Source organism: Pseudopodoces humilis, chromosome 2 (assembly GCF_049639895.1).
Source record: "Pseudopodoces humilis isolate 2021_Gansu_Grassland_sample_001 chromosome 2, ASM4963989v1, whole genome shotgun sequence".
NCBI lineage: Eukaryota > Metazoa > Chordata > Aves > Passeriformes > Paridae > Pseudopodoces > Pseudopodoces humilis.
Window position 1 is genome coordinate 47,408,623 of NC_142201.1, and position 72,089 is coordinate 47,480,711.

Here is a 72,089-nt window from a genome sequence, read left to right on the forward strand (position 1 = left end):
TTTTGCTAAAAACGAATGAGCCTTTGCAAGAAATGTGAAGTAAATTTCCCATTTTAGGCTCAACCGTCCCTGACTACAATCACTGTTAGACCCCAGCTCAGGGATTAAAATTCGGAAAAACTAAGTCTGTGAGCCTAGAGTGGGGAATAGAATAGAATAGAATAGAATAGAATAGAATAGAATAGAATAGAATAGAATAGAATAGAATAGAATAGAATAGAATAGAATAGAATAGAATAGAATAGAATGGAATGGAATGGAATGGAATGGAATGGAATGGAATGGAATGGAATGGAATAGAATAGAATAGAATAGAATAGAATAGAATAGAATAGAATAGAATAGAATAGAATAGAATAGAATAGAATAGAATAGAATAGAATAGAATAGAATAGAATAGAATAGAACAGGACAGAACAGAACAGTTAGCCTGGAAAGGTCTTACAGAAATCATTTGTTTCAACTGCAATTAGATTTGTTGGAGGAACTGTTGGACTGAGATCTCAAGGACAACAAGAAGATATGAGGACAATATTATCTGGTTGATTTTATTGCAGAAAAGCACTGTACTCATCTCCCTTGCTGTGAACAGTCTCAGTGGCCACAGGGCTGCAATACAGGGACAACATGGCAAGGGGGAAATTGTGCTTTTATGTATTGTAGAGCTAACTTCCAGAGGGACTGGCATAAAATCCCTCACACTGTGTTTGACATTGCCGGCTGTTTTGAGAGAATGAACATCAAAACAAACCACATGAAGCATGTAGGTCAACAACCACATAAACTCCTTTTGTTCTAAGGACTAATTGAGACCTCCAAGGAGGTCATGGTCCAGGAGAGGACAGTTCTGTAGTGCTCTGTTGTCTCCAGAACTCCCTTGAGCATTTACTCAAGCTTGGCAATGAGGCCAGAATCAGATCCCCACTGTACAACAAACAGGGCTATTAAATGATTCATGGTTTATTGCAAGGATTCTCTTTTCAGGATTAATTCATTTTATGGCTAACAGCATACAAAACTGAACAAATCCCCTCACCATAGTAGGACAAAGCAGTTCTAGAGAGCTAGAAGCAAGTTATAATGTACAGAAAATCAATGTATACATGTTGGTATAATGGGCTGATTACGGATGCTATAATGAAAAGTATATGCTGAAGAAGAAAGGGAAATAATTTATGTATGTCATTGAGGAGGTATATCTAGAACTTTCTAAGTATATTTATGCTATATTTTTCCATAGAGAGGTTTTATTAGCCACATTTACAAATTTATTATGCAGACAAAATAAAATAGTTTCTGACACATTCTGTATTTGATTCAATTTTTACACACCCTTAATTTTATTTTGTTTTGCTCTGGAGTTTTGAAAAATTAGTTCCAATTGAGACATGAATTCTAAATATTTAGTTTTTAGAAGGGAGACATATTGCCTGTACAAAAATGTAAAGTTTCTGGCTTTTGTGGAGTTGGGACTGTCTTCCGCATTCACACGGTTACCACTGTAGATCACTGTTTCTAAGAAATCTCCCAGAACATACAATTGGAACTCCCTACACCTTCTTTTTCCTTGCAAAAAATACATCTTCATATTTCTGGAATGACTGATGCAGAGATTAGCCTTACTTGCTAAAAAAAAACACAATTAAAATAATTTCTTGAGCTTCAAAGGAAGGAAGAGTTCTGTAGGGGGAGAAAAGTAGTAAGAATAAATAATTGTAAACAAATTACTGATTATCTAAATCTCTCCACTTAATTATTTGATAGTATGTTTCTCAATATATTGAGTCTCAAACAGGCAGAAAGGAATTCAGTGTCAGGCAGGCTGGTTAAATAACTGAGGTCAGAAAATACATGTACAAGTGCCAAAGATCCTATGTGCAATGCACAAACAGCAAAATTTATACCTGTGGTAGAAATACGTGATAAGTGTTAATTGAATACCAATATGTGTAAACTTTGTATTTACAAAGATGCATATGCATATGTGTAACAGCATATATGTATTCACATACATGTAAATGTTTCAGCAAAGATTTTATGTAGAATAATGCCACAAAATAAGCTGTGCTTCCAAAAGGAAAATATTTTGTAAGATATGTAAACTGCAGTGAAGGCTGCACTGAAGTACTCAAAAATTATTTGGTTAAAGGGTAAATACACCTTGTACCTCATAATGAAAATCTTATAGGTAGGGGTGGAGATTAACACTGCAGGCTGTCTGCAGAATATTAATAAAATTCAATATAGTTTCTAAAAGGTATAATTTATATTTTGTGGAAATGAGTCTCTTTTCTAATAAAATTCTTCTGTCCTTCATTCTGTTCATATAATTTTTCTATAAATCATCCTGTAGGAATTTTTTCTAAATATTCATCTCAGAGAGAACCTATTTAAATAAGCCCTCTTAGCAAGGTATTTCAGAATTAAAATTACACCATGAGCGATATTTTATCCAATACGCTTCCTTCTATAGAATTTTTTGTGACTAAACCAATATTTTGCAGAATTACATTATGTTAAAATATTTGATCTGAGATCATGCTTCTAGTATATAAACACAATGTAAAAAAGATCAACAAATTACCTTTAACAATTTTAATTTAACTGGTCTCTGAACCTGTGCAAAAGTAGCTGCTTTTCTTTCCACATCTACATATATAGTGATAAAAAACCTAAGGGCACTGCACACAATGAAAGAATAAAAAAGGAGAAAAGTGCTCCTGGTTATATTTTATTTTCTTGGATTTGCAGGAAACTAGAACCTTGTGCTTTTTGTAGTTGTGTAGAAATAAAGTCTGTGATGTCCCTGGAATTCTTGGGGACATTTGATCAAAGAAATGGATAAACTGTATTTTTAGAGTGAAAGGCTGGAACCAAAACAGAAGTGAAAACCTTGCACCATTTCCTAGGTGGTGAAACCTTATATTCTAGTTCTGACTCCTATTTCACAGTGACTTCTCAATTCTTAGGTTAGGTATTTACCTGACACAGGAGATGACTTTCATGCGCTTTTCTGAATTGGGATTCACTGATGAAGTGAATTATTGTCACTGAAAGATGGAAAACAAGTAGCAAATGGAGGTTAAAATTTCAGAAGTTGGGTCAATTTTTCTTCTTTAAGTTCATACTTCCACAATGCTTAAAAGAAGTGCACAAAAGGAAAGGAAAATATTGTATTTATTTGGAAGAAAGGGCAGATTTTCCCATGCCACACATAAATCCTACGAGAGAATGTATTTGCTGCTAAGTTCCCAGGAAACTTGGAAATGGAATAGAGTGACATTGTATACACAACATTGGGACTTGCTAACAGAAGACTTAAACTTGCATGGAAACTGACTGATGCATAAGAGCAAGCAAACAAATTTTTCACTACACAACCTGCAACACAGACCAGCATTTCTGCTGAATTTAGATATTTGGTCAATAAGAATGCAATACACCATATTTATATGGTATACTACATTTAATAACACAGCAATATATAGTGGTATATAATGTCACAAAAATATTACTTCCAAACATGATACCAAATACAAACAGCTTGCTACAGTCAATTCTACACTCTATGAGGCTAAATGCACACCTATTCCCATATCTAGTGCCTGTAAGAACAGCCAAAAAGAAGAAATGTGAGAATGGCTGTGTGCCAAATGCAACTTAAGCTATTTCTAACATAAGCTCCCATGCTCATTACTACTACTTGTAGAATTGTCCCCAGCTTTATTGGCCGGTAGGTTTAAGGCACATAACAGCAGCACATGATGGGCCCTCCAAGATTTATCTGCTCAGAAGAGGTCTACATATCAGTTACTGTTTTAGGATGACTTTAGAACTAATGAAAATAATGAAAATCTACCAGATTATCTTAATCTAAAGTGAGATTTTCAAATATGCCAAGTGACCCTCCCTGAGGAATGTGATAAAGGAAGTAACTGCTGACCTTATACTGCCAGGTAACAGTTCTGTGAAGGAGCACGAGCAGTGTGTCTGGAGGAGGAGGGAATTGATAAATATGTTTGCAAACTTACATTTGACAAGGGAAGGAGAACACCTGAACCCCCAGAATTCACATCAAGCTGAAGGTGTTTTCCTATTTTTACTGTACAAAGCCCAAATATTTTTAATATCAAATCCCCTCCTGAGCAGTCTTACTTTTGGACAGTGTTTCTTCATGTACATCTCCTCCCGTCAGGTTTTGGGATCTATCCCTATTAATGTCTTTGACCATCCTCTGTCACTTGCATTGTGACATTGAGCAAACAGATACGGGCCATATTTTTTCTCTCTACCTTTCCTTATTTTGACTTTTATTGTCATAATCTCATATTTTCTAAATAATAATTTACATATTTACACCTTTTTCCCCCCATGTTCTTATCATCAAAAAGGCCTTTTTCTGAACCTTTTCTAAGGTCCTACCTTCTGCTGCTTCCAGAAACTTCCTGTCTGCACAGGACTGGGTAAATTTGACCAAGGACTTATGGAATGCCCATACAGGAACTGGGAGGCTGGATAAGTTACATAGGAGCACCTCAAATGAAAATAGATGTCCTTGTTTGAGCAACTGAACCTGAAATATAGAGGTTAAAAACAGTTTTTCCATCTCACAGGAACCTATCTATCTGTATTTTGGATATCAAAAATTTACCTCACATGTCTGCATAGATGTGAGAGGTGTTTGCAGTAGGTGTGTAGTCCTGTGGAGCGGCAGCTTGAGGTAAGGTGGAAAACACTGAGCCTCCCAAACATCATTGAATATCAGTGTATTGACAACTAAATTGAGCCCAGAATCCTATGCCCTAATTTAAAATCAGGTAAATTTTGAGTGTTTTAATTTAATTCAATTTAATTTCATTTCATTTCCTTTCTATGGGCTTTTCTTCTCAACATAGAATTCTGCTAATATTTTTGCCATCAGAAAAGTTAATCTTCTGCTTTCTTCTCTTCATGACTATAAATGCATGAAACTGACCATAAAATCTTTATGAGAAATTGATCAAAATATAGTGAAGATCACAGTGGGCAAAGTTAGGGTTTTTTGTGGGAAGCATGAAATGCCTTAATAATTACTTTAAACAGTATCTCATAATACTCAGCTTGTGCTGTCTAGATGAAGAATTTGTACACACAGGCATTTTACTCTATTATTAATGTTCTTTCAGTGTCCAGTGGCAGCTTGGTCTTGAAGGTTTTTATTTCTATTTTTATCCTTGTTTATTGCAAGAAACAATTACAGCTTTGATACACATAATCTGGAAGGAAATATTTCTTCTGGGAAATATTTTAACAGTCCATTTAGATTCGTAACTTCTTAGTGAGTCAATATTTTTGTCTTTTAAAATGCTATGTATCCTTCAGGTGTTTCGACTGGACTTGAATTTTAAGTTTGGCGAGTTTGGGTATTTTTTGTAGACTGCTTCTTTTAGCTATATCATTTCAGTTTAAATAATAATAATTTGGTCATTAGCTCAAAGTAATTATCTAATTCCTTAGGGACTAGTGAGAAAAGAAACTGAATTTTGAAATTTGTATTAACATTTTAAATTTGTAATCCGTAATGAATTAGAGTCCCATAAGAAGTTGCACACTTAAATTTTCTTTTGGACTCCTATTTACATCATGTAGTATTCACCAAGCCCACTCAGAAAATAGTACTTTGCCTGTTGCAAATTCCATGTCTTTGGATATTTTCCTTTCTGGAAAACCCCTTAATAAGGCATTCAGTGTACGATGGAATACTTCAGGAGCTGACTAGCTTATATTCCAAAAGGCAACTGTTAAAAGGTAGTAATAGGTTTTCCTGTGTATGTGGAAAATTGCCAAATCCTACCAGCATGTCCAATTTCCCAAAGGAAGTAAACATTAAAAACTCAGCCATTATTCCATCCTTACAAGGAAGGTGCAACATTTCAACTTCACACTTTCCTTTGGGGACACACTATGCGTAAAAAAGGAAAATTATCTGAGAAAGTTGTTAAAGAAATAATTCAATCCCTTGGCTTTTTTTTTTTTTTTGTTAGGCTTGGCTATGTTCAGAACAATTTAAAAAAAATTATAAATGCAGACACTTCCCTGAAATGCCTGTGTTGGGAGTGCTGATACTTGAGCTTTTCTGAGTAGTCTGTATATATGAAACCGATGCAATTTAATTAACTAATCTACCTTTTGAGATTTGTGGTTCAACTTCACAAAATGCTGTTTAGTTTTAGTTCCTCCTAGCCCTTAGCTGTTCTCTGTGTCAGACTTCCACCTTCTTAAGAGTACTCTTTATTCTACAGGATAAGGTACAAGAGCTGAAACACAGTCATGTATCACCACCTTACCTGCACCTCACACAGACTTACCTTTGCCACAGTTGTCATGCCTTATCTGTCAACTACATAGATGCAGTGGCATAAATACCCTAAGGGAGCTAAAATACCACCAGCAGATCAAGTTTATGCACATGAATCCACCTCTGTGTTGAGTCTGTACCTGTCCTGAATAAGCTCTTTGACACACGGCACTTCCCCCAAGGTGGGGTGAGTGTTCTCTAACAATTACTGCAATCAGTCATCCTGATTTTATGCAACTTTCTGCTTATTTGGCATACTCTATATATCCACATTTTTTGTTCATCCCTTTCTCTGAGAACAGTCTGGGGATCATACCACATGCCATATCCATCACCCCCTACCTGTTCTATATTCTATGGCTTTGGTATCAAAATTTCTTACATTATTTTGCCATCACAGTTGACTCTTTGTAGATTTTGTCATCAACGGCATTGCTGTTCCACATGTCTGGTCATAAAAATGCCACAGTCAATATTGCACGGGTTTTTGGAGCAATTTTTTATTGCACCATTTTTGTTCTGGTTTGAACAGAAGGGAATCATTTTAAGAAAACATGGAGGAAGCTCAGCTTTCTCAGTTTTTTACTCAAAAGTACTCACAGGAACAGAGCCCAGAGTACTCTGGGGAAGATTTTTTTTAAAACAATATGCACTCCAAGCATTTTCCCTTTTATTTTAAATGGCCTAAGAGGTAAGCAGCTGGTGCAAAACACCTTCTACAATTTAAAATTGGAGATAGTTGTTCCTAGAAGACAGCTTGTCTTGAGCAGTTGCATCTCAATTCAGTTGCCCATGTGAAAATCAGATGCCTAGGGGTGCTCACCAGGACTCCAGGCAGCATTTCAAAAGGACTTGTACCTCCCTTATCTCCTATTTTACCAACCTGTTGCAGGTGACACAGTGCAGTAGAACATTTCAAACATGGATTGCATGTGTTGGTAACCTTGTTGTCTCACTTTAGGTGAGTCCACCCCCTGGAAGTACCAATTACTCTCTGTTTACTATAAGGAGACCTAAAAAACCACATCAGGTCTTTGATAATCTAGTAAGGCTGATATGTGCTTTTAACTAGTGGCACAGATAAGCATGAGACTTCAAGGCAAACATAATTCTTAGAATAAGGATTAGAATTATTTCACAGCCTTTAAACCACACATGGCTCTTGGAAGGGATTAAAGCCTTTTTGTCGTAGCATCTGAGCTTTAGGCACTGGATATTAGAGATGCAGATTCTCTGCAGAGGTGTGGCCAGTTTCTAGCTGTCCAAAACAGCTTACCAATTTCTGTGGCAATTGTGGGAATTTTTCCCCACAGCTCAAGATAGGATTGGTTTGTGCTTCAACACATAATTGACCTTTTCTTTCTGAGACCCATAAATAAAGGGTCCAAAGAAACTCCAACAAGAAAGGGTGGAGTGGAAGTACTTGCTTGAGTTGTGTTTTCCTTCCTTGTGTTCTCTGATTTTCTAGCTTCTAGAGGTCTAGAAAACCTTAGTGTGTCCTTTTCAACTACCTACATGCAAATGTCCTTTTAAAATTTTTGGTCCTACTTTTCCTGCTGGAGCTGACAGCTGCAGCTCTCCTTTGAACAGGGATAGTTTGGGGTTTTTTTTTGTTTTTTTTTTGGTTTGGTTTTTTTTTGTTTGTTGGTTTTTTTTGTTTTTGTTTTTTATATCTCCATCTAAATCTGGGCTGCCTAGAATTTAGGAGATGCTAAACCTCCTAAACTTACTCTTTCAGTATTTCTGTAAGATTTCCCTCTTCCTGAAACTTCCCCTAAAACATATGTAATCCTTACTTAGTGTCATTTTCTCTCTGGAAAAACCATCCAAATGTTCTTTTCTAACAGGGAGAACATTAACCTTTTGAAACAGAACTAGAAACTTGAATCAAATAGTAAGATATTTACCAGCTTAGCATTTTACATGCTCCCTATGATATTTATGCAACTGATATTCAACTTTTTTTACTAATTTTATAACTACTATTTTGCATGGTTTCTTTTATCTCACTGGCATCTCTTACACATTGATAGATTTTCATTTTCCTCTGATTTCACTGCCTTTTAATGTTCACTTTATATTTTGACGTGCTTGCTCTGGATTTCTTCCTGCAAACCCTTTCCTCTTTTACTCTGTGTCATTAGCAAAATACAAAATGCTGTGTTATTCTGATTTTATATTAAGCATGAATAAATGTTAGAGTCACGTCATGAAAGACATAAACTGCACTTGTATAATCTCTATCAAGGAACACATTAGAATAGAACAAAAACAATCCAGGGCTGTTTGCTGTCTACTTCACTGTCTACTTAATTAAGTTATGCTACCCCTAAATTTCAAAAAGCTTAATCTTTTTCTGTTTTTAAATTAAACTCCCTGTGCTCTACAATGACCAAAACAAATAATCTATGACCTACAAACAAAACACTTGCATTCCCTGAAGATTTACTTCATCTTCTCCTCTAGGTTATACATCTTTGAACCTCTCTTTTCTGTAACGACCTTCTGGTGCTCATTAGCATGCTGATTACCATTAACACAGCTATAATCAAGCAATTTTCTTGGTGTATGTCTGGGAGAAATGCTCATCAGAATGCAGCCAAGGGACAAAATTAACTGCATAAATCTACAGCACAAACTGGATCTCATCCAACTTTACATGAGTCTTCCTCCTTCTGCTAGGTGTGACATCACCATCTTGCTCCCTGCTGATGGCCTAATAAGTATCCCCAGGTTCCACACTATTTAATTTACCCCTTCTCTCAGTTTTACAGGCCCAGTGATAGCTGACCACCTTGCAGTATTTTCTCATAATGTGTGTTTGCCTTTATTCTTTTTCTTCTGTTTCTTCTAGTTAGTCATCAAGCTACAGGTACATTTATTAAAAAGATTATACAAATGTATGCGTATGCATTTGTTTACCTGTGCATGACTTATTTCATGTTCTACAAAATAATTTAGAGGGCAATGGAGATAGATATTTTCTATGAAAGAACATTTTTCCAGAATTAATATTTTTGCTTAGATATGCATCTTCTGATTATAAAATAATCATTCCATGTAAGAGGTGGCAGATATTGAACTAAGTATATTGCATACTTTGAATGAAAAGGTTTTCCTAGAAAAAAACTAAGACAGCTTTGGAACTTCAACATGACACAAGCAAACATAAAACCTGTTAGTTTTTGTCCCAGAGTGATATGGTAGACAGAGGAAGAAGATGATTCAGGCAGTGAAACTTAATTTAGTCAAAGATCCTTTTTCTTAATTATTTTTATAAACAAAAGTAAACCTGTGCAGTTTTACACAGGTCTTACTTTAATTCAATTATTCTGGATTAGACTAATTTGGAATGAGAGAATTTACTTCTCAAAGAGGAAACATAAAAGTAGAAAAAAAACCTAGCTTTGGATATAAGAAGAGATATTCAAAGAGGAAAAATGGATCAAGAAAAATTGTAACTAGCAAATGAGGAGGTAAACAAGAAGAAGGAGGGGCAGAAGAAGTGAATCAAGAAAAGACCTGTAGTGCAAATCAGATGGGAAGGAGGAGGAAACAAAAAGTAAGGATTCTACTGAAGGGTACCAAGGTCCTGGTACCATCTGTGTTCAGAGAGGAAGTTTTTCAAAGTCTCTCTCTTTCTTGTAAACCTTAGGCTCAGGATTCCTGTGGCAGAGATAAAAAAAAAAAGTTCTCATCCTGTCAGCGAATAAAGGATTTGGCAGGAACATGCATCTGTATCTGGTAAGACTTGTGACTGAAATATGGCCGGAGTGAACAGAGGGGAAGAAAGAAGTCAGTAAGGAAGAGCATGTGTAAAACACTGAGGAGCTTCATCCCTTACCTTTCTGGGCAGCACATCCCTCCTCCCCAACCCCACACTCTCAGGGGTGGCACTGCGCTCCCATACCTTTTTGGAAAAAGAGAGAAAGTAGGTGGAAGGCAAGGAGGAGAAAGCAAAGCCTTACTTCAGCAGTGCAGTAGTATCACCTCGTGATAAGCCTCTCTTGCCTTCTGCCACAGTGTGTCTTTTGCATCATGACACTCTTGTGGTATTAATATAACTCTTGTGAGTGGTGACCATAATTCATGAAAATTTAATAGACTCCTCAGGGCAGGTTCAGTTATAAGAGCACCAATCTCGGCAGAGCTTTGCTCAACCTGTTCTTAAAAACTTCCATTGATAGAGCTCTTGCGGCCTCCCCAAGCAACTTAATCTACCACTTTACTGCTAGGAATGTTTCCCAGATGTCTAACTGGAACCTCATTAATTTAAGCCCATTAATCCTGACCTCTTTCAACATCTTTATGCAGTTTAAAAATATTGCTACATGTCTCTTCACTTTTCTTTCTACTTCACCATTCAGTTTTCCCCTCATGTTGCTACAAGATATTAACAGTTAAGGAGAAAAAATAGGATATAAAAAGAAAAATAGTGAGTAAAATAGACACCAGTGAAATTTTGTGAGATGAATTCTGTCCTATGAATTGTGGAAGTATAAGTTGGCCACTGCAAAGCAGAGGAGTAGATATCTTCAGAAAGATCAGAGAAATATCCAAATGAGAAAAAGAACAGTGGATAAGCATGGAAACTTGTCAGAATGGAAAATGTGGAAGGAGTGTGGAGGCATAGAAATGGTGTCAGAACTTACCTATGAGGCAGAGATATACACTCAAAGGAACACACATGGGTTTTCACCTGGTTTTCTTAAAAAATTATCAGTGTCACCCTCCCCTAAACATGAGGGGCATGAAGGTCCGCTGGCTCTGTACATCTGCAGCAGAAATATCTGTATCCACCATAGTCATGGAGTTAATGGAAAATGACTTGGTTTGGGATATGGTTTCTCTCACCTATCTCCATGGCCTACTTTGTGAGGGTATGAATCATTCTCTCCTTAGAAACACCTCTTCCTTTTCAGCAACAGAAAAGGAGGTCAGACAACAAGCTCCAGCATAGATGTCTGCAGCAGTTCAGGTTATGTGAATTCCCTGTAAACCATGTGCTTAGGCTGCACCAGTCCATTTTCTGCCCAGGCAAAGTCAGAAGAAAGGCCTGACTCTTACATTGTATTTAAACCTTTTGCTCAGTTCATCACTGTGTGGGAGGAATCACCCTTAAATTCAATACCTGTGAGAAAAAAAATTCTTCACTGTTAATTTTCCTGCTCTTTGAGACATATTCATATAAGAAAAATATCAATATAGTGATGACCATCTCTTTGGGAATGAGGTAATTTGCTTTGTCATCATTTACAGTTTATATAATGTAATCATACTTGTACGTACTAGTATTTTATTAAATCCATCCTTTTTTAAAATTTTCTATATAAGAAGGAAATCTCTTCATTTATCTCTCTTCAAAGATGTCTGGAGAGATCTCTAAATGTTCTTTCCCTAGTACTTACTAAAAAATATCTTTTTGACCATCTAACAGAATTATCTGTTTACCTTCACCTCTTTTGATTAGCGTAGTGTTGATTTTATGAGTTTTATTTGAATAGAAAGTTAATAACAGCTTATCTTTTTACTTGATGCAAATACTTCAGATTATAAAGAACTTATTTGCTGTAAAAAAATAAGCATGAGAAAGATACAGTAATATAAAGGATGGTGAAGGGTAGATGTTCTCAGAAATACAAAGAAATAAAACCAGAAAAAATAATAGTTTTTAAAATATTATTATCGTGTCATGCTTAACAAGAAGTGTGAATAGCTTATTTTCTCTGACAGATGGTAACAGGAGGTAACATTCCTTTGTTGTTGTTAATAACATTGACAAAGAAAAACAACAATAAGTTTAGTAAATTCTATGAAAAATAGAAATCAATATCATATTAAGTCACCTAGACATGAAAGTCCTTCAAGCACTTTCTGAACACAGAATGAGGCAACAGGAGGAGGATGCTGTAGTGATGAATTGTGCACCATGCTGCCAGTTAGGTGAGAAGATTACAAAGTAGTCTTTTATTCTAGTTACTATGTGATTTGTGTATAAATGCAGAAATTATGAAAGTATGGGGTATCTAAAGCCCAGGTGAGCTTGAACCTGTGGTAAAGGTTGAAAGAATTGGTTCCCAAGGATTCTTGCTGCACACCTGGCTGTGTAGCACTGCTGTGTATCAAGAGGAAGCCTAAGGAGCTACAGCAGCCTCAATTGCACCTTTGCTTCCAAGGGACAGAAATTCAACACAAGGCAGGACCATAAGGGATTTATGGAAACTAAGATCTGCTATAGCTTGAACCACATCCTTCACTATGATCTCACTTGTCTTTCTGCTGAAGTGGTAAAACTGAGGCAAAGGAGAAGTCTTTGCTCTCCCATTTAGATTCTTAACCTGGATGCTGATATCCTATCTGTTCCCTGATTTTAGATAGCTAGATCAAACACTGTGAAATGGAGGGGAGATATCACAAGTTCAGGGGCAAACTGAGCATTAGGATCAAAAGGAAAAGAGGAAAATGCAGTCATACTTTACTTTTACAATAACAAAAACAAACACTAGTGCACATGTGGTAATAGAAAAAGGCACTGCTAATGGCAATCAGCTTGTCCTACTGGTCCAAAGAATCCTAATTATTACACTTGGAAAAAGCTGTACAATACTCTGGAGGACCCACTTACAGCAAACTCAGCAAAAGCATCTGCTGAGCAAATGCTGGCAGCTTTTCTTTTAGAGGCTGAGCATGGCTGGGGATACACTGGATGCAGCATTAGCAGCACTGGAAGACAAATAAAAGCTTGGGTGCCTGGTCTCAGAAGTGGAGTGTGATGCACAAAAGCCTACAGACACCACAGAAGTCTGTAGGCTTTTCTGCATCATACATCTTAGAGATCATCACACATTTTAGAGGCACTTAGTGTGCCTCTGCTTTGGCTATAAAATTTATTTGAGTGACTAAAGTCTGTTGCCTGGACATGGCTACACCTCCAGGCATCATAAAGCCATTGAGACATAACCAGCTGAGCTTCCTCTGCTTAAGTCCCATGCTAGGCTTGACATGTTAAATACTGGATCACATCTGATGTGTTGCAGTAGCAACACTGAAATCCACAGCCACTGTGTTTCATAAAAAGTAATTTATCCCTTTAATTAATTAATTAATTAATTGGTTCTTACAGTACTTGTTCAGAAACTGGTAGACCATGATTTAACCTGTTTGGCCTTACAGTGTGCAGGCTCACACCCTGTATGTGCGAGGTATATGTGGGAAGGGAAACCACTGGCCTTCTTCAGATGAACTGCTGCTCTGCAGAAAAGTGTTCAGTGTTTTTATGAAAAGCAATAAAAGGAGAGAAGAAAGAAACCAAGTTGTGAGAGCAGGATGCTATTGTCTAAGCACTCTCCCTGGCATTATTTCATCCTCCTGGAGGATGCAGTTTGTAGGAGATGCCACCCCAACTCCCTTTATCCCAGTTAGGCTAAGCAAGAGAGTTACCAGGCTGGGCAACCTGAGGTAATTCTGGCATGAGTAACTTCTTGTCTATGAACCTGTTCCTGGGTTTATCCTGCTATTCTTATTAGATGTTTCTATTTGAGGGATCATTGCTGTTGAAGAAATAAGTCACTTTCAGAGATAAATGAATAAAGTAGAACACAGGGTCCTTGCTTTTGTCTTGCCCCTTATTGCCATCTGGAATATGGTATCATATGCATGACAGCAGCTGTCCTGACCAGTACTGGAGTACAGGTGGCTTGCAGAAACAAAATGTTCTTCAGCCTCTAGTACTCAGCTCCTGCATCCCTACAAGCCCTCCCCAAGGTGTACCTCAGCCTGCTCAGTCCCACCTCCATACTATCAATCCAGATACTCATTCCAAAATAAATAGATCCCTGAAGTGCTGCCTTTAGTGCTTCAGTTTCCTTCACCTCATCCCGACCTCACCAAGAGAGGACTTCTGTGTCCTGAAGAATTGTCAATGTATAGACAAGTCAACATTTCCTCAGAAGAATATCAGTCTTGTGCTTTGATATCATACATATGAATCCTGCATTATGTCTTTCCCATTACTTTTCTTCTCAGGAAAAGCAAATCTTAGCTTTTTTATTATTATTCTGAAGAAGACAGATATTTAAGATCTCATGATTTATTAACCATGTGTTTATTTTTCTTAAAATCTGATTGGAAATTCTACCTCAGATGAAGACTGCATTCAGCACCAGGAAGCATATATATATAATATATATATATAGAATACAGAATACAGAATATAGAATATAGAATATAGAATATATTTATATTTATTTTACATTTGAGAATGAATACCAAAATCAGACATCCATGGTGGAAATGAGTTGCAGTTTTAAATATGAATGTTAGTGTTTCTCCATAAACTTTGGTTACCAGTATCAAAGTATTAAGTGCTTGTGAGATATACTAACTTCAAAGTACAGATTATCACTGTATAACACAAGTAAAAAGAATTTGATATGAGCTGAATGTACATGAAAATTTAGAAACTCAAGGAACTGGATAAGGAAAGTAAAAGGACACAATGAGAAACTGTGACAAGTAGAATTAAATATAACAGAAAGCAACTCTTGAAGTGAACCAACAAAAGAAATTCTAACAAAGTACTTGACTGGTATTATACATTGTGAGTAGTAACACAGAAAAGGCAGAAACATTTAACAAGCAAGTCTTTTTATAGATGAGAAAAAAACAGGTGATAGAGCCTCTTTAGAGGATGATGAAACAGCTTCAAGTGCTACAGCAAATCCATTAAAACAAAGATACCAGTATTAATCAACAATAAATCAACAGGTGACTGGCATGCAAAAAATAGAGTATTTCTGAAGGAGCATCTCCCTGAGACATAGGTGCTTTCTTTTCAATAGTTCTTAAACTACTTTGAAAATCAAAATTCATAGAAGAAAACCTAAAATAAAAGTCTAAGATAATAACAGACTTATTATTCCGTGCAAAGTAACAGATTATATTCAACTTTATTAAAAAAGAGTTAAAGCACAATAATACGATTAATGCAAATCAATACAAGCTCTTGGAAATTTGGTCTTGATTCTGTAATGTGATTAGAAGTTTAGCTACTAAAGGTAATTGGGTGAATATAATACACTAAAACTCCTGTGAGACATTTGACTTGGTGACTTGTGACATTTTGATTATGAAATTAGAACAAGATGTTATATAGCAGCATTTAAATAGATTAAAACCAGTTTAATTGCTAGCTCTCCAGATGCAATTGTAAATGACTAATCATTGTTGACCGGGTGCATTTTTATCTAAATTCCAGTGGGTTTATTTCTACTTAACATTTTTATCAATGACTTGGAATAAAATATTAAATCATCACTAATAAAGTTTTCAGATGACATAAAGATGGAAGGAGCAGCCAATAATGAAGAGAGAAGATCATTGATGCAGAGAGATATTGAATCCCTTCTGGCCTCAGCCTTGATGTAAAATAACCATGTATTTGAGCACAAGGATTCAGAAAAAGCAGCTAAGTTTGGATTATCACAATGGGGTTAATTGATGACTAGAGCATGGTTTATATCTGATGTTATACAGAAGGAAAACAGTTCCAATGACCTTGTTATAAAGGAGTAGATACAGATGGGCATCTTGTCAAGCTCACCATACAACATGCAAGTCTTGGTCATCTTTGATAAGGCACCCAGAACACTCTTTCTGGTCGTGACAAGTGTACTTAAACATCCCTGGCTGGACCCAGGTCTCTCCTGTCAGGAACAAGTAGCAGCATTTTTCTATCTCCTATGATTACATGTATAATACTGAAATGCACTTTTTCCTAAAACACATCACTTCTGTAATTTTTCTGAGGTTAAAAAGGACAGACGGAGAAGCTGATCTGCTCAGTTATCATGCTTACTAGGTCAACATACAGGAGTTACTTTGATCTTGGCTCATGCAAGATATCAGGAAAAAGAAGCCTCCTATTAAAATTTCATGTCTTATAATTAATGATCCCTTTCATAAAATTGCCTCTAATATCTTTGAATCTTAGACAGACTGAGTCTACCTGGAGGGAGAATTTTCTTTGCAGAGATGCATGAAGATCATAAATTGCCCTGTTTTAGTAATTTATTGGGTCTTCAAGGGGCTAAAACTTCCTTTTTCTAAAGAGCAGAATTCAAAAGAAATTTCCTGCTGTAATGAAATTAAGCATGAAAACATTAAAGATCTGCAACAGAATCAAGTATTTTACATATAACATCTCACAAAGAAACTTTGAATCTAAGGAAATTTGTTGTAAGATTTATTGTTTAGGATGACAAAAAAAAAAAGATACAAAGCTTTCAGTATCAGAAATTTCTGGCTAAATTCAAACCTGCAGTATTAGCTTACTATCCAAAAATTATCCAGGCAGCTGCTATGGAAATAAATCAAATGAAGCAACATGTGCACACACCAAGAACAGAAAGGAGTGCCCTTACAAACAGAAATCTAAGCTGCAAAGCACCTTGCAATTACCAGCTGGGAAACCCCCTCACTGAAATAGTGTCTGTAAGAAAGGTGCTGTGAAACTCAGAGCACTTGATCGTGAACAGGCAGGAAGCTTGCACAAGATGCCAAGCAAACATCTGAGCAGTGCCTAGAATTTAGGAGCCCAGCAGAGCATCTGAAGATCCAAGTCCAAGTTACCTATGCTGCCAGCAAAATATGGGTGTGGCTACAGCATGTTGGATAAGCATTCAAGCTACAGTCAAAAGATTTATATTTTGCTGTTTGTTTGGGGTTTAAAATTGAAATTAGATGGTTATTAACTCTAAGCCTATTGCAGTTTCAGATAAAGTGAGGTTCCCTTTTTCTTCTATTGACTCACTGGCCAAAATTACACACAATACTTTTTTCATTTCTGTTTATTTAGAAGCTAGAGATCAAAATTCTGTTTTTCTATCTTTTCTTTCCAGCTGTCTAACTTTACAGTCTAACTACTGGTGCTATCAGATTCAAGGAGACCTTCCACTGTTACCCCTCAAAGGCAACCAGAATTATTATTCCAAGTATTTAGTTTTTTTGTACTCTGGAAGAGCAAAGCCTTCTTTGAACTTTTGTCTTGGGCTTCTAAAAGTACAATGACTTGTAAAGAATTTATTCAGCTCAGATAAGACTGGCTGCATCCTAAAAATTATGGTTACACATTGTTTTGCATTATGTAATTGAATTGTGTGGGTGTGAAAGCCTTGGAGATTGAAATCTTTGGCTCACATATTGACTCAGCAAATGTTGGAAGTGCAAGTTTCCCCAGCCAGCCTGAACAGTGGGCAAGACTCAAAAGCAACTGTGGTCTTCAGATCTATCAAATTCCTGGGGTTTGTGGGATTAAATGCAGAAATCACAACCAGTATCTTGTATTCATTCTTTTAGGCAATGTTTAACTTGGAGACATGGCTCTTTTCATTAGTTATAGGAGGAGAAAACAGATAAATACAGGAGGTCAGCGGACCATGTGGGGCATCTGGAATCTCATGTAGTGGCCTAACTTCATATCTTCTACCTCTTATGCCAGAGTGCATCAGAGCTTCTTTTCTGGGTTGTTGGGCAGAGCAACCTTCAACCTTGTTCAAGGCCTCAACTCCTGCTGAGATAGGCAGGAGGCACCACTATTTGTCCCCCTGGGCCACCTGGTGCCTGAGAGTTAGTTTAAGCTCCATGCTGACCCATTTCATTCAGACTGCAAGTTTCTCAGAGGTGTATTGAAGCTGGTAGCTGAAGTGGCAAACTAATCACTTGCATGTAGTGCACACTGCTGCAGGCACTGGGGTGATAAATTGTCCAATTTTACTAAGCAAGGTTGCTCAGATAAAAGCCACTCACAGTAAGGGTATGTACAGCTGTCTTTGTTATGGACTAAACAATAACAGGCATAGTTCTTATGTCTTTTTGGTTTTATATTTAATTGTCAGAGTCCTTCTCAAGAATGGGAAACACCTTCACTGAGGATATTTTTAAATCTGTAATATGCATAAATATTTTAGATCATTTTCGAAGTAACAGCTGTCATGAAAGGCTGTATTTCCATTTGTTTACAAAAATAGGAAATCATTAACATTTTGATGTCCCACGAGAATTGAAAAACACGTATGTAAACACAGAGCAGATTAACACAGAAAACGAGTGTGTGTCCTTGTATTCGCAATGGCTTAGCTGCCCTCTCTGCAGTTGGGAGCCATCAGTTTATACTTTCTCATTGTACTCCATGATAGTCTCACATATTTAGTCTCACTCTCATATTTAAATTCTTTAATATTTCAATTTTCTTTCAAACCAGTTGTTGAAGTTTTATGGTTTCTTTCTAACATATTACTACAATGCCTCACATTCAGGTGCTCAGAATATTTGCAGATAGTCTAATATTTCTTCCTTTTTTATTAAAAAATCTTTATTCCTCATATCAAAATGGTTTTCACCCATGCAGAACAAACATAATGTATACTTCAGCTTAGTTGTATAATAAGACAAGAAAATTATTTGCACTGAAGCCCCACACGTGTTTCTGACCCTTACAAAACATATATGCATATGCATTACCAAAACTGCGTGAGCATCCTCTCAAAAAAGCTGCAGGCAAAGAAGACAGGCTTACATTGATTTCTGCAGCAGCACAGGGCTCAGGACAACCCACATGATAGAAATTTGCCCCAGGTTGATTTGGACTCCCTTCTGCCATAACTACATTACTCCTGGCATAAGTGCCAGCTGTCTCAAGGACACTCAGGGAGTTCCTACAGTAACTTTAGTCATGATTTTTGTTTATGTATGGATGCCTTAGGTGTTATTTAAAGCATCATAGGTGACAAATATCCATTGCGGTAACAAAGATTTGACTCAGTTTCTGAATCTGCGGGAGTCCCTGGCATGCCATGTGTTCAGTGAGGAGCAGATCTGGAAAAGAATTGCAAAGCCATGATGCTCAGTGATGCCATCCTTACTTTTTATGTGTTGTCTCCCTGCATAAGAGTCACAAAATCAAATTATTGTCCAATATTTTTTCACAATAGGGTGGGAAAAGCTTAGCATCCAAGCTTAGGATGCACAAGAGCAGCATATTGGTAAGTGGAAAAAGGAAAAATGCTTAATGCCTGAAATAACCAATGGGAAGCATGAAAGGGAAAGAAATATTTGAAACCCTGTCCTTTCCTTGAGTTAGGCATCTTCACCAAGAAGTGACTGAGACTACCTGAGACCACCATCTTACTCTTTACCCTGAATTCCATATGTCCCTTAGGGAAACAATAGCTGGCTGTCTTTTTTCTTCTAAGAGCAAACTGGAAAAACCTTCAAACTGTGATGGCTGGGGAACTCACACCAAACAGGTTCTGTGACCTTCCCAGCTGTAGTCAAGTGTGCAAAATTCAGAAACATTTAAAATTGATGACATCTCACTTCAGACATAAGGCAGAAGAAACCTGCTGCCAGTGATAACAAAAAATCAAAGTAGATGGAGGGAGATTACATTTCTCTAGGTTGTCATGCTTGCAGTCATTTATACGACTCTTGCTGCATAGCACATAAACAGTCATTGAGCAACAGGATTGTTTTGTTTTTCCATTTTCTAAAGCTGATTCCTCACTAAGACAGAAAACTAGAGAAGGAGCTCTTCTGATCTCAGAAGAAAGGAAAAGCTGCAGAAACAATAAACAGGATCTGGACCAGATAACCCCTCACTAAAGGTTTCATAGAGGCTACTTAGTAAAAGTGCATGCAATGCAGTTCCTCTTGTAGTCACCGGAGAGAGACAGTTCTCTTTGAAAACATAAAATTGTGAGCTGCCTGAACTGGTTTTACTCTCCTCCAAATAAAAGAACAATGGAACCATTGCATTTTCCTATAAGTTTTTTTTACTGATTTGGTACCAGATTACATCTTCAGGATCTCACATCCACGGTAGGGTTGCTATTTACATTTTGTCAATAACAAGAGGTTTTCCTACTCAAAAAAAGGAAGATAGACCTTCTAGCTGTGTTTAAATAGCCCCCTCACTTTCTCAGGCTCATTCTGTAGCAGCACAAGAACAGGACATGAAAAGATCAAGCAAGGAGCCAAAATCAGCAAATGTTTAAAGACATAAAATCATGCACAGGAGCACATAAAACAATTAAAATTATTAATTAAATTAATAAAATTAAAATTATTAATTTTTATACTGATTATACTGGATTATACTGATATAATCCAGGTAGCAGGGTTTGAGCAGAATCATAGAATAACTGGGATTAGAAAAGACCTCTGAACCATTGAGTCCAACCACTGAGCTGCAATCTTCACCTTTATGGCTGTATTAAAATTTGCACATTGACTCCGTGGAAGTTGTTGGGGTTTCTGGGCAATATCTAGAGTAGGTGGGGGAAGGGAACTGATAGAGTAAAGATAGCAGAGGGCTGACAGGTATGATAAATTAAGCTGGGAAAACATATTGAATTTGAGAGGGTGAATGGGTATATAAAATGTGACTGTCTCAAGAACAGTGATACTGCAGGGAAGCAAAATAGTGCACGGAAAAATAAGACAAAAAGAGAAAGGATGAAAGGATGAAGTGGTGGCTTGTGGCCAGGGTGTACTTGTGTATGACAACAAGTGTGACCTACAGACTGGTGTGGTACTTTGGGATACTCTGTCTAGGAAATCTCATAGGATATTTTTCCATAATGTCTCCAGACCAGTTGAGCTTAACCTTTAAAGCTGAAGGATCTACTTGGATCATGAGTAAGGTCTAAGGTTTTGCCCTGATCTTCAGTATCTGAATCCCCTTCACAACAATGTAAAACTGAGGCTGAAGACTTTTGTTTTGAACTGTTAAATCTCATGAATCAATAAAATCTGTTTAGATATTGAAATCAATTTCCAGGCACGAGTTCCTAAGAAGAAAAAAAAATTAGTATGAAGGGTTTCATTTGATGTGGGTGTAGGCAACTACTGATGAAGATTATTTCTTGTCAAGAATGTACCTTCTTTGTAATTAAAAAGAAAAACAATTAAAAAATATATATTTTTTTGTTTGTTTTTTTAATGACTGGTTCTAAAAACAAGGAAAAATCCCCCCCTAAATTATCCCACATTTAAGCGCTTTAGGTAGAAACTTGCATAATTTTCAGTTCAGAAGTTTCAGTTTTTCTTGTGAAACTAGTATAAAATATAACATGAAGAGTGCTCTTGCACTCTCACATTAGGCAGCAGAATAATTTAATCATAAAAAATGCAGCAATACTGCCAAGCCTTTTCAAGTGCTTTAAATAAGCTTAATTCATACATGTTATAAAATGTATATGATGCCTACACATAAATAAAATTTGAAAGGGTACATAATTCACTGACAGGAGGCCTGAAGACACATGTCTGAGGCTGGGCAATAGTCTCTCAATCTATATAGGCTATAGCATTGATGCATCTCACCTACAGTTACTGATAGAGAAATTACAATTTTTCTGTGGTGCTGGTAACATGAAAGGAAACAAATGATTGGATGATACAGCCAGTATCTACAATTATTCTTCCCATAAATAGAAGCATTGAAATGGCTTTTTACTTAAATTCTATACTGTAAATAATGTAAATGGGGCCTTGGTGCTTTAAAATATGGACCGAGTCTGCTGCATGCACTATTTTATGGGAAATTAAATTCAATAGATGGGACAAACCTTGGTCATATTTACATCACGGTAAATCCAGAGTATTGGAAATGGGGCAGTGAACAGGAAAAAAAAAAAGCTCCATTTAAAAAAAGAAATATTTCAGACCATCATTTAAAAATGACAGAAGGAAAGAAAACACAATCTTATATAACCTGGAATATAAAATGTTGCATGCAATTAGAAAATATTAGGAAATTAAATACAGGGGATGTGATGATTTAGAATATATTAGAATACTGGACAAGTTACAGTTTCTTGTGTCTTGACATGTTTTTCTATGATAAAAGATTGGCAGAGCTGGTAGGTAAAACTTCTTTGCACATTGTATATAAACTGCACAACCTTTGCTGTATCAACTTTATGCTCCAATAAACAAGACAATAATGACAAATTATCAAAGCAGTCCTCAGATGTGACCCTCAATTGGAAGAGCAGCAATTTAATGAAGACAAAAGCTAGGTGAAAGCTGCTAATATCATTTACTGATAAACAGATTTTCTCAAGAGGCTCCTAGCTCAATCCCCTGAGGCCCCATAAACCTGCATAATTCCATTTAAAATATTGTGCAATTCACTAAATTAGTCTTTGAACATCCTTACTATCCAATTACGAAGCCCCAGCATGGACAGAATAATGAAATTTTTCAAACTGTGGAATGCATGTGGCCTTAACAAACTTATGACAAACACTGAAATTAGCTTTCAGTTTTGAAGCCAATGCAGACTATTGCTAATGCTTCAAGTCAGAGATAAGACAATAAAACACTATTGCAGTGTTTAAGCAGGATGTAAAAAAAATAAATCTTTGACTAATATAGAATTCTCAACACAGCTTACCTTCAGGTAAAAAAAATCATAAGAACTTGAATAATGTTTCTGCATTTGCAAGCTATTTGGCCTGCTTAAGTTCTAGTAAAAGCTTTACTGAATAAAGGGTACAAAATACCTCCTGGACAGTTTCATCTTCCAGGCAGGCAGAAAAAGGCGAGAGTTTCTGAAGTGAAATTTATTTCTGTTCAAGCATTGCAAGCTGTATTATTAAAGTAATTTGTCATGGTTTGAATATTTCTGCCTGATTCACCATTAAATTGGCCTTCTAATTACCAACTTTGTCATGAAAAGCAGTTGGACTTCTTCATTCACCAGAAAACTTCAATCCCTTAATAATAGCTTGGTTCAAATAGTGGGGGAAACACTTTTATGATCAAAATTTAAAATGAATAGGATAGACATTACAAAAAAAAAGACTCCAAGCTGAAATGAATCCACTAATGATGGCTTCAAATTCAAATGTTACCCAGAGAATATTTAGAATATATTTTTAATGAAAGCATTATTAATTTGGATGGTGAATATTTTACCTTTTAAAAATGCAAATTCATTTATTTTGAATGTAAATACAAAGCTGAAATAAATTCATGTAACTTAGGGCAGTGAACATTCACTTAGACAAAAAACACATAGTCCCGATTCCTAATGTTATAAAGGTTCAGGACAATGTGCAGAAGTGATTGTTCAATTATTTGTGCACCCATTTAAAGTGATCATGCATGTTGATGATCATGCAAGTGACCACAATTATAAATGGTTGGGCAGAAATGAAACTGTTTTATGTATCACGTGCTTAGGAAACTGTGACAGTGAGGTTGTCTATGAAGTTCTGAATTACTTCCTTTGACAGCTGTGGAATGCCAGGTGCTTCCACCAGCAGTTCTGTACAGCGATCCTCTTAGTTTCACTGGAGTTCAGTTTATATGCCAAATCATACTTAAAGATTTTTTTTTGAAGTCGAACATTAATTTTATCATATAGGTTTTCCTATATGATAAAAAATTTGTCCTTCCTCTATTTTAATTGCACAAATCAGGCCTCTATATTTACATGCAGTCTACACTTATCCAGCTATACATTTCATTAAAAATTTCAGTTATTACTAATCTATCTTGAAAAATTGGAAGATGAGTGTTAGTGCCATTTTCTGTCAAAAATATACTGATTGTTACTTTAATTTGCAGAATAAATCTGGAAATCTTTTTAGTGTAGGCTTTTAATCAAGACTTGCTATCATCCTACTTTCCTTAAGCCCTTTTTGCCCTAGCATAAAGAGAAAAATTGCCACACTAGGTTATGGCAATAATTCCATTATTTCAAAAAGCTCTTTCAATATTTGACAAGCATCAGGTGAAAAACCTTCCGTGTACCCAAAGATTTAAGACTTTGTTAGCTATATGTAAACCCAGGCTGAGATATCATGCTGACCTTGACTTCTAAAGTTAAGATGACCTTCACTTAAACCATGCTCTAGAAGGAGTTAAGGTAACTTGGATCCTTAAAAATCAGAGTCACACATTAGGTTGCTCAGACTTTTGACACTGTATTCTTCTTTGGCAAGGGAGGAAGGTTTACAAAATGAGTCCAAAAAGTCATCAGTGTGAGATCAGAAAAGGTGACAGGATGAGGAGCCAAAAGGCAAACTCTAGGGATTTTCTACTTTTATTACTCAGGATTGTTACTGGCAGGAGAATGATGTGGCTGAGACACTTAAGCAAAAGGAACCAGCAGAAGACAGGGAGAAACAGGTACAATATGAAGATGAAAAAAATCAATGATAACTCTGCTATGCCTTTCTGTATTAACTATTATGTTTAGGCCAATGTGTTTATGAAGCATGATGAAACATGCTTTTCTGAAACAACAGTCATAAGGAAGAAAACACATTTGTAAAGGTGTTCAGGATCTCAGTCAAAAAAAAGCTGAAGTTCTTCATGATTCAAACATTTTTGAATTGAGAAAGTGTGTTAGTACACTTCCCAGGTCAGGATGTATAATAACCCACTTGTGCTATGAGAACACTTAGGTCCTCCCACATGCTGACTCCAAAGCATGTGTGGTGAAACACTTTGCTCTGGCTATACTTGTAAGGGTCCTGAATCTGATTCTCTCCTCAGATACACATTGTGAGTCCAAATCTACTAATGACAAAAATATGGATACCAGCAGTTTCTGCTAATTCTTTCTGTTTCAATAAGAAAATCTATTTAACTGCAGGGTACTTCCACAGAGGATGTTCTTGCTGACTGCTGTACATAACCCGGGGGATTACATGCAGGAAATTGGTGCAGATAACATGGAACTGAAAATAACTGAATGAGAAATTTGGAGAGCTGGTATGAGACAGAATGGATATAGAGATGTGGTACAAGCAAGCATTCAGAAGGTGTCAGTGAGATACATATGGAAAAAGGAAGATAAATAGATAGGAACCCTACATAACTAAGGACAGACAAAGGATTCAGTTTCTTCAATTTCTGTTTGTTCTTGCCCAGTATAATCCTCCTTTGTAGTCCTTTTCCTTTATTCCACTCTATGTCTCCATGAAATGCAAAATTTGTAGCTTGATAGCTCTGCTGTTTTGGGTTTCTACTCTTCAGAATGAAGTAGCTGAAACAAATGGCTTCTGGGTTTTTGAATGTAAGATTTGGGAGCTTGTGTCTGGGCATCCTTTCTGGAGAGGGCAGTTGGTTTGCTATGGACTAGGGTGGGCACAGGAATCAACCTGCTGGTGACAGCTGGGTAGTCTGGGCTACAGTGAAACTTTGAGACCTCAGATGATACAAGAGCACAGACAGGGCCAAGGAAATCAGTGTATCTGCCAGAGAAGCATAAATGCGGGATGTAACTGTGGCACACAGCTTCCCACAGTCAAGTTTCTAGCGTTTCTGACCAGAGAATGCCTATATTTTGTCACCTGAAAATCAGGCATCTGCAGAAAATCAGGAACTGCGTCATCCTGCAGAAAATTGCTTCATACCTGTTGTTGTGGGTTTGTTTTTTTTGTTTTTGTTTTTTAAATTGAGACTGGCAAAAGTATCATATCAGCATCCTGGAGGAGATATGCTTGGGGTCTATACTGTGAAAAAAAGGGGAAGATCAAGGGAAGAAAGAAACTCAGAAGAAAAAAGAAAATAGAAACAAAGATATTTCTGGTAGGGATGCTGTCATTGTACAGTGTCAGCACAATGCTGTCCTGACTATTATCTAGATATCAGCCTAATACAAATGGTAAACTAAAATTATAACTGATAAAAAGACAATAGTGGAGGGAAGACATTCTCAGAAATAAAACATACTGCCATGATTGTGAAAGATTAACATTTTTCTTATTAAATGATGAGCTTGCTTTTTAATATCAGCATTATAATAGACTATGCTATGAATCTCTCTATCATACCTAAAGCACTGTTAATTTATCTTTCATGAATACATTAGAAGAGAGGGTTTTCCCATAGGCAAACACACCATACCATATTTGCAAATGTCTTACATAATGATGCAAACACTATGCATAGAGAGTAGCAGTATTATAGTGTGGAAGGCAGAAACAGCACATGCACAAAAAGACTTTCATTCCATTTCATTAAATACTAAACCAACAAAATAAAGTCCAATTTACTGTATAGAAATCTTGCAGTTGTGGAAAAGGCTGCTGCTTAAATTTATACTTTAGGTTAAATTCAGCTATTTGTAATAAGGAGCTTATGAGTGTAGATAGAGTGAATGATTTGTTAACGCATTGACTGCATTTGTTCTTAAAATACAGCACGGTTCATTTTGCAGTTGTATCTGCTAACAAATTCCTAAATATCTACTTATTTGGGAAAGAGTGCATGCGCTGCACTCTGCTTTAAAAAAAAATCTTAGTGATATACTACGATATGGAAATTAAATTGGAAATCACAGTCACAGACACAAAAAAAAAATAGCAGTCATTTTATTTAGCTTGTTACCATCTAGTCCAGTCCAAGAACATTACCTTAACGGCAGACTTGGAATTCATGAAGAGTTACATAAGGGCCCTGTTGTCAAACATAAAAACAACCCATTTAGTGTCTGTTTTGCATCTACACAGGAAGTTTTCTTTCATTATCAACCAGCCCCTAGATCTTATTATAGCCATTGTTTAATTTGTGCTCTGTTTTACAAGTGACACTTGTACAGGCCTCATGGGGCTGCTGACAGAAGTGTGGCTGTCTCCTTCCCTTGTGTCAATTCTTTTGTGAACCTTTATAATTAGCCACTTAACAAATTGAGGAAAATGAATCTGTGGTTGTGAAGTGTTCACTGGTGCTAAGTCAACCATGTGACAGTCCAAGCTGATATGTAAAAAGTCATGGTACTCAGCAGTACAAAGGGTTAACAAAACCTCATTATGGTAGGTTAATAAACAGAAATGAGGTATGTGATCACCAAGAGACACTAGAAAAGTTAGAACCACTTCCCTCAATTGTAATATATATAATTGTTTCAAAATTCTTTCAAAAGTGTTTCACCTCTTGTGTTTTTTGGGTGGGGGGGTAGGGGAAATTACCAAATTACACAACAGTGAGTCACATATCATGGCTTAAAGCCTATTCTGTCCAACTCCCAGTGTTTTATCTATGGCACTTTATAAGCAAAACAACAACACAGCAGCTGTCTCTCACAGAGAAAAACATGTCCCAGCTTTCAGTATGTCACATTTTCTATCTTCTCCTAAGATACACCACAGCTAATTTAATGACATTACCTTACCCTCAATGAGTAATGCCATTTCTAACAAAAATATAATCTGCACCCATGCACATTTTTCCCTAAAAATATATACTTTTATTTACTTTTTTTTAAATATTCTTTTTTTTTTTGTCATGTCAACTGAAAAACAAGATCTTGTTCCTGTTTTTAGCAATCAAAACCTGGTATTTTATTTTCTATTTTTTTTTTCTTCTGTGAAAAAGTGACGTCTTAAAAAACAGATAGCTTTTCTTCTCACAAATCTTTTTACTGGGATTTTTAATGGGATTATTGTCTAGTGGTCTATTGTCATAATTACTATATGTAAAAAGATTCAAGGGTGTTAATTTCATGTCTGTATATATATATATATATATATATATATACACACACACATGCCCTTGCATGCATTAATATGGATCTGTGGGTGTTCACCCAGACTTCACTCTGCTTACAGCTCTTCAAGTACCTAAAGTGTGGGAACGGATTCACATGAAATGCATCTTGCTCACTGCAGAAGCAGCCTTTGAACCAGGAGGAGGAACGAGAATCTCCCCTGTTCTCAGGTGGGTGATTTAGCTACTGAGCCCAATTAGTCATGACATCTTCTTCCACTGTAGTGGGAAGACACCAGGAAGGGAAGTGGAAAAAGCCCTCCTCTGCTTACCCTGAACAGATGGTTTCTCATTGATTAGGGTGTCCCTTGAGAGGTGGAAACGTTGGGTTTGAACCTCTGCCAGTGAAAGGGGAATTAAATCTTCATCTTCTTTAAAGTGGGTCTTCTAGCTACTGAACAGGAATCCTGCACTGTGAAGACATTTTACAAGAAAGACTGATTTTTGAATGGGATATCATGCAGTTATCTTATGAGTTCAGGCTGATGTTGGCTCTTCATTGAGTAGGGCCTTGAGCTTCTGGGACATAAAACACATTTCTCTTCTACATGTTTCAGTTTAGCCAACCAGGGAAGTGTGATCCCCTATAAACTGGCTCTGGAGGTTTTTGTTCTGAACACACTGTTGACATGAAATACCTCACATTGTTCAGGTATTTGGGAGGGGTTTAAATTCAGAAAACAGCTCTATGGATTTCACTTAAAGCTCTTATATATCTGAATTTTACATTTCCAAAATTAATTCTATACTATGGGAAAGATCACCAGCAGTGAATCCAGCTGTGGAAGCACTCGCTTTTATCTGTACCTATTGTGTGTGTATGGGCATCCTCATACCAACAGGACATAGACATGTTTTAAGAGCCAAGACCTGTATTAGAGTAAAGAAAGTCCATCTGGAGCAGAGCGAGATGTCAATTTTAATAATACAATTGTTTGTGTGCTTGTTGGGTAGCAGAAGAAAATCCAAGAGGCACTGTTCCATCCAGCATCTAGTGACTCCAAGAAGTTCTGCAAGAAGGTGGAGCACACTTCCCAGTGCCCACTCAAATTCTAACCTCGGTGACTGCACAGTTCAGTGGTGTGTGCTCTTATGGGAGACGCAGCAACAAAAAAGAATAGGGGCTGTGCATGTCATGAAATAAGCTGGTACATAACAGGATATGCAGCATTTTAGCTCTCTTCCAGCCTCTCAATGACTCATACTGCATCAACACCTGTCATGAGATTCCTCCTTGGTCAGTGTCAGCTGGGCAGCCCTTACAGGCTAGAAAATGCTTAAAACAGACAGTGCAGTACATATCATTCCTAATGTGAAAACAAGGCTGGTGGACAGAAGCACACAGATGAGACTGTGGACATGTTGAGATTGGTGTGACAGACACCTAGAAAGGTTTTATCACTGATTATAGCAGTGAACATGATGTAAACAGCTGCACATGCTGAAGGTATGAATTCAAAACATGCAGGCGAGCAAAATACCAGTCATCACTGCAGAAAACAACTTGCTATGGACATTTGAGGAGAGGTCTAGGATAGAAGAATCAGAAGCAAGAGAGAGAGATGAAGACTCACATGCCCCCCTGGTAGTGGAATACATACTAGTGACCTATGTAGGGGACAGCAGGCCCTCATTTTAGCAAAAATCCGGCCTTGCAATCCCCTTCTGGAACACAGTTTATTGTGCTTTCCGCTTCTTTTATCTTCTGAGTCATAAACTCCTCTGAGATTAATGAGGGAGATAGAAGTATTATTTTCTCTGTATGCAGTAGGTACCTACATTTTCTAACTTGGTGTTATTCCATCTGACTACAGAGAATTAAATCAAAGAGGCTTCTAGGGTAAAAGCAAGCTAGAAACAAAACAGCAAAGATGAGCTATCTCGAAAGTAAAACCAAGTGACAACGAAGAAGGCAGGGAGCTATTAACTGCAAGACAGGCACCTGCTTGTCTCCAGACAGGCTAACAGGTGTGTTTTGCCTGACCAAAGCTTCAGGGGAAAATAAAACCAAATTGTTTAGAAAATAAATAAATCCCTGGCTATAGAAGGAAGTGTTTATAACAAAATGCTTCAGGGAGGTAATGAAAGTAGGGGACACTGCAACTGCCTGTATCTCCTAGGCAAGGAAAAGGGTGTCCACTATGAAAGAAAAAGTTAACAAAACTCCCAGGAATAAGCAAGATTCAGAAATAAGCCTCACACTGTTTTATCTCCCTTCTCAGAAAGCTGTGTACTCTGCAATGAATAAATAATGCCCTGTTTTGAAGAAGCAACCTTGCCAGAGCCAAGTACAGCTGGATTTGCTGCTTTTTCACAGGTGAAAAACAGAGGGTTGTAGCCCAGTGATCTGGTCTAGGGACTGTGCAAAAGTATATCTAAAGAGGGACTGAGAAAGCTCTCACTAGCTGGATGCATTTTGGAGAGATGAAAAGAGTCTAAAATGCAGCTTGCTGTAACAGTGGTAGACACACTTTTAACTGCTGAAAGTTGTTCTGTTTTGCTTCTCTCAGATTCTGTTGTGAAGCTGAGAGGAACAGATGCCATGTAAGCTGGTAGCAGCGGCATCTTCCATGCTTTTGTAACTCTACAAATTGCCAGGAGACATAAGAATATCACAAAAACACAGAAGCAGCAAAAATAATGCCTTGGTTTCCCAACTGCTTTGGAAGTAAGTGAAGAAGTCATGCTGGAGACTTGCAATGATTTGGGGGCCCTGGAAAATGAAAGATGTTTTAATGAGAGTTCATTAGGGCTTTGAATGTTCATTGACCTGATAAGCACCTTCACTTCTAAACAACTATTGAAATCCACTGCAAATCAATAATAACCAAAAGTGGCTGCTGATTTAGTGCCATCTATAGCCTACAAGATACATGTGCATCACAGGGGCCTTTTCTGTATTTACATATTGGGAGCCTCAGCACTGAAGCCATGGTTAAAAGAAGAGAATAATAATATTTGAATCTTAAATATATTCTCACTATGGGAAAAAACAATATGTTTCAGAGGATGATATGCCAAAGTTTCCTCTGCTACAAAATCCCTCATGCTTATTCTGTGATTAAAGAGTATTTATACCATTTTGATCCTCACCCTGTCATATAAACACTGAGTTCCCTTCTAAACAAATTAAAATATAAACACATATATAAAATGACTATGCACAAATACACACACACATACAAAACTAAATTCATAGTTTTCCTTTCCCCATTTAGGTGTTGCATTAATGAGCTGCACTGACTCCTATCTCTAGTAAGTGCAGCATACACGTAACTTATAATTTTCTCTCTGTTAATAATTCCCCTTGTCAAGTTGAAATTTTAAATAAAATGGCCAGAATACATGATCATGATGAACTGATAGAAATTAGATATATTGCTTTAGATAAGAGGCAGTACTAGCCTATTCTAAAATGCATTATTCAACTAATTTTAAACAGAAGTATCACAGCAATAGATCAGCATCTGTTAGAACACATCTCACATCAATACATAAGTGTATTTTTGGTATTGCTCATTGTGCTGTTACAAGAACTAATTTGCAGCCAAAATTCTGCTCCTCCCTCCTCCACCTAACTTTAATATGTTTATCTGCTGATACTGACATGCAAAGGGGAATTTCAATTCTCTGGACTTGATTCTACTATCAGTGCTGATAGTGGAAATTACTCAGAAGGAAACAGGAATATTCAGGATTCACACTGGCTAATCAAGAAATGATGACTGTCCTTTGTGCTTCGTGTCAGAAGGAACTCTGCTGTTTTGGGTAAGACTCTCTTGTAATAATAACCTTTAGAAATAACTTCAAAAAGTCAAGCAAAAAGAAGGAGGAAACTTAACCTTTTCCTGACTGCTCAGCTGCACCTCCTCTGCAGTCTGTACTATTTGTGTGACTACTCACATTGAAAAATCATTGAAAATCTTCAGACCACAAAGCTACTCAAAAACAGAAACAAATAATCAAAATCGATTTATTTGTTTTGCCAGTAACAGGAATAAAAGCATTTGACATATTCTATATAAAAATGCAAGGTAGCAATAACAATCACTGTTTATTAATCTCTTTATACACTTGAATTAATGGTCTTTTATAAGTACTTATAGTCTCTATTAAGCACACAACTGTTTTTATCAGCTTCTCTCTAATTTCTATCAGTTAAAAAGAAAAGGTTGCTTTGCTGATAAGGATAATATAGAAGTAACCTCTTTGGTTAAAGATTAAAGGGCATCTGTGCTAGAACTGCATGAATAAAGACTTAACAATCAAATACACTGAATCCAGTTTTATTTCACAGCTTTTCACACACAAATAAAAACTGTATGTGTACATACACATAAAACGTGCCATTAAAGGCATTTTTCAGCTAGAATGAGTTGCATTTGTCATTTGGTACAAAGCCTCTTTCAGAGAAATTGTTGATTTTTTCACAGAGGCTCCTATACTTTTCATTCCTTTTGTATTATTTCAATCAGGAATGGATATACATCTTTGTTAGCCTAATTTGGGAACCTACAAAGCAGAAAGAAGGAAAGCACAAAGGAACACACTTGACATATTGGTCTATTTGCTACCTCTTTTAAGCTCAATGCATACTAATGAAAGTGATCCAAACTATTTTTCTCCACTCCTCACTTAACAAGCATAATAATAAATGAATATTTAAACTAGCTGCAAATATATTAAGTGGAAACAAATAGGTTTCATTTGTAACAAGTGCACACAGGTTAATTAACAAGAAGGAGCTTTTGTGTTGAAACAAGGCTCCCTGATGCTGTACATGCAGGTGCCGTTAAGGGCCAATTGAGCTCTATAGGATAATTATGAAGTACCATTGTGCTCTACCGTTTGTTAACAAAGTGCTGCCTGCAATTTGCCTAAACCTATAAACCATCATCTGTGATCCTCAGCAGCAATTAAGTGACAAACATCTTCTCATCGGAGACTTGGGAAAACAAAAGAGACATGATAGCATTTAAGGAGCCAGATGGATATTTCAGAATGTCAACCCTGACAGCCTCCCTTTCAACAACAAAATATAAAACGGGAGCCTGCTTGGTACCATGCTGTGGGGAAGAAGGGAAAAGTCACATCCAAATTATTAAGAGAAGGGTGTTAGTAATCACAGGATTGCTCATTTGAACAGCTCTTAGTGGGAAAGCCTTGGACTGGCAAACAAGCAAAAGATAAAACCCTTTTCCCTCTGAAAACAGCTGTGGCTACAGCTCTGTTGAGTCTGAGTTGTTTTTTAGGTTTGGGGATTTTTTTCTCTTTTTAATTCTTCTTTTTAATTTCTTCCGTCTTCACAGAAGAGGATTTTCTTCCAATGAATAAAAGTATAAAAATTCTCTTTTCTAAGAAGAGGACAAACCAACAGACAGAATTTTCTCCAGGGCATAAGTTACTAATTAGTTCTGCAAAAATAGCCTATATTAGGAAAAATGATGGATCAGCACAAAGAGGCATTTTAAAACAAGAGATCTACTACTACTGTAAAATAATTGATCTAAAAGTTTTGAGGATGTAATCTTTAAAATGCTTCTGTAAGCTCAGCAATAATTCCAGAAGCTATAAACTTTATACAGGCTTGTTTGAATTAGTTCAATTAATTGCCTGGTTGGGAGACCCTCCAAAACTTGGGGAAGCTCTTGTTTTCATAGATAAGGATCTTCTGGGCATTTTGTTGCCTACATTAAATGATGTTGTCTAGCTGATCTGTGTAATTGGTAGAGCTAAAAGGCTATTCAGTAACATGAAAAAAAAAAATTATAAATGCATGAATTTCACTAGCTAGCCTACATTTTTTTTTCCCTATTGCCAAAACAGCAGCATTTACAAATGTTTTCTGTAACCATTTTGAAGCTACAGCTGAGTGTGTTTTAATATACCATCAGGTCAACAGCTCTCTTGAAAGAAAAAATCAACCCAGGGCCAAACAGTCAGACGGGCCTAATTAAGTACTTCAGGAGTCAGAGAAGTGCTCAGATAACTACAGCTGACTTGACCCTTTTCTTTGTACTTCACTGGGTTTCTGTATACCTTTGCCACTCTCCTTTGGATTTATGTTTTTATGAATTATTTAAAAAAGGCAACTTCAGATCTACAATTAGTTTTCAAGGAAACAGATGTGAGAAAATAATCACAACTTAAACAGCTTAAAAACGGCTCTGATCTTGACAGAATGCAAAATGCCAGATTTCCAGGACCACAGAATTCATCACTTGGCAAAAGTGTCATTAATCCCTGCCTGCTTTCTGGCCTTTTCTTACAGTGCTCTGTCAAATGTCACAGATCACCTGGAAATCTAACAGTCATGACAGAGCTGGGGTTTCTTTCTTTAATGGTGGGGGGGACAGGAGGGGGAGTGAACTGTTTCCGTTTTAAGAAAAAAAAAAAAAAAACTATGAAAAAAGATAAAACAAAGGTAATCCATGTAAGCATGTTTTAGCTTTGTATAATACTGCACTATGTTGTGATAGGAAAAACATGATAAAGCATTTTGTCATGCTGGGGATTTAATATTTGTTTTCTGCTGTGTATTTAACAAATACAAGACTGGTTAAATGGGGAAAATGGAGTTCTTTTGTCACCTCCATTGGTATCCTCAATGACCCAAGATTCATGAGCTTTTCCTCCTGAAAAGATTTTACCTCTTACCTTAAGAGAAGTCCTGCAATGTTTGAAGATGCATCCTGTAGCTTTTCTTTAGGCAGATTACTGAAGGCTTTCTCCCAGTATCGTGAGCATCACTGGGCAGCCTTCCATCAGTCCCAGCAAATGTGCAACCCAGCCTAACCCATTTGGCACAGTAACACTTTGAAGTCTCATTCAGGGACACTTGGACTTCAAAGTATATATAAAGAAAAAAGCCTGTCCCATGTACAAGGAGAGATGTACTGATGGAAATGAAAGCTGTAGCCATTGGCACCACATGGAGAGGCACAAAATGTCTGAGATTTAAAAATCTGGGGACAGTACAAACTAAATAATTTCAAAAACTTTGTTTAATTTATTTTACTCTTTTCTTGTAGAGAGACCAGGCCTCCACGGCTATTTTTAAGATGCAGATCAAAGAGTGTGAGGTTAAATGAACACACTTGATCTAATGATTCGCTGCGTGAGCAGAATTGACACACTTTGTCCCTGTGTTTATCTTTCATTCTTTGCATTTCACCCTGATTACTTGTCTTAAAAGTGCATACATTATGATCCATGATACTGGTGAGTTTAGGAGAGCTACAGACATCTCCAGCTTTTGTAGGATCTCAGGTAACTGGAAACAAAGCATTCCAGGGCAAGTCTGCAAAGCCTGATTCCATATTCAAAATTATAACAGAGGTGTATTTGCTAGAATGTTCTGACTTTTGTTATGATTCTTTATCTTAAATGATGGAGAGTTATTTCCATCTTAAATGATGGAAACAAACTCTTGTTTCAAGCAAATTCTAGGCGGATCTTCAAGCGACCTGGCTTTGTATAAATGTAAGGCTTAGCTCTAAATACAACTTAGAATTGCATACACCTATGTAGCAATACAGTTACCTCAGCAAACTTCTTTACCTTGGCTAAGGACACAACAAAAATGCATAATACTGACTTACAATTATTCATATGTAATTGTCTCTGTTACCAAACTTTTTACAATTTGGTATGTTCATTACCGGATCCAACATTTTCCTGAACAGGAAATATCTTTTTGTATGCAAATATCACCTAAATTTTGATAAGAACTAGCTTCATTGATATATTTTTGGGACAATAGCTGAAAGAATTATTCATCTTTATGTGACTAAGAACAATTTTGAAAGTCTCATGAAAGGGATGTGTTATTTAAACATCTTTTCAGTATTTTGTTTGCTACCCTACTTAATTAATTGTTAGTTTTGCAAATTCCATTCTGTACTTACAGGAATTTTTTTCCCACTAAAATTTAATTCAAAAAAATACCTACCATTATTGTTTTATTCTCTGCTGGCTAGACCATTTAGATTATATCCCATTAATTTATAAACACATGGATTGTCACAGCCTACACTAAATAAATTTCAAACACTGTGAAAGAAAAATACAGCTTACAACTAGAGGTTTTTATCCTAATTAGCATAACTAAGCATAAAAAAATAAATGATTGGAGAGTAAAACGTGAAAAATAATTGAAAACAATGGCTATGTTTTAGCACTGTACAAATCAGATCAATGGTTTGTCTTGCATCATTAAGGTCCAGAGAAGGATGGTAAATAAATGGGAAATAAGTATTGCAAAGATGTGTTTTGGGAACTTACATCGAGAGTCTGCAATCCAAATTACCCAAGTGGATTTAAATATTTGAGTTTTATTTAGATCTCCTGCCTATATTGGCTAGGAGGAGAGTTAATAACAATCCATTCATGCAGTCCTTACACATAAGAGTAGGCAGCACCACTAGACAGCAATGTGGAAGTCAATTAGTGGTAACATGCACAGGTACTGTGTTTCCCCAGGGGTTCCTAACATCTCAAAATGCAGCAATGAGAGCTGAGAAAGGTGATCAAGACCAACAGAAGAACTTTCTTAACTGATTGGTTGATATAAGCATAATAATAACTAGGATTTGAGGAGCCTGGCAGCATGAAAACAAAAGGAACTCAAGAGAAAGAAAGGTTAGGTCTGGTCTGGCTCCCATTTGAAATGATGCGTAAAGTATCTCTCTTGCCTTAGAATCCTCTCGACTGAAATCAGAAAAAAGTGCATTTGTCCCTAAGACATTTTCCAAATAATTCAGCTTAGGATTTCTGCTTTGGGAACAAAATCTGTACCTCATTCTATCGTGTCTTAGGGTCACTTACCAGAACAAATAGTTGAGGCTGATGTGATTTTTTTTTTTTTTTAAAGTAACTTGCCTCTGCAAGAAAAAATGCATTTATTTCTAGGAAAAAACACAGCATCTGTTCTTCCCTGCTGCTTCTACAAAACAATACTTGTTATTAGAGAATAGCTATGGAAAATTAGGCAGCTAAAATGGAATTTACCCAACTTGGAATCTGAGGAGAGGAAGCTCAAATGGAATTTACCCGACTTGGAATTTGAGGAGAAATATATATTTAACATTTGTCCGGCGGATTAGCACAGCAGGACTGTCGCGTTATTCAGAGCCACGCCAAGTTCTTCCAGTTTAGCTGACTTGAATATAAGAAACAGATGTTGGGGATGTTGGGGCAACGTTCAGCTCTGCAAACTTTCCCGACCGAGAAAATAAATACTCCATCTCTCCGGCCCTCGGCCGAGACAAAACGCCTTACACTGTGCTAACCTGTCCGTCACGGTGCGGGAAGGCATTCAGTGGGAAGGCATTCAGTGGGAAGCGGTCGCTGACGGTCGTTTCCGAGGAGGAGGAAGGGAGAGCAGGGCCGGTTTCGGGCCCGGAGAGGGCCGGGCCGGGCCGGGCCGGGCCGGCGGCAGCGGAGCCGCCAGCAGGTGGCGCGGTGCCTGCGCGGATTGAGCGGCGCGAGCAGGCCTCTGAGGCGGCGGGCGCGCTCTCTCCTTAATTTCCTGCTCGGAGCTTAGTCATTTCTATTTTTCGCAGAGCAAAATAATCAGCATTGTCTTTCATCGCTAACTGAGCCACGCTGCCTTTCAGTCATTATGGACCTGATCCTGGGCCTCTGGAGTCAGCAGGAATTTTGCACAGCTGTCCCAAAGTGGTTAGGTGCAGTCTTAGAGTCACATCGTACTAATCTGTTTTACTTTGTACACTTCAAATTCGGGACTGTTTTGTGAGGGAGCTGCCAAGCTATTTATGTTGTGTTATGCTATGTTATGTTGTTGATCTAAGAGGGCTCACTTGGGGGTAATAAGGCTGTTACCTTTTGTCAGTCTCATGTATTCCCAGAAAATTTAAGGACTGATTCCTGAAATCTGTCATCAGTTACACTCACATTTTTCCCTGATCTCTCCCTGCAATGACTAGGGTGTAAAAAGTTACATTTGTAGTTCTTTTTTCTCTTACCTTTGGAATTTTACATAAAGTATGCTGTTTAAAAACAAATCAAGCTGAGTGTTCAATGGCCCAGTCTATTTCCTACAGAAACAGGGGTCTTTTAATTTGCTCTTAAATTGCCTTTCAATGAAATATTACCTTTATGTAAGAGGAGTATAGTGCAGGGAATGGCTACTTCATTTTGTCTCTGAATTTGATTTCTTTAACTGCACTTTTGTAATTTGATAAGCCTGTATGCTTTAGCATAGGCCATCTAAAAGGAAAGAAAATGCAACGTGATAATGCATTTACAGAGTTAATCTACAACAAGAGGACTGTGGATCATTCCTCTAGATTTTTCTCTTTCTTTTTTTTTTTTTTATTTTTTTTTTTTTTTTGTAAATCCATTAGAAGATTTAAAGGAAGGGCTCTTTGAGTGTCACCATTTTAATTTAATTATTGTGTCTCTAGATCAACAAGAGGCACTTCTGTGCCTTTCACTGACACTTTCTGCCCTGGCTGTTGGCATAGCCCAGGTCTGCCTGAAAGCAGACAAGTTCTCACACCTGTGGGGACAGGGGAAAGGCGGCACAAGGGGCAGACCACAGAGGAAGCTCAGGCACCCAGCATTTCTATGTAGCCTCCTTGACTTTAATAAGACCTGCACAGAAGGACTGCTGCTGGAGGACTTCCCTGCACTGAGTTCAGCATGGAACCAAAAATCTGCCAAGGAAAGGCCTTTAAATGTAGGAAATGATTGTAATTCGTTATCAGTATTCATAACAATGGGAGAAAGTTATCCAAGAGTTTTGTAGGAATGTCTGTCTTGCTTTTTCTTTGCTTAGCTAGCAGGTACCAGAGGCAGTAGTCACCAGTACTGTCATTTGTTTTCTGTACAGACTGGTTGCAGACCTGGCACACAGTTATCACAGAAATTAACCAAGCAGAGAGTACTTGAAAGGGCTTACACTGGAAATCCAAACCACATTTCACTAGTTCTTGAACTGCCCTGAACCTTCCAGTTTTGTGTAGAAACATGGGAAAGTGAAGTCCCCTTTTAAACTGGCCCACCCCCCCCAAACTATTTAAATAGATGTTTCTAAGAATTTCTGGTATTGACTTTCTTTCCTGCAATTTTTTGTCAAAATAGAGAGGGATAAATAAAAAAAATTAGAGATTTTGTCAGCATTTTTTTTGTTCCGCTGAACTAAAAGCGCATGGCCTAATTTTAAATTTAAATGTTGAAATTTTAGGTAATATAACCATCAAAACAGCTGGCAGCTACGTATATGCTGTATTTTACCCACTCTGCTAATAGAGTGCTGAAAGACAGTAAAAAATTAGTTTTATTCTTCAGATAGCCTCAAATGCAAAATTTAACCTTGGAAAGAAAAAAAACAGATGAAACACAGATGATTTACATTAGGTCTTAGATCAGATTGAAGTACTCAACAGAGCCAACAGTGTGCCCAGCTGGCCAAGAAGGTCAGTGTTATCCTGGCCTGTATCAGGAATAGCGTGGCCAGCAGGGCCAGGGCAGGGATTGTCCCCCTGTACTTGGCACTGCTGAGGTCACAGCTCAAGTGCTGTGTCCAGTTGTGGGCCCCTCACTGCAAGAAGGACATTGGGGTGCTGGAGAGTGCTCAGAGAAGGGCGATGGAGCTAGGGAAGGGTCTGGAGCACAAGTCCTTTGACAGCAGCTGAGGGAGCTGGGGGTGTTTAGCCTGGAGAGGAGGAGGGTCATTAGGAACCTTATCAGTCTCTACAACTCCCTGATAGGAGGTTGTTGTGACGTGAGGGTCAGTCTCTTCTCCCACGTAATAAGCAATAGGACAAGAGGAAGTGATCTCAAATTGGACCAGTGGAGGTTTTAACTGGGTATTAGGAAAAGTATTTCACTGAAATACTTTGTCAAAGATTGGAACAGACTGACCTGGGAAGTCACCATCCCAGGTGGTATTTAAAGGTGTATTTGGGGCCCTTGGGGACATGATTTAGTGGTGGATTTGGCAGTGCTGGGTTAACAGCTGGATTCACCCTAAATGTCATTTAAAACATAAATGATTCTATGGCTCTGTGACAGAATGACCGAAAAGAAGTTGTCTTGCAAAATTATGCTACACACCTATTTTCACAATTACTGGCTCTATTAGAGACCTAAGAAAGAAAAAGTTAAATAAAACTTCATTGTAAATTCAAAATAAACAGTCTGAAATTTTTGTTTTGAAATTGCAATGCCTGCCATATGACCTCTTTAGGAAAAAAAAAAAGGCATGAGTATCTACATCAAGTAAAAGCCTGAGTTATGCACTTTCAGACTGTTTCACTCAGATTAAGAAAGTCTTACATTTATACCATGTAAAAGTTTCTCTCTACAGCCTGTTGAGAAGAACTGTTTAAAAGTATGAGGCACTAAGTCAGATATTCAGAAGTCCTTTATCTTCAGCTCTGCTTGGCTTAATTGGAGTAAAGTACCATTTTTTTCCCTATAATCCCTCAAGCAACTCCATGTGGAAAACATCTCTTGTGCTTTGTGAATAAATCTTGAGGGTTCATACTGTGAAGTGGAAGCAATTGGACATTTTTTATTTAAAAAAAGGAGTGAAAAAACCTCTATATAAGAAACCAGATTAACTAAATTAAGCTGGGTAATGAACAGAGCTGTCTTTCCTGTCTCTGTCTCTTGGACAACTCAGGTTCCTACCTTTTATTTTAATACAAAATTCAAACTGCTCACTGAAATTATTGGACAAGAATTTCTGTGAAATACATAGGCTTAAGTTAAATGGGTTTTTAAAAATGTTGCAATGAATAAGTATCAGGACTGCCAATGTCTCACAGTAGCATCTCCAAATTCTCTGCAATCCCTGTTAAACACAAACTTCTGACCACCTAGATGCTGTTTGGTCTTATTCCTGGAAAATGGACTATATTTTACAGTTAATAAGGTATTGAATATTACTGGCATGTCTCTTTCTTCTCATTACCCTACCATTTGTGTCAGATTACTAGCATGAGAGGGATGACAACCTTGATAGCTGATAAAGTTTTCTTTAATATCAGATGCTGGATTAAGTGTGCCAAGGAAGAAATAATTTTTAAAAATACTATTTTACCATTTCTTTTTAACTTAAGATGCTTAGGCAAGATCCCAGTGCATTACAAAGTTAAACTAATTTAAGCCTTATAGATCAGCAAATCCTCTTCATGACAGTGCCTCCTTAAAGCTGGCTGACCATTATTTCCAGCTGTGTTCTCCATTTGTTTGCAAACTAGAACTTTTATTTTGATTGTAATAATGCACTGTGCAATTAGTATAATCTCATAATTTCAGGGTGAGTTAACACAATTTAACTGAATTAAAAATAAGAACCATCAATACAGAAAATAATTACTCCTTGTAAATGCATAGTTGTCAAACAACTTGCTTTTAGAAATCTGGAGTTAAAACATTATGCCAATTACAAAATTATTGAGCTATGATGAGCTAGTGAAATAATGATTATCATACAGCAGGGCAAGTCTTGTCTCTGGACCAGCCCCAAACCAGATCTCAACAGAGATGTGTTTTCTCTTCCACTTACCACCTCTAAAGCCAAATCTGAAGACAGGAGTGTCCTTAGCCAGTTGCTGCTGCTGGGACAAAAGATGCAGGAAGTCACTTGAATAACTCAGCCCAAAGCCAGCTAGAAATCCCCTGCCCGTGGCACATGGCTGAGTGAGCAGACTGCCACATGCCACAGACGCTGGCATTCCTGAGCAGTTTTCAAGGTTACCCTGTATCAAGTGCATTGCAGAAGTCAAGTCAGGAGGTACCAAAAGCACAGATCCTCTGGGACTGCTCATCAAGATAGGAAAGTTCCTATTATCTGGCTGCCTGGGGCAACCAAAACCCCACTTAATTACTGCCCTTCAGACAAGGTGGAGACCTGCATTTAAAAACGGTATGTGCACTGATTGAGCAGCACATAAAGCTGAAATGGAAAACTGGCTCACTGCCTCAGAGTTTCCAAGTACATGTCCTCGAAGAGAAGAAAACTATCAGGGGAGGCTGCCATCCTGCCTGCTTTTTTTTTCCTAAATTTGTCTTCTTGACACAGACAGTCAGTTACCACTGAGATTCCATTTCAGAAAGTGGGGATATGGCTGGCTCCCCAAAATGTGAGCCATTCATATATTCCTCTCCAAGAACAAATCTCTGGTCCATAATGTTTTTGAACAAGGCAAAAGACTTCTTTTTCTCCTAAGCCATTATAGTTGTGTCTGTATGACTTATCTGGATGACTAGGCAAAATATTCCATTCTGGCACTACACAGCCTGTGCTTCCCTTAGGTAAAGGAACTATAATGTGAAGTCACAGCATCTTGTCAGTCAATCAGGAATGCCAAGTTATTTTCAGTACAGCAACAGTACTATTTGTAAGGAATATTAATTTTGATCTGTATATGTGCCTTATAGTCAATAGCCCAAACATCTTTTTCAACTTAAAAGAAAATATCAGTTTTCAGAATGTGCTTGTACACAACAAACTAAAAGCTTATTTTAGTACTGAGGTACTCACTGACTGGCTAATTTCCCATATTGCTGCTTCTTCATAGGTGAATCAATTGACGACAAAAAAAGAAAAATCAAGATGATTCTAAGATCCCTGTCATGGTATTTTGCTTCCCAGACCCCTGCACCTCCATTGCGGACTGCAGAAAGTATGGAGGTATGGATACAGCTGTGCAAGTTAACAGGTTAAGAACAGACTCATACACAAAAAAATTCTCATCTGACAACATCTGACATCTGTTCTTCTTTATTACTTTGTCTCATTAGGATAATAAAACCATATTCGGATTTGGTGCTTAGTAATCACCTACCTGTATGCCTCCTCAACCCCAAGACTCCTGGTTAAAACAGTATTAGTTTCCAAAAGTCAGGGTTTGATCTGAGTTGTACAGGGGTCCAATTATCTAGTGTAGACTGACACAAAAGCTCTTCATCCTCAAAGCTGCAGCTATGAGCCTTAGTGTCTTGCTCTGGGCATGTGGGGCTGTATGTAATGATGGCAATTGGTAATGCTGGATTTTGAAACTTGAGTGACACCACTATGAATCTGGAAAGCAAAAAAAAAAAAAAAATAAGGAGAAAAGGCATCCATCAAGGTACAGCATGGTTACACTGTCCACTTCCTCTTTGTTAATTTAGAGACTGTCTTAAATTATTAAAGTTAATATCTCTTTTCTCTTATGAAACAATGACTTTTGTGTAGTACTGCTGACTTCCACATTAACATTTTTGGCTGTTCACAGTTGGTTTTAAGAGGCTTTGACTGAGACAAAATATATAAGAAGATAATCATCAGACAAAACTGTCTTTTCCATGGAAGATAAGTGTTCAAACATATACAACAGATATATAAATTAATTTTGGAAACATAAATTTTGATGTACAATTCCACCTGATATATCCAGAAAACACTTATTATGTATGTGATTCAAACCCCTCACAAATAGAAGAAGTGATGTTTTGGAAGGGATGTTTTGATGTATTATAAAGTGGGATTCACATTTTTACAGTGCTTCCAGCATCCAAGACTTGCAAACCAGATTTTCTTGGTCCGTAAAAAACAAACATTACTTCCACCTAAATAATTAGTGACATTTGAAAGACAGGATGAGTTGTCAAAACTGCTCTATTCTTTGAGAAGAGCATAGGAAGACATTTATTTACCTCCTAACTACACAGTTTTCTGTGCAATTTGAGATTGCAGTGATATTGCTTTAGTTATCCCCTACAAACTAGCATTAATTATTCCTCACTCTTCTGATTTAACATTGCTTCTCCACGTGTACCGCAAAAAGGACAAGCACAGCGGGATTTTACTCTGTCTCTGTTCCCCCTCTGTAATAAATGCATCTCCTTACTGCATGTGCCGGCTCCTTGATTTAAATGCCGCTTTTCTTCTAAGAGGCACAGGAAAAAAAGTCTAAGATGGTTGGTGATTTCAGCTCAGAATGTGGGCAGGTGAAAGTACATTTTCTGTGCCTAATTCTGCAAACAGCTGGGACAGATGTGCAGGGCAAAGCATGCAGGGTCATTGTGCATAAGAGTTACTTCTATTTAAGCACTTAAACAGACTCTCAAAGGATTCAGCAGTGTACAACTATAATCAGCAGATAGTGCCTATGCTAGACATGTCCAGGCTTTGCATGTTGAATGAACATAGGATGTTATAAAATCACATCCTCTTCTTTCATCATTCAAAGAGCATCTACTACCATCTCCTTCTGATATCAAAGAAAGTACCAAAGAAGGGGATGGAGAGATCTGATAAGAAAGACACATACAAAAACTAGAAATCATTCTGTTAAGAAATGAAATTAGTGTCTCTGAGAAGAACTTATTCCACATAATACCACAGGAGAGAAACGCTGAGCAGCTTTTCAAAATACGTCAGGTTTTATTTTGCTACGTGAATATGATATAGCAAAAGTTGCACCAACTGAAAATTTGTGCTCTGAAAGGGGAGATTCCTTCCACCTACTGCTTGCACTGACTACATCTGGGACTCATCTCATCAGACATGGGCTGTCTCAAGCCAGACCTCCCAGGACACTGTCCTAAGGGTAAACCTGTGGAACACAGGGTGGGTCTGACATGTGGCTCCTCTCCTCTGAATCATAGAATTGTTATAGTTGGAAAAGACCTCCAAGATCTTCAAGTCCAACCTTTTACCACCATAGCAACTATATCACTAAGTGCCACTTCTATGTCATTCATTGAACTCTCTGAGGGAGGGTGACTCCACCACTTCCCCAGGAAGTCCATTCCAATGCTTAAGCACTCTTTCAGTGAAGCAATTCTTCCTAACAGAAACATGCACAGCAGCATGCATGAACTGCAGTTTAGGAGTGTGCATTCCTTCCATTGGTGGTGCTTATATGTAGGCATCCACTGTAGGCATCTTTACATTAAATGTATTCAGTAACCCTAGTTTTTCAATCTGGCAAAAATGAGAATTCAGACTTACTGGTTTTAAATTAAAAGTCATTGTGAGGTTAGCTATTTTTTATGAAGAGTGCCATGACTGAATTTGGGCTGTTCGTAGTCTTTTTTTTCAATGCATGGTATGTAACAATGTTATAATAAAAGCTAAGATCAAGGCAAGCAAGCCTCAGAAATTAGTTGCAACTACAGGACACGCAAAAGATATCTAGCAGTCTGACAAAAGATAGGCCATTTATTGTATTTCCCGGAGTTATTGATAACCTTTAACTCATCAATAATGAGTGTGAGAAATGATGTATTCAGAGAACGACTTCTATGTTCTGTTTGTGCAATAGTATTTGATGATGAATGTGTTATGAAGAGCAACGTCTGGGCATTCAAAGCTAAGGAAGTTTCTGTGAAGGACTTCGCAGTCACCAGCAGGGACTAATACCATCCTACACTTTTTTTTTTAACAGACTCCCTCCTGATTAGCTCAAGTTTTGGCTGCCAGTGAGTGACAAATAAACCCCATAGAAATAATCTGAAACTATAGAATTGGATCAGCATAGGAGTTTTCTCTGGAGTAGGTGAAAATATGTTTAGATTTGAAAGACATTTGTGTTCTGATTCTGTCCATTTTTTTCTTCCCTTGTCCTGGCTAATACAGTTGGAACTACAAATAAGAAAAAAATCATCCTGTTAGAAGAGTTTTCTGTCATAAAGGACTAGTTGGCTGACCCAAGAAAACTCTCAACCATCCCTTCCAACCCCCAAAACCTTTCCTGGAAGTGAGCTAATTAAAGTACTTGCTTCAGCAGAGCAAAATCACTTCATTTTGGTCTTTATAATTTTGACTTTCAAATTATATGTTTCCATAGAATTTCAGACTGCATTTTCCTGAGTGTCTGATTTCCTAGGAAATTATTTAAATTCTATCTTTTCATTTGAATTGGAAAGAGAAAGATAATGAAATATAATAATTCCTTACAGGATAATTCTGTAATTTCAACTATTACTAATCACTGGCAGGCCTTCTCAGGAATTATATCTGGAAGTGTTTTAGGAGAAAGATATATTTCTAGTCAGGGGAAGGTCTAGTAATAATAACATTTATTTGGAATACATTTTTTAATTGATGAGGAAATAATGATCATAAAATGATTTTTCTCTACTGCTTTTTATGATCTTGTTTCAAAAGAGCACTTGCAATCATGCTGGGGATCCTCTTGTAGCATTTTAAATAAGACTATGTACAATACTTTAAATAAATAAAGTTCATTCTATCTGAAGTGTTTTCTTATGTTCCGGATAGCATAAACACTATATCATAGAATTCTTTCTGTAAAAATATCCAAGGAAAGAAAACAGCTAACCTAGCAAAACATAAATTAATAGGAAATGAAGCAATATCAGAGAAGTTTATAGGGCTATGGAAACAGTCCCACATGACAAGCTGCCTTTAAAAATTAAAATCTGAACACTCCATGGATGTTTCCACAAGCCTGTGTGAAAAGGAAAATGTGTGATTTTAATAGAAATAGAGGTGATTTTAATGTTATGGATTGTATATAATCTCATTGTGTCATTATGCACAGATCATTAAGTACTTGAGGACCATGTGCAGTTTGAGGCTCAGGACACTTAAATCGCAGCAGAGAGGAGGAATCTATAACCATCTACTTCTCACAGCTGGCATGCAACAGATGGGATCCTTCAGCTGTGTGTGCTTCCTGTCAGGCAGTCTCTCAGAACTGGAGAACTGGGTGGTTTGATTTCATAAGGAGCTCAACACTTGTCCTTGGACCAAGGTATTGTGCCTACAGCCCATCACAGAAAGCCTTGAGAAAGAGCTGCACCCCCAGGCACTGTTATTCATGAGGGGGAAACTTATTTTTCAGTTTTTAAAAAAGTAACATTAGGTTCTTTTCACAATATTTAGTGCCTTGCATTAAAGAAACGGTGGGAAAAGATTTCACGGTTCTGAAATAGTAGGAATGAGGGAGCTAAGAAATTATAAAAAACAAAAACTGCAGAACATTCCTAATTTCTGTACCCTCCTTAAAAAGTGAAAATCTCTTTTGTCTGAATTTTGAGAACCGGTGCCATCTTTGCTTATTTCTTCCAAAGAATCTCACATAGAATTAAAAATAAATGGAAAGTTAGAAAAAAAATGGAGCCCTAAAATCCCAATGATTACAAATCACTAAAGGATTAAAATGACTTTCCTCTATTGTGGCTTGCAGCCTAGAAACAGGATATATAGTAAGTGCTGCTACTGTTAGCTGATGGAGATTCTGCTTTAGCTCAAGCGGTAGCGCTGTTGCTTTGGGATAGGAAGGTTGTGATGTCTTGCCTAAAGGGATATAAGTGTTGCAATTCAGGTCCCAAATGAGAAAAATTCTTCACATTGGTGCCCAATTAGTGATCTGATTCCTGGTGTTAAGTCTAATGCAATTTAGCACGCACCTGCTGAATAGCCTGCATGCCAAATACCGACCCCACTGCTCTGGCTCTTTGTCTTTGTTCACAGAGTTTAATGTTTTGTTGCAGGGAAGGAAGCAAAGCATAGGAGAAAGGGGTTTTTGAGAACATTTGTGAGAACAAAATCTGCAGATTTGCTTCAGCAGTATTTCAGAGCTGCTCACGTTTGCTTTGCCGCAAAAGGATGTGGGTACTCACCAAGTGCATGACCTCGGAATATAAAACTTATACTAACAACCAGGCAATATCTTACTGTCCCAAGTGGTGATAATCTGACCTATTGACCTAAAAGATGCCAAAAGAGACAGTTCCTGCCCTGACTTTATGGTCTGAAATATAGAGAAGACAGGACCCTGCTGACGCGCTAGCCTATCTTCCTTTATTCCTATGATTCTGTATTTCTTGTGGTCACTGCAGAATGCAAAGTTTGGAAATAATTTAAATGAGATCTGAACACAGGCTTTTACCAACATGTAAGCTTGTAGTGAGTTGACATGGTTTCCTAAGGGTAGCCCCAATTAATTTATTTATATTAAAATAATTAAAAAGATGCCTGTCTAAGGATCTGAACTCCCTCATATACCATTAATAATACAATAAAATCCCAGAAGAATGAAAATAATCACACCAACAGGAACCCAGCCAAATAGCATCCTACAGAGACTCCTTTCCAACCTTTTATCATTGTGGGAAATATACCTTCAGCCCTGTTAAAGAATGCTATTAAACAGGCGTGATTTGGAGATAACTCTGGAATTATTTTGTGCCAAAAAGGAGCCTGAAGTGTTAGAGTCTCAGGGACACCCTGAAAGTACCCAGTTCCACCCTTCATGGTGGAATAAGTGGGAAATCAATTCAGTCATCAACTGCTGACCAGAGGCAGACCCTAGTAAACACAGAAGAAAAAAAAAAAAAATCATCATATTCGGGATAATTTTCAGTACTAAAGGCTTGGCAATTTTTAACACGTTAAGCTATGGAGGACTGTGCAATTCCAAAGTCCTGGTACAATATTTTTAGTGAGAAGTTTTACCCAGAAATCTAACTGCTACATTTTGTCTCCAAAGTTGCCTTATCTTTAGCTTTCATGCAACTTCAGTGTAATAATACAGTGTAAACCAGGCAGCAGCAAAAGCTCTCAGAGCATCCAAAGCTTAGTTAATAATCTCCAGAGTATCAGTCTAAAGGAAAAGTTGCAGTCTCTTAGCCAGACACAGCTGACAAGAAGGATTGGCAAATTGTCTATACAAAATGATTTTCAAAAATTGATGGAGGATCCAGCCAATCGCTTAATTTTGTATTCTAAATGGAAGCAAAGGCACACCAAGTTCTTGTAAAGATTCTAATCGTTCTTTGCCTCTTCTTGAGTGCACCATCATTATTTACATCTTGTCCGATGTGGCAAGCTCTTGGTGGTAGCTCTTTTTTTCCCAAGGCACCATTCTAGATGTTTGCTCACATAATCCAAATTAGGAAGAAATCAAATATTCTGTGTTTCTAAGTGAAATTATGGAGTATAGCAAAATATCCAAGTGGCTTATGAGATAGGCACCAGTTTAAAATTAAGAACATACACATTTATATGGACTTTTAGTAATAATTGCTTTATGAGAACAGATCTGAGTTAAAATTGGAGCATACACTGCATTGATCAAAGCCTGTCCTCCTGGTTTAGGAACTCTAATATCTGGTCCTGCAAAAGGAATTTCAGGTTGGAAATGGAAGTCTAGTAGTGCTAGCTCTGGTCCAGCGACCTGGATGGCTCTGTGGCAGTTTCTTCCTTGTCTGCAGTAGTTTAGGCTGAAGTTTCAGATTCCACTCAGAAGACGAATGCACGCCAGTTAGTTGCCTAAAAAGCAGCAAAAGTCTCAGAGCTCCTGATAGCTCTTGTCGTTCCACCAAGTAACACTAAGGTTTGGGTCAACAGCAATTCAAAGTGGAAAAGATTAATATTTTCAGTAGCAGCTATTTTAACAAGTTACTAAGGGCCTTGTGAAATTGTGAAACAATGGAAGTCTTCATTGCCTTCCTGGAAGATATTTTTAATCAATGGAATTTAGATCGGCTGTGTAAAATACATGAAGCTGAGATATGAAAGAATTCAGAGTAGATGATTTTAGTTATTTAAAGGATTTTTTTGTGATATTTAAATCCATGAAGAATGGGGATATATTGTCTCACAATCTAATGTCTATGACCTAATTAATAAAATCTTTGATTTTAGGTGACATTGTCACATGGCCTTATGTAACCTACACCTGTGTATTCTTTTTTGAACATCAGTCAGCAGGACTCAAAACTGGTGAAAACACTGACTCTTCGTGCCACAGCTGAGAAGTGTGGTTGTGCTTTCATAAGTAAAGCAAATACTATCTGCAGCCCACCCTCTGCAGTACAACTAGGAGAAATGGGTTTGCTAGCGCTTTTACAGACCCGTTGGTTTCCATACAGCAAAATGTTAATTAGCTGTGCAAAATTCCACATACTAGCTCCTTGAGAAAGAGCAACTTTTTCTTTTAATTTCTGGCCATCTTTTGATGAGCCACCCAGTACTGACTCAGCGGTGTTGGACCTTCACTGGGGGCCCAGAACTCTGCAGCTGCTCTAGCTCTGCATTTGCCTAGAGCAATGTGCCAGCTGTCTCTGACTGTATTCCACCACAGTAATGTGAACAACTGGAAGCAATAATGTGTCTCCCCATTTGCCTAACAATACCAACATGAACAATAATTCAGAAGACCGAAGATTTGTGCTGTAATTTAATAAACCCCATGCACATTTCTACAATTGAGTATCACATCTGTGCAATGGATCCTAGAAGTGTAATATTCTTTTATAAGGGACCATTAACCAATCTTAAGTTTATAGGTTTCCTTAAATCTTTTTCATCAGCTGTTAAACTACAGTAAAGAGAAAATTGCCTCTTATGAGACAAGGGATAGTAAAATACAAAGACTGTGATTAAACGTCAATCAATTAAGGATTATAATATAATAAAAATGCTGACTGATGATTAAAATGAGTACTTTCTGGCAGAATTTTATAAGCAATATTAAGAATTGTTTTTAAAAGTCAACAGAATAAACCCCACTTATATCTTATTATGTATCAAGGACACTGTCTATTTAGAGGAGAGGAGAAAAAAAATTGTTATTCTGACAAAAATACCAAAGAAGCAATTGGTTGTCAGTCTTTACATTAAATAGGATACATTTCTTTCTGTCATTTATTTTATTATACCCCTGACTCCTCCATTTTAAATCTATGAATGGAGTAAATAATGTGATGTATTTTTGTTTCAGCTGGCATTTTGCAAGTTCATGCAACTAGGCTGCCTTTCATGAAAGTGAGTAACAGATCATGCAGTAAACATTATAAAAAGCAACACGCAAAATATTATTTCATGTAACAGACCTAAGAGAGTAGCTCACCTGAGGGCAGGAGAGCAGTTTGAGAGCAGTATTTGCATGTGTCTCTTTACTGAAGGTATTTTAGTAATCTTTCAAGGAAAAACCCTATGAAATTTAGGATTGAACAGAATGAATTCTACTGAGATTCTTACATAGAAAGAACACTAATAGCAAATAATAAGCTTTTCTAGTCCATATGAAACACCCATCAAAATTCTGTAGCAGGAATATAGTTTTCTACTAAGTTTTACAGTCTGTTTCAAGAAAGCAATAGAAATGTTTTAGTTTCCATAAGGAAAACTCCTGCCCTCCTGCTCCCACACTGAATGGCTCTGAATGGCTCTGAATGGACAAAACCCACATTAGCATTTAGTGTCTCTGGTCACAATTCCTTTTCACTATTTGATCTTGTCTTTAACGAGCCACATTCATCTACAAGCAGAACTTTCTCCTCCTTTCAAATTTCTCATCATAACTTTAATTTAGGTTTAGGAAGAAAACAATTTTTGGCAAACTTCCTCTATCAGTGTTGATAGCACTAACAATTTGCAGATTACCAGGACATATGAGTAGTCTCTTTGAGTTTTGAAGCCATGGTCATGTAAGGAAGAGCAGAAATTTGGTGAGATATCTATGTAATCAAAACAATTTTCAGTAATTTTCCAGCTGGTCACAACAGGGCAGTATTCAAATCATTAATCTTTGAACATATATTGCAGGAATTATGTCTACGCTTATCACTTCATCTCCTTACCTTAGACTCCTTTTATGGTCAAAGCATACAGGGGAGGATTTCTAGAATAATGAGTTTATGCTGAAGATATTAAGTATTTTCACTTAAAGTCCATCACAGTGGGTCAGCCTCCTGAACTGAAATACCATAGCCACATGTTCACCAGACCTGGTAGCAAAGAAAGGAGGAGATGAACCTATGGCTCATGATGAAAGATGGGACAAAGCAGACTTTCCTTTCTTAGCAGAAAGTCATTTAATTATTTAAACTATTTGGTAAAACCCTGCTCTAACTGGACACTGGTTAGGAGCTGAACAGCATGCTCTGAAGGGTCTCAGAATCTCTTACATGTGGAACATAACCACAGGGATTTAGGAGTATACTCATGATCATGTGGCATCATGAATGTGTTCACGTTACAACATAATGTCATGTGGACATTAATTTCTAATAGAAGCCACTACACAAGTAAGGATAAGATCACCTGTTGCAAACAGTATTTTTCAGCTCTGGAAATACTTTATTCTGTAAAATCATATCTGTTCCACACAAATCCTTTAGGGTTAACACCATTTATTTGAATGGGAGTCGGCTCTTAGGAATAATGAAGAAACAGACTGTATGTATAAATTAAAAAAAAAAAACTACATTTGACCAAGGAGTTATAGATGCCTGTTTTAGAAAGGCATTCTAATGTTAAAAATGCAATAATATCTATGTGAGATTTTACTATTCCTTTCCCCAAACCTTTTTTAGTGGCAGAGTAAAAGCAATTCTGACCCTAACCTGAACAAAAATCTCTCTAGCTGACCCTTTCTATTATTTCTATTATTGTATTGTTTCTATTATTCAAATTCTATTATTCTATTATCTCTATTATTTCTATTATTATTATATTTGGCATCTCATGACAGTAATAATACAGAAATTATCTTCATCTCCTGCGACTTCTTGACAAGCATCCTAGAACATCTCCCAAGAGATGCTGTAAGTTCACCAATGAATAATAGTAGTAATGATGATCTAATAAAGGAAATCCACTTAGGTCACCGGTGTATGTGTATCTTGGTGTCCTAGAGGATGAAAATTAGTTGAATGACTGTCCTAAAACAGCAAAGGATCTATACCTACATTTCTTTTTTATCCAAAGCCAGGCTTTATTGTAAATTTTGATTGTGCAAGACTGAACAAAATAGTGTGTTAGAATACATCTATTTCATGAGCTCATTCCTTATAGCTTTAAGCAGTCACTCCTTACCAATAAACTACTGGAATTTGCCTATTTTCTGTCTCCAAAGTCAACCACAGACCATGTGTCTGTTCTGCAGTATTTTTTGACAGATGGAAGAGGAGAGGTTCAAAGACGCTCTTGAAAGATAAAAAATTTTCTTTCTTTTTCAGTAAAAGTAATCACTCAAAATTAATTAATAATGAGGACCATAGTTAAATATAATCAGAAATGTCTTTAGTGTAAGTATTTCTTTAAAAAATTTAATAATATTTTGGATAGCCTTTCTGAAATAGAGTTAATCATTAAGTTCTCTTTGCCATGTATCTTTTGTGGTAAATAGGATGGTGGGTTTTTTCCCCCTCACATACCATCTTAGTAAAAGGTTTCTTTACAGTTTTATTAATTTTATCATTCATGTGCTAGACTGAGTTTAAAATTAGGATAGAGCTAATATGAAATCAGAAAAAAAACTCTGAGTTTACAAACTGAACCATTCTCTCCTTCCTTGCTGTGTGGTTGTTTTTTGCTGATGCAAGACATGTTATCCAGCTATCACAGTCTTTTCCCACTAAAGATTGATAGCTGAAAATGCTGCACTGGTCGTTATCCATCAGGTATGCCTATGGATGACCACGGCCTTATCTCTGATCTGTTCTTTTCCCAATTAAGTTTGTATCTCTGCCAGCTGCAGAGTCTTGTTTTGCCACTCAGAGAGAATCAAAGAACTTGAACGATTTCCTGATTATTATAGATTACTGAACCCCTTCCAACCTACTCCTGCTGAAGGCTCTGCTTGAAAAAGATGACCCAGAAGCCAAGAGCAAATGAGATACTGTTGGATCTGTTCTTTACAGAACTGTGCAATTTTACTGAGAGCCAAGCAATATTGTTTTGGTTTGAACTGGAGGCTGCAGAGCTGGTTCAGGAACTTCTTTACCTTTAAAGAAGAAGAGTCATACTATAAAAGTGCCTTTTCCTGAAACTTTGCTTCTATAAAGTCCCTTCTTCAGCCTTGCAAGCCAATACTCTTGGGATGCATGAAACTAAATTTCAAATTCTCATAAGTATCTGGCCAGTTAGAGGTTAGTATTAGTATAGTTTTAACACATAGAAGGATCTTTTTTTTCCCTTGGTTGCCTCAGTTTACTGTTCCTTATGCATTACTATTTGTAGTTATTTATCAAACATGTCAAATATAGTTGTTGATCCCAAGAAAAAACAGACATTTAGAAGAAGACTGTAGTAAGTAGGAGTTAATGGGCAAGGTTAAGGATTTTAGGTTTTTTACTGGTCTTATGGTGACTTAGATATAAAAGTACTTTTTCTCGTATTTTGTTGATGATTGATTGAATTCATTGCCTTACTTCCAATAAGTTGACACTATTTTGTACCATAAATTTGATTGTCATTTACATTACCTGGACTGTGCAAAGGGATCTAGGCAGAAGTCAAAAGCACGCCCCAATTTGCTAAGTTCCTGCTTTGAGAAGTCATATGAGGTAGAGTCTAAATACCCATGCAGAAAAAGATAAAGAATCAAGATAGAACTAACATTCTGGAGAAAGCAGTGGAATGCAAATGGCAGTGAAATGATTTCTCAGTTTTCAGACAGTGTGGATGTTGGGGTATCCAGAATAGGGTTTTCAGAAACCTCTTGCTCCCAACCAGTTATTCAAGGGAACAGTATCCTGCATTGTACTGTGGATCTGGTTGGCATTCCATTATGAATTAGGAAGGAATTTTTCCTGTTGAACTAAATGAGCACTAAAAGTCTGTTGTGTTCCTAAGGCAACGAAACTCATGTGCACATACTGTGTGCCTGCATCTGTCTTAACTCCGGCTTTGATAATTTTGCGCCAATTTTTAATCGTTTTTGGCACTTAAATTTCTTTAAGATTGGGCAGCTGAGTACAGGGGAGACAACATGAAACAAAGGGCTGTCACACAGAAGTATACTGTCAAGATACAAGTTGATAAACTCCACTAGTTTCTCAGATTTCTTACGACTTCAGGAAGGTTTAATCCAGAAAATGGTAATAACCTTTTTCCAGAATAATAATAGGTCCCTTAAAATATTAACTGTTAGCTGTTTTCAGGCTGTGAAAGACTGAAAGAGCTATTTCCAGAAGAAGTTGAAGTGTGTTTTGGAAAAAAGATACACAATATAAAAGATACAAAATACAAGTTAAATGAACCTTACAAAATTAAAATATTACTAAAAATGCTCACATCTAGGTAAGGGTGTGTTCAGAGATTTCAATTCAGCTGCACAAACATGGACACAACACTACTATTTCAGATGTACTTGAGTATCCTAAAAAACTTCATGAAGTTGACAGATGTTGAACAGAACTGAGAGGAGAAAAACATAGTCTGGGAAGTAATCTGGTGGCCAAGAGATACTCTAGAGCCTCCGTAAAACAGTAGACACACATTTTAGTGACACTTTACTTAAAATGTAAGTTTTTAAGGTAACTTAATAGTATTAGTGTGCTGATCTACTGACTTTACATATGTGTATTTTGGGTGAGCCAGAGAGCTTCTTTAACTCCATTGACTGCATTGACTAAATTGCCATTGAGATCAGTAAGGACTTAGACACCTAGACAGTCAGATACACAGACACCTACATTATGGACCTTAGGTGACTTAGTTTGTGAGCTGGATCTTGCCCTTCAAGCATCTCTATTTCTATAACTCTTTAAACAAAGGCCAATGAATTCATCAGCAATGAAGCAAAGATTGTCTAGGTAAACGGCAGAGTTAACCCATGCTGGGTGTGTTAAATGCTTGAAATGAGAGGAGTGGCCATAAACTTTGAATTCATGAAATTGTGACCTGATGCTTAAATCTGCCTGTTGCACATGCTGTTCAGGTAACAGTCCATCTAGTTTGTTGTGGTCACTTATTGTGTGAGCAACCCTGTGTATTCACAGTGGACATGTTCTACATGGACAAAATAAAATGGGGATGTCTGGTCCTCCAGATTTCTATCCCCTCAGTTATTCTCTCTTCTTTCCCATTCTCCCATACTCCCTCTGCTACGTTTCACTGTATAACAACATGACACAATAGTCATAATGAGGAAGAAAGAAAAAGGGTTTCCTTAATGAAAATGTGAGAGCTGGATTGGCAATTCATAAATTCATGATTGATGTCAAACAAGAGCAGTCAGCTAATCAGATCAAATCCTTGGATGATCACTATTCCCAGGCAGGTACTAATAAATACACGATGTATCTATTGACTTACAAGCTGGCTGCATGTGTCAAAATGCAATCCGGTATTTTTGTAATAATAGCTAGCAGTCATAGTTGTAAATTATTTATGGAGACTATTCAGTGCAAACAGGTTAGTGCACACATCCTCTTCAGCTTGACTGCCCTGGTTTTAGATCACTCAGACATTCAACTCCTTAGAGATCTGCTCTTATCATTGCAAACCCTAAAAAGGTACCAAAACTGCAGTCATTTCAGCAACTCAAAGCAGCTCAGCCATTTGCTAAAGTTCTACCTCAAGGTTCAGTGAATAAACACCATTTCTTCCCACCTCTTTCACACCCCACCCTGGCCCTGGCGATGTAAGTTAATACCAGACATGAAGAGAAATCGATCTCTAGAGCTGAGGCTCCGGTGTGCTTCACTATCTTTGTGCAGAAACATGGAAGAATGTACATGGCAAAGGCCACTGATGAGCTTAACACAAAGTGACGTTTCACTAATGCGGTGTTTCGGAAGACAGTGAAATGACAGCCACCCGAAGAGTACTTATGGTTAGATTTAAATGAGGACAGCACCCTATTGCAATGCATTACACTGATTTTCCTGTGCACCAGGGTATTCAACCACATTAGAGTTTTGTCCTCACTAGTCCATTTAGTAGCTGTACCTACTCTACACAATCAAAAGTCTAGGGGTTACAGAATTTTGTATTTAAACAACTCAGTGTCAGACAGAACTAATCCATCACATACAGAAAAATCCTGGGACTTGACTGCTGTGTCAGATGCAGTATGTTGAAATATTTACTGTGTATTAGTCACTCTCTAGGAAGAGTTTAGCTAGAAAGAACTTTGTAGTGACTGGCTTTACCACAAAATATTTTTGATAGTTCTGAACTTGAGACAATTCAGCTCTGTTTGGCCATTAATTTGTAAATGGAATGATGTAGTATAATAATTTATAATGCATTAATAGCCCTGACCTCTACGAGTTATGAGCAGATTTTCTCGTGGACAGTTCTGTCAACTGCCATCTTCTGCCTCATTCTCAGGAATTTGGATTTTGGCTTTTACCATCCATGACATTAGGCAAAGAGAGGATCCCAGCTGTCTAGGTTGCAGAAACAGGGAACAGAAAACCTGTACAGAGAAAACAGACATCGTTTCTCTACAGTCCTTTTGCCTCCTCACCTGGCTGTTGTGCAGCTTACACCAACGCCAATTGCTTGAGCAGTGTTCCCCTTGGGCCGAGAAGAAAGTTCCAGTTCACATATAAGCAGCTGCTTACAGACTAGCCAAAAGTAACTCCAAGGCATATTCTCAATGAGAAACTTGCCCGGGGCTGAGGAGATTAAGCAACTGAAATCAGCTCTTCCTACTCACTCACATCTCAGAGCTCTTCTTGTCACACAGACGGAGTCTCTAGGGGAGAGTACAGGGCTGCTAATGCTCATCCTCCCCAGGGAATTTGTCGCCAAACGTCATGCAATTTCCAATGTAGATAGGAAAAAAAAGTGCTTTGTCAAAGACATGGCATGCACCCATGAAGGATGGAAGTGTGTCAAATTAAATATGCACAGTGTGGCATGGTGACAAAGGGTAAACATACTGTGTAGCTGTTGCCAGTAGCTCTGTCTGCAAGAAGGAGAGTTATCACAACACAATGCAGCATGTGTGTGACACGTGGCACTGCCAGTTAAAATGTGATACTGAGTTACTGTCTCCTGTGGCATGATAATGGTTGTGGGTTTCATATGGACCCCATAGCGAGAGGTCAAAGCCTATGCATGCCAGAAACTTTCACTGCATCATTCACTCTTTCCTTTTTTTCCTCTATTTTTTTTTTTTTTTTTCCCCTGATCCTAATAAAGCTAGATCACTGAGAATATCAGACAGAAAGTCTGGCTGGAAATGCACACAGTTAACTTTACTCTGTATTATAGATTTAATATCGATGAGACGAGACAAAAGAATGAAAAGAAAAATCAGGAAAAAAAAGAAAGGCCAAACCCACACAAATAGATATATTTAAAAAGTTATATATTTTAAATTTATAATTACTGAAATAGACTTACAAAATTGTCCAGTTAATGACAATTGAAAAGTAAACCTAATGCCCTGAATACATTTTGCAGAAGTCTGGGAAGGGTTCCACAAATCAGAAGCAATTTCTGGAGCAGATTTCAGGCATAATGCAGAATCATAGAATAGATAAAGCTGAAAGGGATCACAGTGGGTCATCTGGTCCAACCTCCCGTCTCAGGCAGGGTCATCCCAAAGCACATTGTACAGGACTGGGACCAGGCAGGTCTTGAATATCTCCAGTGAGGGACACTCCACAACTTCTCTGGGCAATCTGTTCCAGTACTTTGTTATCCTCACAGTGAAGAAGTTCTTTCTCATATCAAAACTAGAACAAGTAACAAATAATTTTTAAAAAAAGTGGTTTTCCTCATTCCTACACTGTTGACTACCAAGCCAAACATACTGAATCTGTACTTCCAGTTAAGCATACAATTGCCTCTGCCTGAGTGTCTGTTTATAGCTCTGTGTCAGACCCAAAACATCTCAGCATGGGGAAAAAGCTCAGTACAGGAGGGTGTGAATTCAGATTATACTGCACAAATCCTTACTGCAAGTATATCCACCCCATGGGTCTCAGTGCTAAATTATCTGCAATCCTTCTTTAGAAAATGGAGAGACACTAGCATCTTCTGAGGGACATTTATTGCACCTGAGAAAGTAGCAGAAATGAATTTCCTTCTGCAGGTGTCAGAGGGCAATTCAGTCCACATATTATCTGGAATTGCTTTTGGAGCTGCCCACATTTCTCTGTCCCTGCAGTAGGATATTTCAGTGACAAACATAAACTGGAATTGTTAAAAGCTGAAGTTAGATAAGAGCATTTCATCCCAGTGATTCAATGTGCATGAATGGAAATATTTTATTTCAACAGAGATGGGCCATTTTGTTCCGGTTCCAGTTTGGAATTTATCTCATGTATTTTTATTTTAAAGAGAATTCCTTTCCAATTACAAAATTAAAGGCACTGAAACTGTATTGGAGAAGATGAACTTCAGCTTTTATATGAGATTCCCTAAATCTCATTTTGTAGCTTCTTTAGACTGCTGTACTTTTTATTTTTACAATACATGATTCTGAAATGGAGTATAACTTTTGAACTGAATTTCAGTGTTTTAAAATACCATTTTCTGCAAAAATTAATGGCTTGCTCTTACTCATATCTAACTAAGTATCAACAAATATAGATGCCAAAATAATTTCCTTACACTGAATGTTTGGACTGGCTTTATAAATTCTAGAACATACTCGACATTTATGAGGAAGATGCTTGGCAATGTTTAAAACAAGGAAAGAGTTCCTCATATGGGATTTTGAACATTAGATAGTTGAAAAGTTTAGGTAGTACTGAGAAGGTTTATTAATACTCTCATAGTGAAAATATAGTATATGCTTGCCTAATTGTAATGTCCAAAGACCATTTTAAGAAAAGGAAAAAAATCCCAAAAACATTGACAAAAATATGGAAAATGTAGAAAATTTAAGACAACTCAAATGTTATCTCTGTAGGCTACTTTCAGTCTAAGAAATTCAGCCCCTCATGTTCAGTAGCATTTTCTGGATATAAAAACGTGTGTGTATATACACATGTGCATCAGTACTCATGTATGAAGGTCTAGGCTCATATATGATAATTAAATCTTTTGGTTGCTTTCCTCTTTAGCACAAGGAATTTATATTACATTGAAGCAAGACCTTACAGCAATGCTAATGCAGAAAGCTAAAGAGGTTAATATCCTCAGTAGACAGTATCATTTCATCAATAAGAGAACTATTCAATGACCCTGTATTGGAGTGAACTCAGCATAATCAATTAGCTTTGTCAAGTAAACAGATCTGTCCCTTTGGCTGCTGCGTAACTTGATATTTCTTCCTGTTCTTAGCGACTCTGTGAATGGGGAAATAAAATACCTTGAAATTATACCAGCCCTGGCTGAGGGAAGAGAGCTATTTAAAAAACTGTTTCACTGAAAGTGTCTGTCATTCTTAATCAGAGGTTTTTGTCTTCCAGCACAGAAGGGCGGTAGGACAGGCTTTAGCCCAGCACCACAGAACACTTAAACAAAAACAGTATTTTCCATGTTTAGATGAATTAGATGCAAATCAGCTGGCAAGCAAAATAAAATAAATAATGTGGCCTGCACCACTTGACATAGCCGACTTGAGTAATTATCTTCACAATTTACCATCTTTTGCTTGCTTTACCATTTTTCTTTCGCTAGTTCTTGTTTTGTTTTTTAAAGAAATAATAATGTAATTACTATAACACTAATTTGAAAGTAATGATTTCTATACACTTAGCAGGCTCTGAGACACAATCTATGATAGGTCATGAAACAATGGTCTCAGACTGGACTCGTGTAGTTTGCATTATGGAAAAAAAGGATGGGAAGGAGAGATCATTACTCTGCATAATTAGCAGGCTTAATTAAAAAATGGCCTGAGATATCAGCTGTAGCATCAGCTCAACAAACCCCCTAGGGCTTGTTCACAGATTCTGCTGCACTCTGATTATACCGGTATGAATCTAGAAATAGCCACTTGGAATCACTCTCTCAGATGGGTGTTTGCTAAGTGCTCATACACTGTTATTAAATAAGTTTGTTTGGCACAATTTTGTAAAATGATACAGGCTTTCAGACCTTTAGCAATTTGAAAAGAAAGCATGGCCAGCAAGGTGGAGTATTTCACTCTGTGGCCTTTCAGTGTTCCTCCTTTCTGTTAAATGAAGGCCTTCAGAAATGTATTTGTCCAAATTTCTCAAGTTCTATAAACCCTAATCCGTTTGGGTTTGTCAAACAAGCTCAGCTATGAAAGCTTTAAAAAGTTAAATCACCTCAGGTTTGAATATCTACAATTCAAACAAAAGTGAACTGCAATTTGAATTTCTTTGTACTCTTAAGATTTGTGATAGTCACATAAAAAACATATTTAATGTTTAACACCTCTCTTCTGGTTTTATATTTGCCCATGATGGATGAAACATAATGCTTCCTTCAGAGGTACAGTAAAACCTTTCTAGCACACCTCTGACCATGTAAACAGGCTGTTTATGTGAGACAGGAAACAGATTTTGTAGAATAAAATGGTGGATAAGCATTTAGCAGTTAGGAACATAAGCAGACAATTTAGGGATGCAAGATCTTCCCATGTCAGTGAATTAAACTGATCTGTGAAACCAGTGAATTGTTTTGATCTGGTCAGTACATAATTGTCCAAAGTGGAATGTCACTAGAGTATTAGAGCTGTGACCCAATCCAGTGGAAGATGTCCCCACCCACATCAGGGGGGTTGAAACTAGGTGCCTTTCACCCCAAACCATTTTATGACGACTCTATGATCCTGTGAGGATGATGCTTGAAAGACAAGTCTCCTTTGATAGGTACACACTGGCAGTTAAAAAGCAAATTTGGGAACGTATCAGAAAGAAAGACAGCTAATGTCTTAATGTCGTTTCAAAGGACTTTTGTAAGGCTGATCATGGCAGAGGTTTTTATGATTATTTCTGTTATTTTTACCTATTTTGTAAGTCTAACTACTGTAAAAAGGAAACCAGAGATACTGTTTATTTAACAGTAAAGACAACTTTGAATTCTTTCCTGGAAAATGTCTGTAGCTATGAACAGGCATGAAATAGGTTCAAATCCCTCAGGCCTAGCATATGACATTGGGCACCATAACACCCCACAGGAAATGGGAGAAGCTCTATCACCCTCATGCAGGTGGGGCACATTACCACCCCGTGAGGCTGCCCATCAGCCCTGGAGGTAGGGCGCTCCATCACCTCTGCTCTCACATATCAGGAACCTGTCCTCTCTAGAGACCCAAGTACAAATCCTATTAAGATATTTAGATAATATGGTAAGATGCTTCTTTTTATGCTGAGCCCTTCGAGGTGATTAGACAGGGAAATCCTTGCTATCTATTCAAGACGGTTTCTGGTATGTTTAACATCTTGGGAACATATTTTTGTGTTTCTTTAGGTTAAAGATATCCTCCTAGGAACTTAGCTATCAGAAGAAGGAGGAACTAAGGAGTATATGTGTCTGGGGAACAGACAAAAGTTTTTATTTCATGGGAGAATACTGAACCAACGAAGTCCTGAAAGGGAAAGAAATATCTCATGTGATATATTCCTTACGGTTGAATACAATTAGTGTGCTTTTCTGCAGGAATGGCAGAGATTCCCTATTGCTAACTAAAAGGCATGAAGGAAAAGTAAAAAAACACCAAGAAAAATGACTGAGGAATAAATCAATATGAGGTGAGAGGTCAACAAGCAGCCTGCTGGTAGTCTGCCAATGAGTATTTAATACATCCATTTGATATTATTCACATTTTTTAAAAATTACACCAGACAGAGAGAGAGGGATACAGTGATGCAGCATTTTTGTCTTGGTGAGAGAAAAGGCTTTGCTGAGAAACATACACTGATCTAAAAGTAGAGTTTATCCCTAGAGCTTCAATACGCCTTGAGGGTTAGCCATTATTGCAAATGCAATGACAATCTTTCAATACAGACAAATTAGCTATTTTCTAGAGAGCTAATTCAGTTCTTCAAGTTACATTAATTTATCACAGTTTAATTACCACTAAAATTATACTAATTCGAATTAGAGGTGGCAGTCATGTAACACATGTTATTGGATACCTCTTGTGAATTCTTGAAAAATAACATTTGTTCTGTTAGAACAGGATGTAATAATTTCCAGCTACAAGGATGTACTTGTTTGATAAAGATTTTTAATAGCTCCTACCTAAAGTGGTTTCTATAGTTTTCTCTCTTCACCCCACTCTTCAGACTTTTTTATAAGATGCGGTTCAGCCTTTCCTCTGGGATGGAGAGTGTTTCTTGGCATCTTTAAACTCACATTTAAAACTGTTAAGCTTTCTTTAATTAAAATACTGCTCTAATTGCAAGGAAAAAAATTATAAGGAAAATAAATAAAACTAAAAATACTTTAAATATATTTCCATAATTCAGATATATCTATATTCCCCAAATGGAACAGGATCAGTATTCCAAATGTAAAAGGCTTGACTTAAAAAAAAAAAAAAAGAAAAAGCAGATAAGAAAAGCATGGAAACCAATCCTAAAATGCCAGGAGAGTGAACAGCTGACACATATGTAGGCTCAATTCAGAAGGATAAAAAAATGAGTAGGAGAGGAATACACTTCCTGGGTCAGCACAGATACTTTTGATATAAGCCTTTTGGTAAGTGGATCAGGTTTCTGTTTTATAACTGCTAAAGCTTTCCCCACCAGTATTTGTGCTGAAAAGCTGTACCAGTGTCTTGTTTTAATGTGTGAACTTTCTCTAATTTCTGACTAAGTTTAGTCTGAGTGACTCTCAGTGCACACCTTCATTAGAAAACACTGTCCTTTACATCAAAAAGATCTCCCTTACCAGCCCTCCTGATACAACCAGAACAGTACTTTCCCCTTTCATCTCCCTAGTCTTTGTCCGTATTTTTTAATGTTTTTTCCTTTCTTTACTCTCCTCATTGCACTGACAGACTTCCTTGCACTTCTAACTGGCTGAATTCTTCTTTCTTAAAACTGGAGGAACCAGAATTGCATTTGATATTTCATTTGTTTCACAAGTACCTTGTATAGATGACCCAACAGTTCTTTTTCCCTGTGGGGAATATCTCTGCCACATACTTGCTTGGCTTTGTCCCAGGGAGGGCCAGCTGGTGACTTGCAGACATTGAGTGATCAGTCAGCAGCACACGGATCTTTATTCTCAGTCTCTCCCATGTGGTGAGCTCACAGCTTGTAGTTGAAGTTCTTATCAGTCTCCTCCATGAATTGCTCTGTTTTGCTCCATTGAGCTGAAGAACTCTGAAACTTAAATGCAATATTTTTAACCTGTGCGTTTCAGGATAGGCATTAAAATCTATATTTAGTAACAAAATTAGTGGGATCTCTGATGAGCTCATCTGAGCTAAAGCCTAACAATTTCTAGGTACTCAGACGCTGGCTTCCATAAAGAAAAAAGAACCAACTCTCTTTATGCTTCAAGTCATAATTTAGAATTCTATCCTCTAAACCCAAGTACAATGTGTAGCTATTTTTTTCACCAGTTGGAACATTGCTTGTCTTTATTTCTTCAGATGTCTGCTTTCCAAATCATAAATAAAAATCTGCATAAGAAACCTCTAGAAAGTTTCAGAGGCAATATTTTGTTCATTAAATCTGTCTGAGCTAACCTGCATACATTCTTAATGTAGCAGAATAAGTCCAAAGACTTGGGATTGGAAGAATTAGATTAAGAGAAATGGCTGAAAATGTAGTTATTGAGGAAAAATTTCTGGTTTTGGTTCATTCTTTTTTTCTTAGTACAACTCCAAATAAATCACAAATATCTTGTGTGATTCATCTCCTCTAACTTTAGGCATTTAAAACCTATTTGTGTTATCCTAGATGGTTTTCTAGGCTGCTTCTATAATCAATGGAGAGAGACTTCTTTGTCCTCCCAGCCTAAAACAGGTGTTTAAGACAGATAGCATTTAATGTTTTATGATTCATTTTTCCTGTCTTTAGATTGTCTAGAAGCTCATATCTTTCTTCATTGACTATAAAAGGAGCATGTCCAATTAGTACAGACCTTCATGAGTAACTTGGGGACAGGCAAGATAGACAAGATGAACCTCAGTCTTTGATCTAACATGTTATTTGAAATAGGAATGGTAATTAAGGTCCAAACTGGTGCTTTTGAACAATCCAACCTTCCCCTTTAATGAAGCAAAATAGCTTGAAATGAAACAAAGAAAAATGAGCTAAAATAGCAGACTATTCAAATGGCCAAGAAAGACTTGGAAAATGGTGGGCTTTTTGAGAAGGCCAAACTATAAATTAGGCACTCAGAGAATTCAGTAAGTGAATATAAATGCAAAAAATAAAAGTTAACATGAAAGACAGAGAGAGCTTCCATTAGTGAGAAAAATCATCAGACCATGAATTGAAAGTTACAGCTTTGCAGAATGTGGGGGGCTCAAGTGACCTAAGACCAAGTATGAAAGGTATTTGGTACATCAAGGACAGGTTGTTGCTGCAGGTGGGTCATGGAAGCTATGCATGCTTGTTTGAAAGTGCTTAAGACATATGGGCAGATGCTGCCAGGGTAGTATTAACCTTGAACCAAATTTAGCCTTCCAGAAGTCATCAGTTTTAGGTCAAACTGTGTCTACTTCCATGAGAGAGGGGAAGAAGGAGAGAAAGAGAGAAAGATTTAATGATTTGCAAAAAAAAGTTTCCTACCTATTTAATCTAAATTTGTGGAGATCACAAGTGTAAGATTTAGATACAACTGTTTTTTCTCTGTTGTGAATGAATGTTTTAGGTTGCTTAAAAGAACTGCCTAAAACAAAAACAGAGACCATAGTCCAGCCTGAGGAGGGTAGTGCACCACCACCCTCTCAAATCCACAATTAACTGCCTGAATTCCATTAAATTTGATAAGCTTCAAAGCCTCTTCTACCATAGGAGCCATACCTCCTAACTCACTGTTGTATGCACCATCCAAGATCATAAGCCACTCAGGAACTTTTGAAACAAATGATGACTTCAGTTTTAGAAGTCCCCCAACTGTGATTATAATTTTTATCCAAAATATTATTTTTAGAGTTTCTTTTTGTCTGTGCTACTTATTTTTATAAGTTTTTTTAGAGTGAAAAATTATTTATTTCAAACAGAAAAACCTTTCTGGTAATCATGATAACAACAGCAGCATCCACAAATATAATAGAGATGGATATAGTAATATTAATCAGATTTCAGCTACACTAAAGATGTTGGCAAATTTCTAATTAAAGAAAAAAAAAAAAAAGGATTAATTAAAATACTACACCCAGACTTTTCCTCTGGTTTGAGTCTCACAGTCCAGCCACACCTGTGAAATATTTTGTTTCATAGGATAGCCATCACCTCTGCATCCTGCAGCCAGTTTATTCTGATGCTCCTGATGTTGCTGCAGTTTCATCAATCTCCAGTGCCTTTGCACAGTATCAAGTCAGCACAAGATGTGTCAAGGGGCACACCCCAGAGCTCTGGATGCCACAATTAGGAAAACCTATTGCACTTTACAAAAACAAAGCCACTGCTGCACAAGGTCACCACACACTAATAACAGCAACTTTGTGCCTCTGGAACTTAAAAGGAAAAGTCTTCCTCAGAAATACTTGGGTGGAAAACAGTAACTTGTATTTCATTAATAGAATGGATAATGTAAAGATACGAAATTAACTGCATTTACAAGAATGATCTTTTTGTTAGCTACAATGTGTTCATGCATTAAAATCTTGAAGCATAAATTAATGCAGAAGATAATTTTTTGTTACTGACACACCTGCCATGGAAATGCTGAGGAGTCAAATTCTCAAGTACCCATAAAAGTGTGTAAGAAACTTCATTTCAAGGTCTATTTCTGACTAGTTTTCTGTTTCCTGTTAAAATAAGTGGCCCTCTGTCCTCTTCAGGAACACAGGATTTGCAATACTAAATTAGTCCACAATTGTATTACATCCTGTAGTCTTCCCACAGTGATGTTGTCACAAGAAACAAAGATTTCCCTAACAGGCACTAAGCTCATTACACAGTGATGGTTAACATAAAAAAAAAATCTTTGTGATTTCCTCAGACAAAATTTGTCTTTTAACATGAGTAAGATGCACTATTTATTTTGAAGGCTTCTTGACTTCTTCTCTGCATTTGGTCTGTTTTATGATTAGGATAGTCATTTATTACTCTGTCATGCTGAGAACACATGCAACAATCCTCACTATGGCTTACGGTACCTTGGTGATCTGTTACACAACATCACAAGTGTCTCTCTTATGTGTAATTATTTCCTCGTTCCTTTCCTCAGTGGAAAAGATTTTGCAAATTATTTACATACATATGTGTATCTATTATTTATATTTGTATATTTTTAGAGTCATAGATTTTTAACTACACAAGGGACTATTATAATCATCTAATGTGACCTTTTGCACAACATAGTGATTCCTTCAGGAAACCCAGCAAGTTAAACTGTAGCTTATTTTTTAGCAAGACATCTACTCTTGTTTTGAAGACTGCATAGAAGGATATGTTGTATTCCTAGGTAAATGTGCTATACTGTGTGTATTTATTTTAGAAATAAAGATTTTTTTAAAAAAACTTGTATTTGGAACTGAAAGCTGAAAATGAAAGTGCAAGACTTTTGCACAGAAGTTTGCAGACAATCCCAATGTGCCAAGCATTGCAATAGAAACTTCTTGCCATGGTTCAAGTGTGAAACACTTGCAGTCAGAGCATTACAAGCTTTGAAAATGAGAAAATAAAGCATGAATATAAACATTACTGTTCAGAAGGGCAAGCATGGCATGTGGCAGGCAGGACTTGCTCAGGATATTAGAGAGGTCTCTATATGTCTGAGGTGAGGTTATGCATTTTTGGAGTTGACGCCTGGAAACTTCTGGTGAAGTTTGAAGCAGTGTAAACTTCTTCAAAGCACAGAATTTTCTAACTATTTGAACAGTTCAAACATATTTTAAACCAGAAAAAATCCACAATATGTTGTGAAAGTCGTATCTTCTACATATATGGAGTCCAATCTCATGGCCAGAATGAGTTCAGAGTGTGCAGTGTGAGCACTGTAAAGTGACTTTTCCAATTTGTAGGTGCAGATATTTCATCAACTGACAACATCTCAAAGGAAATACCCTAAAATATTAAAATTGTCCAGTTTTTTCATATGCCATTTTAGCTTGGTTTCCTTCATCCAGTTCTGTTGCAATTGTGTCCTTGAACGTCAAGATGCAGCAAGGAGAGAGAATCTTTGTGTGGACAGACACTTCTGCAGCCTCTCATATTTTCACAAAGTGAGAGAAAATAGCCTAATCCTTGCTGTTGGCTTAGTCTGCATAGACATATGAATTGTTTCTTGTTACAATACTTTACTTTTCTCCAACACTTGAGCTCTAAGGAGAAAAAAAGCTAACTATGGCAAGTTGCTGTAAACCATAGAATACAACTGTCATCAAAAATGACAGTGATGAACACAGCCCTTTGATTTTACATACTGGATTTTGATGCTCTGAAAAGGTTCAACTGAATAAGCTCTGAGATGTCTATCAGAGAAGTCATTGTAAAGGAATTATCCTTCGCAAAAGAAGTAAGATTGATCTTTCTAACCAAAATTTTCTAAAATTACTACTTTTTTTTTTTTAGCCCAAGTAGAATTGTCAGGTAAGTGCAACATGCACCTCCACTGTAGGACTTCTGAAATTACACTCCACTGATATTTTGATTGAAAAAAAACCCAAAAAAAACCAGAAAAAAGCACCTACGACTGTGGAGAATAAGAGAAATATCTTCATTTTAAAAGAAATTTAAGCTCGGCTAGATATTCTTCTCCAACTACAGAAACCCAACTGCAGGAACCCAAACAATTCCAGTATCAACCAGTGTTATCCTAAAGTTGAAAGAAAAATCAAAAGAAGGACATATTTTGATTTCTGAGGACAATAATAATTAATTTTAGCAATAAAAATAACAGTAGCTAGACTATTATGCTGAAGATCATATCCTACAACTATATCAACTTCATAATTACTTGAAAGGTAAATGAAAAGAGATAGATGAGAGAGGTGATCCTAGACAGATAAATTAATTTTTCTAAAAGTAAAGAGAAGGTTTTGTGACAGCCAAATGTACATTTAAGCTGGAAACTCAAGTTAAACGTATATACTTGGGATTTGGAATCTGAATTGCTAATAGGGAGAGACAAAAGCTGTTTAAACTATTTTTATTCAGTGAGTTAAGCCAATACAGCTCAGAGACTACACAGATTGCAAAACTCTACTGAGAAAATACTATGTCTTTAGCAGGAAATTTCAAGAACTGTAACAAACACTGAAAAATCTTAATAATTCTCACCATGCATCAAACATTTGAAATTCACCTGAGGGTGTTCTGTGCCTAAAAACCCTGCTTCTGCTTTAAGGTTTTTTAAATATAGGAAAATAAAAACTAAATACGCAAATGCACAATCTGATTAGATCTTCCCTGTCAAATTAAATGCAATATTGCTGTGTAACTAAGTTTCCTCCCTAAAATAATTAACCAAAGTGAAAGCCACCACATTTTTGAGTCTTCAGTTCCAATACAATAAATTCCATTCTTTTTAATCCAGAATATGAATTCTGGTAATGGCTAAAAAAAAATATATATTATGGAACTAAATCCTAAACATCATATTAAACAAAAAATAAATCTTAGTTTGCCAAGATATGAAAGCAATTTACTGCACAAATAACTGATATTTGATGAAAGTACAGAATATATAGAGAACTTGAAAATACACTAATTATCATGGAAAAAAACTGGAAGGTTTTTTCTGCATAACTGGCTTCTCTTAAACCTGATGAAAATTTCCTCTCTGGTGTACCACTAACAGTGTACCACTGCAGAGGGCCATACCCCTGACTTCAAAGAGGAATGAGAGTCAGGAGCAAAACTGCCATTCAACAGGAAATTTGTAATTTAATAATTGTATTTGCACTAAATTTTAGGATAGAAATGACTGCTAAAATATTTTATTGGACCTAACTACCTTATCTTAACAATATCTGTGGAATTTGCACCATGCTAGCCTTGATTTTAAAGAAGTGTTGAAGAGAAACTGGGTCATAGTCCGGTGGTTATTCCAGTTTAAAGTTAAAGAAGTTTAAAGTGTTAATAGCCCTAAATCTGTGTCATTGTCAAAGTCAGGCTTGTCATCCTAGCCAGAAAATTTGTGTAATTTTTTTCAAGGAATTATTGATGTGATTATTAAATAGGCCAGCAAAACAGCTAAACTGTCTGCCACTGGCTAGAGAGGGACCCTGTGGTGTGAAAATGATGCAAGATTTTTGAGTTCTCCCCAGCTCTGCGAGCACCAGTGCTGGCCCCATTGTGGTGGGTTGCCCTGATGTACTGAGCACACCCATCTGTAAGCTGCAGGGAAGAAACAGACATTCAAAAGAGTAAGAATCTTTTATGTTTTTACATGATGACAGCAAAAACCATAAGACTGCAAACTGAAGGACAAAATATTGCTGCTAAGAGCTTACTGGATTGCTAAAAGCTATTAAGAAAATGGAAGCTATTAACATCATGCCAAAAAAAATGGTTCAATAAAGTGGCCTAATGTGAAATTGAGATACTTTGTATCACTCTAAAATGATCATACAACTAATGAACTGCAAACTCTTCAGCGGAAGGTGATGTTTTCCTACCCATGTATACAGCTATGCCCTCAAAATGTGACGCTTTACATAGTTGGGTTTATGTGCAGATTTTCTGTAGAGGCACCCTGTGTGTTGTACACCTACATTCTAAGAGTAAAGTTACAATCCTATATTCGTTTTTCGGGAGAAAATCCTTTAAAGTCCAGTTATCAGTTAGGATCAATAATTGTAAAACTTCTAAAATCTTCAACCCATCAACCCTCAGTAAATATCTGCCTTGCACAAAGTGTCTTCTACTAATTAGCTTTGAAATCTCAAATACAGGTTCCATAAACTCTTTAAAAATATTCTTCATTAAACTATATTAGCCAAAGCACATTGCCTGTGAAATGTACAAGATATATTTTCTTTTATGTGGTTTATATACTGAGCATAAGGGCAATATGATAAGAATATATATATATAGTATTTTTCTTTTACTATCAACTATAAATATAATAATTTATACATCTATGAAAATTATAGCAGCTAAACATTTTAAAATTTATTCTCCAAAAGAACTTCATTTGGTTACCAGAAAGCAGTTTTGAACCTGGAGGTTTTCTGGATATTACAGTTAAATTACTGTCTAGAAACAATAATGAGAAACACCATAAATCAGATTTTCACGGAGCTTCATAACATGTTATCAGTGTTACCAGTATATTGTTAACAATTAGCCTCACATGGCTGAAAGCAATAGCAGTTTTTACCAGTGATCTCCCTTGCCACATCCCAGTCTAACAGTGTGCACCCAGAGTGTTAAGACAAGGAGACACAGAGGCAAAAATAGACACCCACAGTCCAGAAATCCAGCTGAAATTATTCTTCTGTGGGTTCCAGGCATTTAAATTCTGTCCCTTTGTTCTAATAAGTGCCAGTATAAAACACATTATGTACCCCCTATTTTTCTGTGAAAGAAGTGTCCACAGTATAAGAGAAAGACTTGTAGAAATGTCACAACTGAAAAATGCAACAACTGAGAAACTGGAAGTTTTAATTTCAATGTTTGTGTGCTCTTCCTGGCCTAAAACATCTGAACTTTTCAATGTGAAACAATCCTAACCTCAAAATAGTATATATAATACTAGCTGAACTATCTTCTGCTAATTATTTATTTTAGTCTCTCAAAGATAGAAAGGAATTAGAGTGCTTTGATGAGAACTAATGGTCAAATATATTGATCTGTACTGCAAGATCTGCAAGTGAGCCCAAAATGAAATTATCACAATTTAAAATCATATAACGTTAAGTATTGACTGTCTGCAAACTAATTCAAATGTGTCTTAATACAGAAGGATGACTGCTAGGAGCAGTGGAATTGGGCCAGCAGTCTGACAAATGTTTTGGATGAATCCTATTATTAGACAATTATTCAACAGAAATAGAATGGAACCATCAGGTTAATTTTGATGACAAAACACTGTGGTTTTGACTGTTTTAACAGAACAAGCTACACTGTTACTTCTATTGCAATAAGGTGATGTTCCTTGAGGTCATAAATGAGCCTTCATATGCTTTGTGTGCTTCATATGCCCAAGTATGTATGTAAAAATATGCTTACAGGTGTACTTTGTAGACAGACAAATGGATTGGCAGCTATGTACTCAAACAGTGCACATGCAGTGCATTTAATCAGAGCTGTGAACAATGTACAGCCAGAGCAGATTGATTAAGAGGATTTTTACAGGTTCACCGGAAACCCTCAATAGCCCTTGACTATAATCAAAGCTTTAAATACAATAGCTGGAATTGAGTAGGAATTGAGCTGGCACCAGAGAGGCTAACTCTGCACATCAATACTTAAAAATAAGAGTTGTTGTGTGAAAAAGAGTGCTAAG